This window comes from Triticum aestivum, chromosome 7B (genome assembly GCF_018294505.1).
Source record: "Triticum aestivum cultivar Chinese Spring chromosome 7B, IWGSC CS RefSeq v2.1, whole genome shotgun sequence".
Classification (NCBI taxonomy): domain Eukaryota; kingdom Viridiplantae; phylum Streptophyta; class Magnoliopsida; order Poales; family Poaceae; genus Triticum; species Triticum aestivum.
The window spans coordinates 597,071,038-597,143,126 of record NC_057813.1 but is presented as its reverse complement, the minus strand read 5'-3'; the positions used below and the strand labels follow the sequence as shown (position 1 = coordinate 597,143,126).

The 72,089-nt window shown below is 45.0% G+C and overlaps 1 protein-coding gene and 1 pseudogene across 1 annotated transcript; both read left to right on the top strand.

The window, feature by feature from the left end:
* Positions 1 to 26,318: 26,318 nt before the first annotated feature.
* LOC123162629 (uncharacterized) lies at positions 26,319 to 28,269 on the top strand. Its single transcript, XM_044580396.1, has 3 exons — positions 26,319 to 26,957; positions 27,101 to 27,395; positions 28,050 to 28,269. The coding sequence occupies exons 1-3, from the start codon at positions 26,454 to 26,456 to the stop codon at positions 28,088 to 28,090; spliced, it is 840 nt and encodes a 279-aa protein (XP_044436331.1). The 5' UTR covers positions 26,319 to 26,453; the 3' UTR covers positions 28,091 to 28,269.
* An 11,033-nt stretch (positions 28,270 to 39,302) lies between these two features.
* LOC123158230 (zinc finger MYM-type protein 1-like) lies at positions 39,303 to 47,811 on the top strand (annotated as a pseudogene).
* The last annotated feature ends 24,278 nt before the right edge of the window (positions 47,812 to 72,089 follow it).

Sequence of the window (72,089 nt, the reverse complement as noted above, 5' to 3'; positions counted from 1 at the left end):
AAACTTGTTTGGATATGTATGTCTATATGGATATGTTGTTGGAAACTTGTTTCTGGTTATGTATATATGGATATGTTGGACTTTGTTGAACTATGTTGTTGGACATGCTGTTGGATATGTTGGACTTTGTTGTGCACTTTGTATTCAAATACAAAATTTCTTATGTGTGCACAAATCATGGGGAGCTTCTCTAGTTTCTTCAGAACACTCCTTTGCGCTTATCATAATATCTTTATTCTTGTGGCATGTAGGATCATTGGTCTAGTTGGTTCAATTGATATCCATTGATTGCTTGCTTCAATTGGTATCTTCAGATTGCTTGTGTCTCTCTTTGTTATGTCTTTGTGTCATATCTTTCTTTTGCAATCTTTGGGCCCCAATATAGTTTGTCTTCCTCCAAGTATTTACCATTGGATATGTGTATTGCATTCCACTCTCTTTTTGAGAGATACACAATTTATGGAGGAACACTGTTTATTTTGGCCTTCTAAGCTTTTCACCCATTTTGGCAATCGATGACAATGGGGGAGGAGTTTCAGAGAGTTTTGTGGAGAAGTATTCTAAGTTTTCTCCTTGCTTTGGTTTTGGTTCCTAAGCTTTTGCATCTCATTCTCATGCATCATTGGTTGTTGCATTGCATGGTGATGCATAATTCCTTGTATAAACTCTCTTGAAAGTGATTGTCATCAATTACCAAAATGGGGGAGATTGAAAGAACATGTGGTGCTCCCATGTTTGGTTTTGGCAATTGATGACAATCTCTATGGACTAATGGTTGTCTTGAGTTATATTTGAAGGATTTGTCCATAGGCTTTTCTTGAAGTCCATGTGTTGGTTTCAAGGAGTTTATGAGTTGACCAAGGTGCTATTAAGGAATTATCCAAAGATTGGTCATGTGAGTGTTGAGCTTATTGCAAGCATGTCTTGAAGAAGAAGGTTGTGTGATCATTCATGTTTACCTTCAAGACATCATCCAAATGAAGAGAGTTGCAAAGATTCAAGGTTGATCAAGACTAAGTCAAGAGTGAATCAAGTTTATCAACTCATAAAGCATAGAAGATGTACCGAGAGGGATCAAGTGATCCCATGGTATGGTAAGCATTGTCCATTGCACTTTGTGTACTAACCCATGGTCTATGTGAGAGTTCTATGTGGGGTTAGGTACGTATCCATGGGCTTGCGTCAAGAGGAAGATATCATACAACCCATGGAAAGGATGACATCAAGTGGTGATCGTCATCAAGATTGTCGTGTGCAAGTTCAAGTGGAGCATCATGAAGAGATCAAGTGCTTGAATCTTGCCATCCATTGTGGTGTCAATGGACTTGTGAAGATGTGCCGAAGAGTGGCTCACCCATAGTGAACTATGGGGGAGCAATCATCTAGTCTTCATCGAGCCAACGCAATCAAGAAAGGTGGTCCAACTTGAGGGAGTCAAGATCGTCATCATCTAGCTCAAGTGGACCATGTGCAAGGAAAAGGTTTGCCCTTGATAGGTTTTCTATTTTACCGGTCTCGTGGTGGTAGTTGGGAGACCGGGTTATAGGATCGTTTGCGATACTATCAAGGGGGGCTCTCAAGTTGGTAGCTTGATCGTATCGTTAGTAGAGAGCTCAAACCATCGCATCCTTGGATCATGTTTCTTGGTTCTTGTTTGGTTCTCTTTGTGAGTCTTAGAGCTTATGGTCATCTTGATGATGACAAGCTTGAGTTCATCGAAAACGGAGTTCGCATGCGTCTTCTATGATGTTTTCGGTGTTGGAGGTTTTACCGGTCTTATCCGAGGAAGGGTTCTCACCATTTTCTTATGGGACTTTTCTAATTTGCTTCTTGTTGATATTTCTTTAAAGATTGTGTTAGCCCTTGCCGCTAGCTTTCCAAAAAACTTGGTTTCATCGAATTCGGAGTCCGTTTGCAGAAGTTGTGGCAGTTTTGGTGTTCTGGAAAGGCTGCAGCGGTACTACCGCGAATTGGAGCGGATGTAATTTTTTACTACCGCTCCAGAGCGGTACTAACGCGGACCAAAAACTCGTCTCAAGTCCTGCGGTGGTAGGCCCGGATGTAATTTTTTAGTACCGCTCGCAAGCAGTAGTACCGCTACCCTTAGCAGTAGTACCGCTACCCCTAGCGGTAGTACCGTGAGGTCAAGCGGTACTACCGCTCCGACGGTTCTTCTGGCCTTTTTGCCTCCTCGCTGTTGTGTTTCAAAGGGGTACTACCGCCATAGTGGTAGTACCGTTCTGTGCAGGCTGTGAGCATAACTGTTGGATTTTTTCCACCTATAAAAGGGGGTGTTCTTCCCCAATGAACCTTGTCCTTTGAGCTCGTGTTCTTCCCCCATTGTTGACCTTCTTCGAGCTTGCTAACTCTGAATCCCTCCATGGATTCTTGCTAGTTTTTTAGGGAAAAGAGAGAGGAGATCTAGATCCACGTTTCCACCAATCACTTTCTCCTCTAAGTGAGGGGAACCCCTTGGATCTAGATCTTGGAGTTCTTCATGTTCTTCTTTCGTTCTTCCTCTCATTTTCCTCCCTAGCATTAGTTGCTTTGGTCGGATTTGGGAGAGAAGTACTTGGACACACCGTGTGCCCTTGCCATTGCATTTGGTGCATCGGTTTGAGTTCTCCACATGATACGTGGAAGTTACAAATTGAGAAGCTTATTACTCTTGGGTGCTTGGTGCCCTTGAGCTTGTTCCTCTTGGGTGCTTGGGCACCCTAGACGGTTGGTGGTGTTCGGAGCTCGGTCATTGTGGTGTAAAGCTCCGGGAAAGCGTCAGAGTCTCCAATTAGGTTGTGGAGATCGCCCCGAGCAATTTGATGGGTTCCGGTGACCGCCCCGAAGGGTTACCAAAGTGTACGGGTTCGGTGACCGCCCCCAAAGGTTGCCATTTGTACGAGTTCGGTGACCGCCCTCAAGGGTCCCTTAGTGGAATCACGGCATCTTGCGTTGTGCGAGGGCGTGAGGAGATTACGGTGGCCCTAGTGGCTTCTTGGGGAGCATTGTGCCTCCACACCGCTCCAAACGGAGATTAGCATCCGCAAGGGTGTGAACTTCGGGATACATCGTCGTCTCCGCGTGCCTCGATTATCTCTTACCCGAGCCCTTTACTTATGCACTTTACTTTGTGATAGCCATATTGTTCTTTGTCATATATCTTGCTATCACATAGTTGCTTATCTTGCTTAGCATAAGTTGTTGGTGCACATAGGTGAGCCTAGTTGTCGTAGGTCTTGTGCTTGACAAATTAACCGTTAGGTTTATTCCGCATTTGTTCAAGCCTAAACCGTAATTATTTTAAAGAGCCTATTCACCCCCCCTCTAGGCGACATCCACGATCTTTCAATTGGTTTCAGAGCCTTGTCTCTCTTTATAGGGCTTAACCGCCTAGAGAGTAAGGATGACGACTAGGGGCTTAGGATTCTCTGACACTCTTAGTTTCGATGGCACAAATTTTGATGTTTGGGTAATTCGCATGCTTAATCTCTTTAGGGTCATGGACCCAAATTTAGAGTGAATTGTAGATATGGGTTTTTCTCCTCCAAAGGATCCCCAAAGATTATCTTTAGAGGATGAGAAAAACTCTTATCTCAATGCTCAAGCTTCTAATGCGCCTTTTGATGCTTTGAGCAATGTAGTTATTTTCAACTCATGCCGTTCCGGGATGCTCATGAGTTGTGGACAAAGCTTCAAGATAAATATGGTGTGTCCAAGATTTGTGGGGATTATTGTTCTCCCTCCACCTCCGGTCGTATAGTCTTCTCAACTTCTTCTACTTCACCTACATGTGGTTTGCCACAAGGTAATGATATGGTGAGTAGTGTTGGTCATTGCAATGATGATAGTATGCTTATTGTGGATGATCCTTCATCACTATATTATTGCAATGCTCCTCTTTGGGCTTTAACACTTCGAGCACTCCAAATGTTTCACATGCTTGTGTTGATAGTCCTTGCATATCATGTAGAAATTGCTTGACTAAATCTCATGATGATATGCTTGCTATGTCTTGTTGCCATGATAAAAATGCATCTATTTCCTCGAATTGTTGTGCTAACAATGTAGAGGAAACCGAACACTCCATGGAACAAGATGTGGTGTTTAATGGTGCCTCAAGGGATCCTACATCATCATCTATTGCTTTTTGCCTTATGGCTAAGGCGTCAAAGGTATCTCCTACTTTGTACCCCAATATGTCTCTTGATGATGATGTTGATGCTAATGATGATGAGGATAATGATGAAGAGAATGATAATGTTGCCTCCTTAAAAACTAAGGGGGAAATGATTTTTAAAGCTCTTCATAAAAATAAAATTGCTCGTTCCAACTTCATGGAAATAATGTCCATTGCCATTGATGGCAAGAAATACATTGAGGAGTTGGAATCTCATCTAGAGGAGCATGAGGTCACCATTGAGAAAATGGAAGCTCATGGGCGTGATTACGCAAATGAGATCACGGAGCTATCTCAAGCTCTTGAACATGAACAAACCACCTCCGAATCTCTTGAGGAGACTTTTGCTCTAGAACTATCTAGAGTGAGGGAATCTCGTGATAGAGCTCTTGAGGTGGCCAATGATTTCAAAACTAAAAATGCTAAGCTTGAAGTTTCTCATGCTAGACTCCTTGAGGATTTTGAGCACCTCGAAAATGGCTCAAGGGTCATCAAGGGTGAGCTCATCAAACTCACCGAGTCTCATGCTCAACTTGAAGCTTCTTATTTAAAAGAGCTTGCCAAGTTGTCCTCTCCTATTGTTGTAAATGATGATGCTTGTGCTACTAACTCTATTACTTGTGAAGCATCCATTTTGAAGGAGAATGTTGAGCTACGGGCTCAACTTGAGGTTGCTATCTAGCAATTATGGGAAATTGGAAGAAAGCCATGAAAAGCTCTCAAGCTCTCATGATGATCTTCTATCCCATAATGTGCTAAAGGTAGCTCATGAGGCCATGATTGCTAAGGTAACATCTAGTGAGCCTCATGTGGATACTAGCACTACTTCTAGTCAAAATAGTATATTGCCATGTGCTAGTCCTTGTAATTCATCTACTCACAATGTTGGTACATCTTGTGATGAATTGCTTTCCTTGCCTTGTTGCTCTAACGATGAAGCTTATACTTCCTCTAGTACTTGTGTTGAGACTAACCATGTATAGGAAATCAAAGAGCTCAAGGCCCAAGTCACTTCTTTGAAGAAAGACTTGGAAAAGAGTCATCAAGGGAAATCCACACTCAACAATATCTTGAGTGTGCAAAAATCCCCCAATGACAAAGGTGGACTTGGATTCAACTCCAATAAGAAGAAGAAGTCCAAGATGAACAAAAGGAAGGGCCAAGAACAAGTCAAGAATTCGGCCAAGATTGTTTGCTTCAAGTGCAAAGTAGAAGGGCATCATGTTAGATCTTGCCCATTGAAGAAGAAGGCCATTAGTGTCAAGCAACAAGGGAAGAGGGCACAAGTTCAATCTCATGCTCAACCTCAAGTTGAAGAAAGGCCTCTTCCCAAGAAGACTCAAGTTAATGCTTCTCTTGTTGAGAAATCAAGTGAGAAGAAAGTGAAGAGTAGACGTTGCTACTTATGTCGTGAGAAAGGCCACGTCGCTTCTTCATGCACTAGTGGTAACTTATCCAACCCAATTACTATTGATGATATCTATTCTCTTGGGAAGGATAAGGTGGGCAATGTGTTTGCCAAGATTGTTGGTACTCAAAGTGGTGTCAAGAAAAGAACCATTTGGGTTGCCAAGCCTATTGTGACTAACCTCTTAGGACCCAACTTGGTTGGGGACCAACAAGCTCAAACTTGATCAATAGGTGTTGCTGGAGGGCATTGGAGACTTGGCTACATTATGAAGAATTAAGGGGACTTCATCATTCTTTTTGTCTCAAGCCAAGTCAATTGGATTATCAAGTTTCTATCTTATATCCAATGTGCCTCCTTGCGGTAACTTGTACTATTGTTTACTTTGAAAGTTACTTGCCCCCTTGCATTTTTTGGTTTTGTTCCTTGCATGTGTTTCTATATGTTGCGCTTCCAACTTGCTTATCTTGAGCAATCAAGTATGTGTGTATTGGTTTGCACATCATGTACGTGTGTGTCGTGCGTTGAGCCTTTTGCTTCTTGTTTGTATCCTAGTTGGCTCATGTGAGAGATCAATGGAACATTCCATTTTTGGGGAGTGATGTGCTCTGTGCACCTCACAGTCCTATAAATGTGTGTACATGAGGAATACCATCTAGTATTGATATTACAAGATTATCTAGTCGCTAGGTGGTATATCACTCATGAGAAATTCAAATTCTAAAAATTCCATTGATTATCTCGTGTTGGATCCTCTTATTGCCTCTTGTTAAGTTCATATTGGTATCACATTATGGGGGAGTAATATGCTATGTGCATATTACAAGCCTAGAAAATGTGTACATTTGAGATATTGTCTCCTAGAATTGATAATGTAAGTTTTATTGTTCCTAGGTGACATGTTAGCTCTACAAGTGGCATTTTTCTTGTGTTTGTTTTGAAGATGATGTTGTATATCCTTGTTATCTACCACCGGGAATTATTTCCAAATATTTCTTGTCTTTTGACAAGTGGTAGTCACTTATGTGTGGTAGAATTTTTTTGATCATCTTTACATTGGCTTTTGTTTTTATTTGCCTTTTCTCTTGTCATGGGTTGTGTCAAGTCCCGTTGTCTTCCATACCACTTGTGGATCTTGTTAATTTCTTGTTCTTGTCTAGTGTTTTCTAGATATAGTGAAAGTGGTGATCCCACCTTGTGCATTTTGTATTCAAAAGCAAATTCTCTATAGTGCACAATTCGTGGGGGAGCTATCCTATTTTCTTTAGAACATTCTTCTTGTGATCCTTATCAAGTGTGTGTTGGTGGAAGGCAAGTCGTTTTCTTTTGGTACCTTGTGCCATCACGAAACTTTGTTGAGAGCTTGGTTTGTTTTGAACCATCCTCTCTTTGGGAGTTTGACATCTTTAATTTAGTGTGTATCAATGGATATCTCATTCCTTGATGTATCTTTAATGATATCTTCCAAGTGATGATTTCTCCATTTGGTATCCTTTTCACTTGGCATTTCTTTGTCTTTTGGTTTCGGGTTTTGAAAGTCTTGAGCATGCATGTTTACTTCATGTATTTTATTTGGCTTGCTTTCCTTCTTTAACTCAATATATAGGGGAAACTCCACCTAGTCTCAATTTGGATGAGATGTGCATGAAATTCATTTTCATATCTATATGCACATATTTATGTGGAGTTTGTCCTATGTATTGGTGTTTCTAACTATTTGGTCCCGATGAGTTTGGGTACCGTTTAGTTTGTGTTGTTCTTCTAGGAACATTTGGAGATGCATTGGATGCTCGGCTCACTCACAAGGAAGGTGGTGTCACCATGTGCTTATTGGAGTCAAGCTAGGATGATCATGATCTACTATCTACCTTTAATTGGTATCTACTACATCCTTCCAATGCTATCTCGGTAACAATTATCTATTCATGCTTTCCCGTCTTGCATTCAACCTTGTGTAGGTTGTATCTTGGCATGATATTCATTTCATATCTTGTGATACTTGTTTTCTTTCTCAAAGCATCCCAACGATGATCTCTTGTTGCTAGTTGTGATGCCTTTGATGGGTGTGTGTTTGGACTTCATTTATATTCAATAAGACCATATCCAGCCAAGTGCTATGCTTTCAAGCAAATATCTTATTGGTATATTTATGACTTCCTTGTGGATATCTTGTTCCTTCGTGTTGTAACTATTTCGGGTGTACATCCTTCTTTGTAGATATATATATCATGATTTCATCTACATAGAACCTTATACACTTGAGAGAAATTACATCTCTAGTTGATATCCTTTCTTTCACGTCCACCTTGTCTTCCTTATGTTATTTCTTTGGTGGCTCCGTGAAAGCTTTTGCCTTGAGTGCGTGTCCTCTATCATTGCATCTTGTTGCACTCTTGTGTGGTGAAGATTATTTTCCTCTTGCTTATCTTTATGAGGCTTTTGCCATCTTAATTGGTATCCCTCGTCTTGATGAGCCTCTCTTCGTCTATCTTCACCCCGGTTGTCACAAGCATAGGTTCTCTTCTGCTTATTAGTAAGCTTGTGAACCCATTCGCCAGTTGTGTGTGGGTATGATAGGCCTTGCACTGTGTGCCTCATTCCTTCAAGACTATGTTGATGCTTAATGCTCATCCTAATTTTAGTCTTCTCAAGTGCTTCGCCATGACTCACACACATTATTTTGGTTGAGCCTATTCTTAAGTTGCCTCTTTCACATGTTGCTCAACCATGTTCTTGTTGCAAGCGCTAGGCTTTGTTTCCTATCTGCTCACTTGCACTGGATGTGAGTTTCTATTGATTTTGGGGTAGCTATGATCCTATTTTGTGCACTTTGTATTCAAATACAAAATTTCTTATGTGTGCACAAATCATGGGGAGCTTCTCTAGTTTCTTTAGAACACTCCTTTGCGCTTATCATAATATCTTTATTCTTGTGGCATGTAGGATCATTGGTCTAGTTGGTTCAATTGATATCCGTTGATTGCTTGCTTCAATTGGTATCTTCGGATTGCTTGTGTCTCTCTTTGTTATGTCTTTGTGGCATATCTTTCTTTTGCAATCTTTGGGCCCCAATATAGTTTGTCTTCCTCCAAGTATTTACCATTGGATATGTGTATTGCATTCCACTCTCTTTTTGAGAGATACACAATTTATGGAGGAACACTGTTTATTTTGGCCTTCTAAGCTTTTCACCCATTTTGGCAATCGATGCCAATAGGGGAGGAGTTTCAGAGAGTTTTGTGGAGAAGTCTTCTAAGTTTTCTCCTTGCTTTGGTTTTGGTTCCTAAGCTTTTGTATCTCATTCTCATGCATCATTGGTTATTGCATTGCATGGTGATGCATAATTCTTTGTATAAACTCTCTTGAAAGTGATTGTCATCAATTACCAAAATAGGGGAGATTGAAAGAACATGTGGTGCCCCCATGTTTGGTTTTGGCAATTGATGACAATCTCTATGGACTAATGGTTGTCTTGAGTTATATTTGAAGGATTTGTCCATAGGCTTTTCTTGAAGTCCATGTGTTGGTTTCAAGGAGTTTATGAGTTGACCAAGGTGCTATTAAGGAATTATCCAAAGATTGGTCATGTGAGTGTTGAGCTTATTGCAAGCATGTCTTGAAGAAGAAGGTTGTGTGATCATCCATGTTTACCTTCAAGACATCATCCAAATGAAGAGAGTTGCAAAGATTCAAGGTTGATTAAGACTAAGTCAAGAGTGAATCAAGTTGATCAACTCACAAAGCGTAGAAGATGTACCGAGAGGGATCAAGTGATCCCATGGTATGGTAAGCATTGTCCATTGCACTTTCTGTACTAACCCATGGTCTATGTGAGAGTTCTATGTGGGGTTAGGTACGTATCCATGGGCTTGCGTCAAGAGAAAGATATCATACAACCCATGGAAAGGATGACATCAAGTGGTGATCGTCATCAAGATTGCCGTGTGCAAGTTCAAGTGGAGCATCATGAAGAGATCAAGTGCTTGAATCTTGCCATCCATTGTGGTGTCAATGGACTTGTGAAGATGTGCCCAAGAGTGGCTCAACCATAGTGAACTATGGGGGAGCAATCATCTAGTCTTCATCGAGCCAACGCAATCAAGAAAGGTGGTCCAACTTGAGGGAGTCAAGATCGTCATCATCTAGCTCAAGTGGACCATGTGCAAGGCAAAGGTTTGCCCTTGATAGGTTTTCTATTTTACCGGTCTCGTGGTGGTAGTTGGGAGACCGGGTTATAGGATCATTTGCCATACTATCAAGGGGGGCTCTCAAGTTGGTAGCTTGATCGTATCGTTAGTAGAGAGCTCAAACCATCGCATCCTTGCATCATGTTTATTGGTTCTTCTTTGGTTCTATTTGTGAGTCTTAGATATTATGGTCATCTTGATGACAAGCTTGAGTTCATCGAAAACGGAGTTCGCATGCGTCTTCTATGATGTTTTCGGTGTTGGAGGTTTTACCGGTCTTATCCAAGGAAGGGTTCTCACCACTTTATTATGGGGCTTTTCTAATTTGCTTCTTATTGATATTTCTTTAAATATTGTGTTATCCCTTGCCGCTAGCTTTCCAACAAACTTGGTTTCATCGAATTCGGAGTCCGTTTGCAAAAGTTGTGGCAGTTTTGGCGTTCTGAAAAGGCTGCAGCGGTACTACCGCGAATTGGAGCGGATGTAATTTTTTACTACCGCTCCAGAGCGGTACTACCGCGGCTCCCACAGCGGTAGTACCGCTCCGGACCAAAAACTCGTCCCAAGTCCTGCGGTGGTAGGCCCGGATGTAATTTTTTAGTACCGCTCGCAAGCAGTAGTACCGCTACCCTTAGCAGTAGTACCGCTACCCCTAGCGGTAGTACCGTGAGGTCAAGCGGTACTACCGCTCCGAAGGTTCTTCTGGCCTTTTTGCCTCCTCGCTGTTGTGTTTCAAAGGGGTACTACCGCCCTAGCGGTAGTACTGCTCCTTGGAGCGGTAGTACCGCTCTATGCGGGCTGTGAGCATAACGGTTGGATTTTTTCCCACCTATAAAAGGGGGTGTTATTCCCCAATGAACCTTATCCTTTGAGCTCGTGTTCTTCCCCCATTGTTGACATTCTTCGAGCTTGCTAACTCTCAATCCCTCCATGGATCTTGCTAGTTTTTGAGGGAAAAGAGAGAGGAGATCTAGATCCACGTTCCCACCAATCACTTTCTCCTCTAAGTGAGGGGAACCCCTTGGATCTAGATCTTGGAGTTCTTCGTGTTCTTCTTTCGTTCTTCCTCTCATTTTCCTCCCTAGCATTAGTTGCTTTGGTGGTATTTGGAGAGAAGGACTTGGACACTCCGTGTGCCCTTGCCATTGCATTTGGTGCATCGGTTTGAGTTCTCCACGTGATACGTGAAAGTTACAAGTTGAGAAGCTTATTACTCTTGGGTGCTTGGTGCCCTTGATCTTGTTCCTCTTGGGTGCTTGGGCGCCCTAGACGGTTGGTGGTGTTCGGAGCTCAATCATTGTGGTGTAAAGATCCGGGCAAGCGTCGGGGTCTCCAATTAGGTTGTGGAGATCGCCCCGAGCAATTTGACGGGTTCCGATGACCGCACCCAAGGGTTGCCAAAGTGTACAGGTTCGGTGACCGCCCCCAAGGGTTGCCATTTGTACGGGTTCGGTGACCGCCCTCAAGGGTCCCTTAGTGGAATCACAGCATCTTGCATTGTGCGAGGGCGTGAGGAGATTACGGTGGCCCTAGTGGCTTCTTGGGGAGCATTGTGCCTCCACACCGCTCCAAACGGAGATTAGCATCCGCAAGGGTGTGAACTTCGGGATACATCATCGTCTCCGCGTGCCTCGGTTATCTCTTACCCGAGCCCTTTACTTTGTGATAGCCATATTGTTATTTGTCATATATCTTGCTAGCACATAGTTGCTTATCTTGCTTAGCATAAGTTGTTGGTGCACATAGGTGAGCCTAGTTGTCGTAGGTCTTGTGCTTGACAAATTAACCGTTAGGTTTATTCCGCATTTGTTCAAGCCTAAACCGTAATTATTCTAAAGCGCCTATTCACCCCCACCCCCCGCTAGGCGACATCCACGATCTTTCAACAATCCTTTGCCGTCCATTTTTAGGAAGCGGGCGACAAAGAAGGCCTTTGCTGGCACGTGTTCAGCCGGACAGTTTGCCATCCGCTGGCAGACGACAAAGATGTTTGCCGTCCGGGATCTATGCCTTTGCCGTCTGCCATGGCGGACGGCAAAGAAGATGATTCCAGTAGTGCATGTCCGATCATCACGTGAGATGGAGTAGCTTTCAATGGTGAACATCACTATGTTGATCATATCTACTATATTATTCACTTCGACCTTTCGGTCTCCATGTTCCGAGGCCATATCTGCATATGCTAGGCTCGTCAAGTTTAACCTAAGTATTCTGCATGTGCAGAACTGGCTTGCACCCATTGTATGTGAACGTAGAGCTTATCAAACCCGATCATCACGTGGTGTCTCGGCATGACGAACTATCGCAACGGTGCATACTCAGGGAGAACACTTGTACCTTGAAATTTAGTGAGAGATCATCTTATAGTGCTACCGTCGTACTAAGCAAAATAAGGTGCATAAAAGATAAACATCACATGCAACCAAAATAAGTGATATGATATGGCCATCATCATCTTGTGCCTTTGATCTCCATCTCTAAAGCACCATCATGATCACCATCATCACCGGCTTGACACCTTGATCTCCATCGAAGCATCGTTGTCGTCTCGCCAACAATTGCTTCTACGACTATCGCTACCGCTTAGTGATAAAGTAAACAATTACATGGCAATTGCATTTCATACAATAAAGCGACAACCATATGGCTCCTGCCAGCTGCCGATAACTGTTACAAAACAAGATCATCTCATACAACAATTTATATATTATCACGTCTTGACCATATCACATCACAGCAAGCCCTGCAAAAACAAGTTAGACGTCCTCTACTTTGTTGTTGCAAATTTTATGTGGCTGCTATGGGCTTCTAGCAAGAACCGTTCTTACCTACGCATCAAAACCACAACGATTTTTCGTCAAGTGTGTTGTTTTAACCTTCAATAAGGACCGAGCATAGTCAAACTCGATTCAACTAAAGCTGGAGAAACAGACACCCACTAGCCACATGTGTGCGAAGCACGGCGGTAGAACCAGTCTCATGAACCCGGTCATGTAATGTCGGTCTGGGCCGCTTCATCCAACAATACCGCCGAATCAAAGTATGACATGCTGGTAAGTGATACGTCTCCAACGTATCTATAATTTTTGATTGTTCCATGCTATTATATTACCCCTTTTGGATGTTTATGGGCTTTATTTTACACATTTATATCATTTTTGGGACTAATCTACTAACTGGAGGCCCAGCCCATATTGCTATTTTTTTTTGCCTATTTCAGTATTTCGAAGAAAAGGAATATCAAACGGAGTCCAAATGGAATGAAACCTTCGGGAGCGTGATTTTTGGAACGAACGTGATCCGGAGAGCTTGGAGTGCAAGTCAAGAAGCAGCCAAGGGCTCCACGAGATAGGAGGCCGCGCCCCCCTGTAGGGCGCCCCCTGTCTCGTGGGCCCCTCGGGCGGCCACCGACGTACTTTTTCCTCCTATGTATACCTACGTACCCCGAAAACATCCAGGGGCACCACGAAACACAATTTCCACCGCCGTAACCTTTTGTATCCATGAGATCTCATCTTGGAGCCTTCGCCGGCACTCTGCCGGAGGGGGAATCGACCACGGAGGACCTCTACATCAACATCCTTGCCCCTCCGATGAGTTGTGAGTAGCTTACCACATACCTACGGGTCCATAGTTATTAGCTAGATGACTTCTTCTCTCTTTTTGGATCTCAATACAATGTTCTCCCCCTCTCTTGTGGAGATCTATTCGATGTAAACTCTTTTTGCGGTGTGTTTGTCGAGATCCGATGAATTGTGGGTTTATGATCAAGTTTATCTATGAATAATATTTGAATCTTCTCTGAATTCTTTTATGTAGGATTGAGTTATCTTTGCAAGTCTCTTTGAATTATCAGTTTGGTTTGGCCTACTAGATTGGTCTTTCTTGCCATGGGAGAAGTGCTTAGCTTTGGGTTAAATCTTGCGGTGTCCTTACCTAGTGACAGAAAGGGTTGCAAGGCACGTATTGTATTGTTGCCATCGAGGATAACAAGATGGGGTTTATATCATATTGCATGAGTTTATCCCTCTACATCATGTCATCTTGCTTAATGCGTTACTCTGTTCTTATGAACTTAATACTCTAGATGCAGCAGGAGTCGGTCGATGTGTGGAGTAATAGTAGTAGATGCAGGCAGGAGTCGGTCTACTTGTTATGGACGTGATGCCTATATACATGATTATGCCTAGATAATCTGCGCTTTTCTATCAATTGCTCGACAGTAATTTGTTCACCCACCGTAATACTTATGCTATCTTGAGAGAAGCCTCTAGTGAAACCTATGGCCCCCGGGTCTATCTCTTATCATATTTGCTTTCAATCTACTTTTATTTGCATCTTTACTTTTTGCATCTATATCATAGAATACCAAAAATATATTTATATTATCATAATATCTTTATTAGATCTCACTTTCGCAAGTGGCCGTGAAGGGATTGACAACCCCTTTATTGCGTTGGTTGCGAGTTCTCAGTTTGTTTGTGTAGGTGCGTGGGACTTTTGAGGAGCCTCCTACTGGATTGATACCTTGGTTCTCAAAACTGAGGGAAATACTTACGCTACACTTGCTGCACCACCCTCTCCTGTTCGAGGAAAACCAACGCAAGCTCAAGACGTAGCAGTAAGCAGTATGACGATTATTGCCCACAACTCTTTGTGTTCTACTCGTGCATATAACATCTACGCATAGACCTGGATCGGATACCATTGTTGGGGAATGTAGTATTTTAAAAAAATTGCCTACGATCACGCAAGATCTATCTAGGAGAAGCATAGCAACGAGCGGGGAGAGTGTGTCCACGTACCCTCGTAGACCGAAAGCGGAAGCGTTTAGTAACGCGGTTGATGTAGTCAAACGTCTTCGTGATCCAATCGATCCAAGTACCGAACGTACGACACCTCCGCGATCTGCACACGTTTAGCTCGGTGACGTCCCTCGAACTCTTGATCCAATTGAGGTCGAGGGAGATATTCTCAGCATGACGGCATGGTGACGGTGATGATGAAGTTACCGGCGCAGGGCTCCACCTAAGCATTACGACGATATGACCAAGGTGTGTTTCTATGGAGGGGGCACCACACACGGCTAAAAGATCAACTTGTGTGTCTTTGGGGTGCCCCTTCCCATGTATATAAAGGAGGAGGGAAGAGGAGGCCTGCCCAAGGGGGGGCGCGCCAAAGGGGGGAGTCCTACTTGGACTCCCGGTCCAAGTAGGATTCGCCCCCCCCCCCCTTCCTATTTCAACTAGGAGAAGGAAGGGAAGGAGGAAGAGGGGAGAAGGAAGGAGGGGGGCACCGCCCCCTCCTAGTCCAATTCGGACCAGCCCATGGGGGGGGCATGCGGCCACCCCTTGAGGCCCTTCTCTCCTTTCCTGTATGGCCCATTAAGGGCCACTACTTTCCCCGCCGAATTCCCGTAACTCTCCGGTACTCCGAAAAATACCGAATCATTCGGAACCTTTCCAATGTCCAAATATAGCCTTCCAATATATCGATCTTTACCTCTCGGACATGTTAAGACTCCTCGTCATGTTTGTGATCTCATTCGGGACTTCGAACAAACTTCGGTCATCAAATCACATAACTCATAATACAAATCGTCATTAAATGTTAAGCGTGCGGACCCTACGGGTTCGAGAACTATGTGGACATGACCGAGACACATCTCCGGTCAATAACCAATAGCGGAACTTGGATGCTCATATTGGCTCCTACATATTCTATGAAGATCTTTATCGGTCAAACCGCATATTTCCTTCAATATAGTATTGATAATAGGCGTAAAGAGATCGAGAATGAACACCTCATCATAGTCATGCCAAGAGTCAACTACCTCATATGACTTATCAAATTCATCAACCATCGGACTTTGTTAGGTGGTAGTCAATATTGAATTTATCCCACATGGATACGTCGAGTTGTTAAATGTCTTGGATGACTGCAAGACCAATTCATCCTATATAGTTGAGCTTCGTGGAATGTTTATTGGTTCACGACAGGGGTGCAAAGAGTATAAAATGTCTTCTCAGATTGGGCGTCCCTAAGCACCATACCAACACATGCATTCTCGTCCACTGACAAAAAGCTATCAGTATTCAACTTAATCCATCCCATTGGTGGCAGCGACCAATTGAGACAAAACTCAACACCCATTATTGCACGTGCATTTGTAGTCATTTGGTCATAGGAGACAACACTTTTCCCTTTAGCAGGATCATCCGGCTGATTCAAACTTGATGTCAATGAGAGAATCAAGGTAACTGCATAAGAAACTCTAAGAGAATTCCAACTGTGAGGATGGTTTGTTATGCACCATTTGGGTCATTAGGAGCATACAACAATCAATACCAGATAATGGATCCATAACTTGCAATAACCTTTAAATTCATGTGTTTTGATGACCAGCGAGTATTGCCCCTTTTTGACATTTTCGCCCATAATTGCACCGTCAGGAGACATCTACAAAGACAATGAAGATATATTCTGATTATTTGCTACATACCCAATAGATGTCTGGATTTTTAAGCCATCTTTTGTGCTTATTCTGCCAAGTTGGGAGTGAATTCCCTACAATCCTCGAAGCAACATTTTGAACGGTTGGTGGCACATTGCATGCCAAGATCAACTTCCAACAAGAGTGTCGCCCATCATGAACCGAGCTTGCTGCAACTTCATGGTTCCGATTAGCCTCCTCAAAAGCAAAGCGCATCCATTGTCGCATGTGAAGTTGTGGTCATTTGATTATAGTCATGGGGGTTCACTTGATGTAGAGAGTATGAACAATTGAAGAACACATCTGCAATTCCAGAACTAGAATGTAAATTCATTTAAAGAAATACGTATTACTGCATCACCTATACAAATTTATCATCGGGGTGCCACCTATTAAAGAAAAGCCTATTCGCCATATATATTCCGGTGGAATGATTAAACTGCGGGAGTGGCCAAATGGAGAGCAGCGACAACCCATAATGCAATTGAAGGATGGAGGCCACTAGTACGGTGGTCGATGTGAGGAGGGTGTCATCGACCGTGGGAAGCTACACCGCGCAGCTGGATGCCGCGGGCCAAGCCTGCCTCTTCGAGCGCCTTCATGTGATGTCTGAGGGCTATCGTCTCAGGGAGCCGCCGCAAGGATGAGGACTGCTCTGGTAGGCCAAGTCATGGAGGAATCATACCCATGTAGACCCCCGCCGCTGCCAAGCAGTAGGGTCGTGCTCGTGGAGGAGGCATCCCACAGTGAACCATCATATCCACTAAGGAGTTAGGCCACGCGCATGCAAAAGGGTTTCGGGTTTTGAGGGGAGATAACAGTGACTTGAAATCATGGACGAAGAGGAAGGATGGCTGAAAAGAGAGCCCGAATCCTATTTGGCGCCAATTCAGCGACAAATAGAGTGTATTCGGGTATGCAGTGTACAACCCCCGACCGAAATGGAGCGGCCCATTTTAGTGGTAGTCTTGGTCTTCTCATGTTCTTTCTGGCCTTTTTAGGTTGGTTTTTGGTCAATTTTCCATATATATTTTTTCTTTCCCCCTTTTTTTCCATTTAATTTTCATGATTTTTTCCTTTTCCAAATTCATGAACTATTCTGAAATTCATGAACTTTTTTCTTAAATTCATGAACTTTTTCAAATTCATAAAAAATTTGTCTCAAATTCATGAATTTTTTTCAAATCTATTAACTTTTGTTTCAAAATTGATGAACTTTTTCAAATCCATGAATATTTTCCAAAGTTCATGAACTTATTCAAAAAAGTCAAATTCATGAACATTTTTTGCAAATCAATGAAATTTTTTAAGATCCACGATTTTTTTTGGTTGAACTTTTTCAAATGAAAATCAAATTCATGATTTTTCAGCCTTTTTTAATTTTACAAATTTTTCTGAATTCTTTTTTCACAAAAGTCAACCGGTAAACAAGTTGACGTGTCACCCGAACAAATGAAGGACGGGGAGCAATTGAGTGATCGAGTAGCCGACACAATTGGGTCAGCCGACATGGACAGCACGCGTGACCGCTGGTTCAGCCAACCATCGAAGCGCTAAATAGGAGCTCCACAGAGAGAGAGAGAGAGAGAGAGAGACGGAAGACCTGGATAACTACTGACTAATGCTGAAAGCCCACATAGCAGCCAAACACACTAGCAGGCTAGCAACTTACCAGTGGGGTCCCGAGCGATACCCACATCCCCAACGCACCGGGACCCTTCGTTTCATTCTCGAAAAAAACACACACGGGTTCTAACCTTTGAGATAGAGCCGCGTGGACGATTGTTTTTTTTTAGGAATATTGCACTTGATTGATCAAGGATAATCGAGAGAGTGCCTCTCGGATACAATTCGGGGTTACATGAAAAATAGCGTGGACGATTAAGCGTGCTGGATCTAAACTTGCGCAGGCCGCTGGATTGATTTCCTAGGGCCAAAAGCCCGCAAACCCACCTGGTGACGGCTTCTTGAAATACTCGGCCTTGGCGCCCGAACATAACCGTCTCGACCAACAGCTTTCGCTTCTCATCCTCTCCCCGTCGCCGACTCGCCGGAGAGCCAAGAAACCAAGAACTCGCCGCCACCATCCCCACCTCTCCTTCCTTGCCCGGTTTCCCTCTCCGCCGCGCGCCTCTGCTCCCCGGCGGCCGATGGATCAGTTCCACCACGGCCACCACGTGCGGCTGCGCAACCCCGTGTGCGGCGCGTACCTGCACGCCGACGAGGACGGCCACGGCGTCTCCCTCCACGGCCGCCGGGATTCGATGAACGTGACCTGGGCGGTTCATTTGGTCGAGGGTAACCTGCACCTCCACAGCGCCGCCTACGGCCGCTACCTCGCCTCCTCCACGACCGTGCGGGCGCCGCTCGGCCACCGCGGGTTCCGCGTCGAGCAGCGCAACTTCGACTACACGGAGGTGACCGAGCTCGTTTGGCTGGCCGTCCTGTCGGACTCCGGGAACGAGGTCCTGCTCCAGCACTTCAACGGCGGCTTCCTCCGCGCCAACGGGAGGTACTTCCCCTGGATCAACGGCGCCAGCGTCGAGTACATCAGCGACATCCACCACGCCAGCACGATGATGCACTGGGTGGTGGAGCACGTCCCCGCCAGGGACACCATGCCTCCCCTTCCGCCGCCTCCGACTGGGGTGAGTGAGCCCGCCATGCCCGCTTCTTGATTCTTCCCGAATCTGCGCGGATTGGGAGCAATTCCTGGCTTTGTTCTTGACAAATTTGCGCCTTCTTTGGCTTCCTCATCTCAAATTCGCATTTGATTGATCTCCTTACGCCAATGAGATGGTTCTTTGCGACTCAACTGGAGCTTACCTTCATGACGCCGTCGCGGGTGATCACATACTCGTGGAGGAGCTTCCACAGGGACCTCCTCGTCAACGGCTCCATCGTGTTCAGGGGGAGGTCCGTGTTCCGCCTGAGGGAGGAGCTGGCCAGGCGGTTGGCCGTGGGCGAACTTGCCCCTGCAAACTTGGGCACCGACGACGTCGTCATGTGCCTCCCCACACGTGACCGCCGGCTTTTCCCACTCCTCGTCGACCTGCCCAAAAGCCGCCGGATCTTCCACATCGCCATCGCCATCACCGACACGCCTGGTAAGAGCCCCTTCACCATATCCTCAACTTCCTGCTCTTCCCCTTTGGCACAAAGAAACTCTTATTTGTCCGGATGTGTTTCAGTCAGGAATCTGAACTGTTGTAGGATTAGACATCAGTAAAACTTGCTGAATCAAATCAGTAGGTGTTCAACAGGCACGACATTAATCTGATCATTGGGGTGAAAATCATTTCATGATCAAAAATCCACATCGAACCTTGATATGGAAACTATTGTGCTTTAATTCAGATGATTCAATTCTTCAATTTAATACCACATGCCGCTGGTGCAAAACTTCTGAACTTGAAAACCCAAATCAGTTCGGTCTGCCTAATTTAGCTTCACAGAGAAGATAATGATTTATGCTTTTAGCCTACTGTAACTGTTTCAAGTAACGCCTGGACAAAATTCAGGTTCTGTCCCACAACACATTACATTGTTTTTAGTTTTGTACTTCAGCTTTCTTTTTGATCTTGTTGTTTAAACTTGTTGCAATACCTGTGAAACCTCATGCCTAACTGCTTAACTATTTTTCTGCTAATTCAGCCCACGCGGCGCTGCGGTTCGCGGATGTCGATGCAGAGTAGAGAGATAGTAGAGCCAGGACCCCTAGCTAGAAGTCGCCTTCAAAAAGCGTCGCCGCCTGGGATACGATGACATTAGAACCCGGTTCCTTCCGTTGAGATATGGGTTCAGGAAAACCCAACATTTGTTGTGTTTCTGCTAGCTAAACTTATTTTGTTCTCCTGAAAAGTAAGGAAACTATTTGCGTTGGCATCAGGGTTGTAATATTCAGAAACTGTTTGAACAATGATGTGGCGACATTTAACCGTTGCTACCTGCATTTCTCTTAGATGAAGCATCTGGTGTTGACAGAGACACAAATGTGGTGGTTCTTGCAGTGAGTTGAGCACTTGAGTTTCGTTGTTCTGCTGACAGTTTCAGTCCAACAGCAGAAAATGAATTTGTGTTTTCACAAAAATTGAACTCTGAACATGGCGATGCTGACGCGCCCGGACGCTCTGAGTATAAGTTTCAATCATTTTCACTAGCACCTATAATTCTGAACATGGCGGTGCTAATGCACCTATGTTTACTCAACTGAAAGCAAAAGTTGAGAATGCAGGCGACTTGCTGCATTTTGCTGCGCGCCTGGTGTTCCATTGTATATTTGGTTTAGCACGTTGTAAATTTTCTGAATAACATGTGAACAAAATTAAGGTTTTATCCCATAACACTATAAGAATGCTAGTTTCTGCAGATTACATTGGAGCACTGCTATGGAGAATTGGAGAGGACAGTCTGCAGACGATTCTTGGACGAGAAGCCTACCAAGCCGTCCATGCATGGCACCAAATGGCTGCCCCCCACAGGATGGGGCATCGTGCAATGGTCGTGCATATCATTCATCATGTGTAAAGCAGTTCCAATTACATTTGTTCGCATGCTTTGTACATCTGCTGCAAATAGTTGTATAATAACTTTTGGTAAGAACTTGCAGATCACTCCTTGCTTGCTTCTTGTTTTTCTCACATGTTTGAATTTGGATGGGACACAGAAAGGACGCGGGTTGCAAAAACCACGTGGATTTCGTCGTCATATTTTGTGTTCCATTTTCAACAGATTGACTACCATTTGGTTGAAATTTCGGACAGTTGAAGGATAGTGTACTTACTAGAAGCGGTGGCATGTGGCATGTGCTCATTGGTAATGATCGTATCATTAAGAAAAGTTACCACAAGGATGGCATCAACATAAACACCACACTAAACTAAATGTTCCAATAATATTTTTTGGAAAATTTAGTGAGTGAGTCATAATGGTGAAGAATATAACATTATACAAGATGAATTTTCATATTAAAATGGCGCTAAAAGGTGATCATAATTAAAAATTTGCCAGAATGACATTCAACATCAACACCACATGAATTTATAAAATACAATTTCCCGTTGATTCAATTCTATTCAGAAAATTCAAACATGATTTTAGCATAATATCATACAACTAAATTGATTTTCAGTGCACAAACATAAAAAAACTCAAACAACTTAAAAAGTACTGAGGATAAAGAAAATGATTGATAACATAATTAGGGGAATTATAACCCACGGAAAAATCATTATAAAATACTCTGATCCTTAAATTAATTTTCAACATAATTTTGGGCTCATATTTTTTATTTGAACAGTGCATAAATAATTTGCTTTTTTTAATATAGTAGAAAATACACTGAAAAATATTTTCATAACTTGGCCCAAAACCAATTGGTGGCATATTAACTTTCTGGCCCAACAAATAAATCATTCAAAGGGAAAAAAACATTTTTCTGCGGCCTAATTTAACCTTTTTTCAGGTGAGCGGACTAAGTCAACCTGGGCCACAGCCCGGACGCGAAATTGGTCTATTTTGTGGCCAAAGGGCCGCGAACATTCCCGCGTGGTTCTCGTCCATCCGATCTGATCAGATGGTCTCCGCAATGCCTTAGTGGTAAAAGTTTCATATCTTTTATCTTTTTTTTTTTGCGGGGATTTTCATATCTTTTATCGATTAGTGCAAGTAACGTTATGCAAACAGTGAGGCAATGTTTGGCTTACATCAAAATCCCATATCTTTGCTTTAGTGGATTACTGGTAAAAAATATATGAACGGATGGGAAAAAAAGTACATGTAACCTCAAACGTTATTGCTTTAAAAAGAACTCAAACATTATTGTTCATAATGTTCCATAGAAATAATATAACCCCCCCCCCCCCCAAGAAAAATTGGGTGCTCGAAGTTTTAGTCACTAGAATTGATCATTGCTCAACTTAATTATGTAGTAGAGGACTAGCAAATATGACCATGCATTTTAACGGAAGAACAAATTATGGTGTACAACTGGAAAATTATATGTTTCATCACAAAGAAAACGCTAATTTCTTTATCCACCAAAACACCCGCGCGACACGTGGCGCCATAAGAAATTCATATCAGTTTTAGTTATGATGAAACAGTTAATCAATGGTTGATGGGATTTAATTGATCCACGCATGCCCTCAATCCATTTAGTTACGGGCTAAACACCATATCTATCCATACAAGCCCTCACAATGTAAGGAAACCATCATATTTTATTTTTTTGAAAAGGAGGACTGCCTCCAGGCTCTGCATCGAAATGATGCATACAATCATTTTTTATTAATTATTCATCAGAGCCTAACAAAATGAATACAATGATCAATCCAAAGCCACCTTCGAGGAGAACAAAGTCGTTACACCTACAAGTATAAAGATGTGCCCTGGCTAACGGGCACCATCTAATCCAGTGGCCTCAAGTAGCCGCCTGTATATCAAGCTGATAGTACCAACCGGTCTAGGCGTCCCACGACGCACACCACATGCGCACGCTTAGGATCTGCCACCGCCATCTTCCGTCGTCCCATCTTTAGAAGGAATCATTGCATAGATCTTGCCTGTCCCATCTGTCGCCGACGTCACCACGACACCAGACAGCGCCACCAGCCTGCGCACGTCCCTCAAACCGCATCCAACGATGAGACTCCACTGCTCCACGCCGTCGAGACCCGTCGTCTTCAATGCGGTTGATGAAACACCGCTCCACCTGTTGGCCCCTCTAGTGAACCTCTGCTCCAAAACAACGCCTATAGGGGTGAGGGGGAATGGCACCAGACTCCGTCATCATTAGATCCGGGAGACCCAGATGTAGGGTTTCCCGCGGAACAGATGCCCCCTGGAAGGAAGAGGGGCACACCATCTGCAACTGCCCCCAAACCAAAGTGATGCCCCCCACCACATAGCTCTCACGACGATGCCTTCAAGAAGGACATGATGCCATGAGCACCGTCGACGTCTAGGGTTTTCACTCGAGAGGCGGTGATGTGGGAAGAGGTAGAGCGGGCCCGAACGATGTCTCCACGAAGAAATCAACGCCCTCGGGCAGATGGAATTGCATGATGCAACGTGTCATCCATTCTTCTTGATTAAACCAAAAGGTGCATTTTTCTTCTTTGATTTGATTATGCATACACATGTCTCACGAATCCAGTTTAATTATTCCACCAATTAGTTTAACTGGATAATACCCCGCCTGTTGCCGCGGAACATAAAAAACATAAACTTTGTGCACATTCAAGGCGACCTCATGCATATCATTCCTAAGAAGTTGCTTCCCACTACTTCCTATTCTCTCATCGTACACACTGTTCACATCAGTGATGTGCCACGTCATCCTATATAGACCTAAGCAGCCTGCCACATCAGCAAGTTACATTTTTTTTCTTAACAAAATCATTTTTTTATTTTTTTCATAATAAATAATCATCTCCACGACACCTTTGGTTTCCTCAATTTATTTTCTCCACGACACGGTTGATCTCCTCTGCTATTGCCCTCTATCTTCCGGGCTCCTCGGTTCCACTCACGCCAAAAAACTGAAACGCACGCCGTGGTGGGAAAGAAGGTCGTCTTCCGAGCGCGCCTTTCTTCTTCTCTCATTGCATCTATCGATCTCTACATACTCTGCTACCTGCCAAGCCTTCGAGGTCTGCCACCACCAGATATTTGTTGTTGATATCAACCTGGATCCCCATGGTCGCCACCGCCGTCGGCTCTGCTGGTCTGCTGCTGGGTGCCGGCGTCCTCTTCCAAAATCACCTGGCTTAGAGGTTGGGACTCTTCTCCCTCTCAGTCTTCCCAGATCTTCGGTTATTTTAGTTGGCTTGGTTGGAACTTCTGATTTGTGTGTGCTAGGAAGTTCTTTTCCGTCCACAATCTTCTCCTCCGTGGTAGCCCCGACCCCCCCCTCTCTCTCACATGTTAGATTAGTACGAATAACTGCACTATTGCTACAGTCCTGCATCTCTCTCTTTCTCATGTTTGATTAGTAAACAAATTATCGGTATTCAGTTTGAATAATTATGATTGTTTTGTAGGATCAGAGGATATGGCATATTAGCTTTCTGGCCCAGCAGATAAATCATTCAAAGGAAAAAAACATTTTTCTGCGCCCTAATTCAACCTTTTTTTAGGTGAGCGGCCTAAGTCAACTTGGGCCGTAGCCCGGACGCGAAATTGGTCTATTTTGCGACCAAAGGGCCGCCAGCATTCCCACGTGGGAGTTCACTTGATGCAGAGAGTACAAACAATTGAAGAATACATCTGCAATTCCAGAACTAGAATGTAAATTCATTTGAAGAAATACGTATTACTGCATCACCTATACAAATTTATCACCATGGTGCCACCTATTAAAGAAAAGCCTATTCGGCATATATATTCCGGTGGAATGATTAAAGTGCGGGAGTGGCCAAATGGAGAGCAACGACAACCCATAATGGAATTGAAGGATGGAGGTCACTAGTACGGTGGTCAATGTGAGGAGGGTATAGTGTCATCAACCGTGGGAAGCTGCACCACGCAGCTGGATGCCGCGGGCCAAGCCTGCCTCTTCGAGCGCCTTCATGTGTTGTCTGAGAGCTATTGTCTCGGGGAGCCGCCGCAAGGATGAGGACTGCTCTGCTAGGCCACATCATGGAGGAATCGCACCGATGTAGACCCCTGTCGCAGCCAAGCAGTAGGCTCGTGCTCGTGGAGGAGGCATCCACAGTGAACCATCGTCTTCCCCAAGGAGTTAGGCCACCCACATGCAAAAGGTTTTTGGGGTTTGAGGGGAGATAGCAGTGAGTTGATCATGGACAAAGAGAAAAGATGGCTGAAAAGAGAGCCCGAATCCTATTTGGCGCCAATTTTTTTACGGTAATTTGGCGCCAATTCAGCGCTAAATAGAGTGTATTCGGGTACGTAGGGTACAACCCTTGACCGAAATGGAGCGGCTCATTTTAGTGGTATTCTTAGTGTTCTCATGTTTTTTTGGCCTTTTAGGTTGGTTTTTGGTCAACTTTCCATATATTTTTTCTTTCCCCCCCTTTTCCATTTAATTTTCATGATTTTTTCCTTTTCAAGATTCGTGAACTATTCTGAAATGCATGAACTTTTTCCTGAAATTCATGAACTTTTTCAAATTCATAAATTTTTTGTCTCAAATTCATGATTTTTTTTCAAATGTGTGAACTTTTCTCAAATATGTTAACTTTTGTTTCAAAATTGATGAATTTTTTTTCAAATCCATGAACATTTTTCAAAGTTCATGAACTTTTTCAAAAAAGTCATATTCATGAACATTTTTTGCAAATCAATGAAATTTTTTAAGATCCACGATATTTCTGTGTTGTACTTTTTCAAATGAAAATCAAATTCAAGATTGTTAATCCTTTTTTATTTTACAATTTTTCTGAATTCTTTTTCGCAGAAATTAACTGGTCAACAAATTGACCTGTCACCCGAACAAAATGAAGGACGGGGAGCAATCGAGTAGCTGGCACAGTTGGGTCAGCCGACGTGGACGGCACGCATGAGCACTGGCTTAGCCACCCATCGAAGCGCTAAATGAGAGAGAGAGAGAGAGAGAGAGAGAGAGAGAGAGAGAGAGAGAGAGAGAGAGAGAGAGAGAGAGAGAGAGAGAGAGAGAGAGAGAGAGAGAGAGAGAGAGAGAGAGAGAGAGAGAGAGCTGGATAACTACCGACTGATGCTGAGAGCCCACATAGCAACCGGACACACTAGCGGCCACCAGTGGGGCCCTGAGCGATACCCACAACCCCAATGCATCGGGATCCTTCATTCATTAGCGACCTTTTTTTTAAGAAATATCGCGCTTTATTGATCAAGGATAATCGAGAAAGAGTGCCTCCCGGATACAATTCGGTGTTACATGAAAAATACCGTGGACGATTAGGCGTACTGGATCTAACTTGCGCAGGCCGCGGGATGGCTTTCCTAGGCCCAAAAGCCCGCAAACCCACAAAAAGGTGAGCGAGGCGACGGCCGGTCAGGCACCTTGAAATACTTTGCCTTGGCGCCCGAACATAACCGTCTCAACCAACAGCAATTTCGCTTCTCATCCTCTCCCCGTCGCCGACTCGACGGAGCGCCAAGAAACCAAGAACCCACCGTCGTCACCATCCCCACCTCCCCTTCCCTGCTCGGTTTCTCTCTCCACCGCGCGCCTCTGCTCCCCAGCGACCGATGGATCAGTTCCACCATGGCCACCACGTGCGGCTGCGCAGCCCCGTGCGCGGCGCGTACCTGCACGCCGACGAGGACGGCCACGGAGTCTCCCTCCACGGCCGCCGGGATTCGATGAACGTGGCCTGGGCGGTTCATCTGGTCGAGGGTGACGACGCGCATTACCTGCACCTCCACAGCGCCGCCTACGGCCGCTACCTCGCCTCCACGACCGCGTCGGCGCCGCTCGGCCACCACGGGCTCCGCGTCGAGCAGCGCAACTACAACCATACATACGAGACCGCACTCGTTTGGCTCGCCATCCTGTCGGACTCCGGGGACGAGATCCTGCTCCAGCACTTCAACGGTCGCTTCCTCCGCGCCAACGGGAGGTACCTCCCCTGGAACAACGGCGCCAGCATCGACTACATCAACGACATCCACCACATCAGCACGATGATGCACTGGGTCGTGGAGGACGTCCCCGCCAGGGACACCATGCCTCCCCTTCCACCTCCGACCGGGGTGAGTGAGCCCGCCATCGCCATGCCCGCTTCTTGATTCTTCCCGAGTTAATTTCAGCCGCAGAGATCGCAAATTCTTGGCTCTGTTCTTGCCGAATTTGTGCCTTCTTTGGCTTCCTCATCTCAAATTCGTATTGCTTGCAGCTTCCCTTCCCCGCCGCCATGGTGCCGTCGCGGGTGATCACGTACGCGTGGAGGAGCTTCGACGGGGACCTCCTCGCCAGCGGCACGATCGTGTTCACGGGGAGATCCGTGTTCCGCCTGAGGGAGGAGCTGGCCAGGAGGCTGGTCGTGGGCGCCCTTGCCCTTGCAAACTTGGGCGCCGACGACATCGTCATGTGCCTCCCCACACGTGACGGCCGGCTTTTCCCGCTCCTCGTCGACCTGCCCAACAGCCGCCAGAGCCTCCACGTCGCCATCGCCATCACCGAGACGCCCAGTGAGAGCCCCTTCCTGCTCTTCTCCTTTGGCAAGAAACTCTTATTTGCACTAGTCTTGAACTCTTGATGTCCGGATGTTTCTTTGGGGGTTTCGTTTCAGTTGAGTGCTAAAAACTACGTAGTAGTCTGAAAAACTTTTGCTGTTTATCTGTTTCAGTTAGGAATCCGGACTGCTGTATGATCATAGACATCAGTAAAAGTTGCTGAATCAAGTCAGTAGGTGTTCAATAGGCACGACATTATGCTAGAAGGTTGTCTGAAGCTAGTTCTTCGTTGGGGTGAAAATCATTTCCTAACTCAAAAATCCACACTGAACCTTGATGTGGCAACTATTGTGCTTTGATTAAGATGATTCAGTTCTTCAATTTAATACCTTATGCGTGAGGCAAATCAGTTCGGTCTGAACCTTGATATGGCAATTAGTGGAAAACTTCTGAACTTGAAAACCCAAATCAGTTCGGTCTGCCTAGTTCAGCTTCACAGAGAAGATGATGATTTCTGTTTTTTAGCCTACTGTAACTGTTTCGAGTAATGCATTACATTGTTTTGAGGTTTTGTACTTCAGCTTTCTTTTTTGATCTTCTCATTTAAACTTGTAGCAGCACCTGTGAAACCTCATGCCTAACTGCTTAACCATTTTTCTGCTAATTTAGCCCACGCGGCGCTGCGGTTCGCGGATGTCGATGCAGAGTAGAGAGATAGCAGAGCCAGGACCCCTAGCTAGAAGTCGCCTTCAAAAAGCTTCGCCGCCTGGGATACGATGACATTAGAACCTAGTTCCTTCCGTTGAGATGTGGGTTCAGGAAAACCCAGCATTTGTTGTGTTTCTGCTAGCTAAAATTGGTTTGTTCTCCTGAAAGTAAGAAACCTATTTGTGTTGGCATCACGGTTCTAATATTCCGAAACTGTTTGAACAATGATGCGGTGACATTACTCTGTAATGTGCTTCAACGCTGCTAGCTGCATTTTTCTTGGATGAAGCATCTGGTGTTGATTGTTAACACAAATGTGGTGGTTCACTTGAGTTTCGTAATTTTGCTTAAAGTTTTGGTCCATCACCAGAAAATGAATTTGTGTTTTGACAAAGATTGAATTCTGAACATGGCGATGCTGATGCGCCCAGACACGCTACCTATAAGTTTAAGTCATTTTCATTACCTATAATTCTGAACATGGCGATGCTAATGCACCTATGTTTACCCAACTGAAAGCAGAAAATGAAAATGCCGGCGACTTGCTGCGTTTTGCTGCGCGCCTGGTGTTCCGTGCATTGTATATTTGGTTTAGCATGCTGTAAGTCTTCTGAATAACATGTGAACAAAATTTAGGTTTTATCCCATAACACTATAAGAATGCTAGTTTCTGCAGATTACATTGTTTGCATGCTTTATACATCAGCTGACTTTTTTGTTAAAAAAATGAAGACTTTTTTATCTGCTGCAATAGTTGTACGATAACTTTTGGTAAGAACTTGCCGATCATTTTCTTTTTTTTTGCTTCTTGTTTTTTCTCACAGGTTTGAATTTGGATGGAACACAGAAAGGACACAAGAGTTGCAAAAACCACGTGGATTTCGTTAAGTGCTATTGTTTAGCATGCGTTGTTAATAAAAACTTACTTATTTATTTAATTTCCAGGGACCAATTACAGATGATCTATTTACTGGGTCGTGGTGAAGTGCTATTGTTTTCAGGCAACCATGTGCTCTTTACTTGAATGAGAGCACAAACAAGCATGGTTTTGTGAAATTTGGCCATTCAGTTCAGTTTAGGTTCTAGTTGATCAATCACCTTTTTCATGCATTTCAGAGATACTCACTGCCACTGTGTTAGCATCTTTTTTGTTCAATGCACCTGTAATTTCTGCATGCATGCTCATTTACATCCAGCAGCCAAAGCAGGCATTATGCGTTGCAAATCATTTTATTCCTTTTTTTAGAAAAGGGGGGATTCCCCGGCCTCTGCATCAGATCGATGCATACGGCCTATATTAATTAAAAAAAGTAAACAATGTCTCAACAATGGTCTTACAATAATGGAACAAAAGCAGCATCTAGCTCACATAGAGCGTCAACTGCAAAGCAGAAACGAGAAAAGCCACAACCGGCTGGCATAAGAACAGATAGGTAAACTAAATGCCTATCCTATTACATGATCGCCATCCAAACCGGTTGAAGATATCCCGCGCTACCGTCTCCCACCGGACAGATCCAGTAATCAAACGCTCCCTGGCCTCCGTCGGAGTGAGTAAGGACCACATACGGATCAGCGTTGTAGCCCGGAATAACACCTGCAAAAAATGAGTATTTGTTGTTCTGTTAAAAACCAAATCATTTCTGCAATTCCAAATTGCCCATAATAACGCACATACTCCTACACGAATGTGTCTGGCTGTTTCGGACTCAATCCCAACAAGCCACGCCCCAAATAACATGTTGACCGATCTCGGAGGAGTAATATTAAAGGCAATTTGCACGGTGCGCCACAACCCTTGTGCTAACGGGCAGTCAAAAAATAAATGCTTGATAGTCTCATCCCGATCACAGAAACTACACCTAGTAGATCCTGTCCAGTTGCGCTTAACTAGATTGTCCTTTGTAAGAATAACTTGTTTATGCACAAACCACATAAACACTTTAATCTTCAAAGGTACCTTAACTTTCCAGACCTCCTTGAAGTAGGTATCACAGTTGAATTAATGATATCAATGTACATCGATTTTACCGTGAACACCCCAGTTCTAGTTAGCTTCCAACACAACTGGTCGGGCTGAGGATTTAGCTGAACTTCCATCAGCCTACGGACCAAGTGAAGCCATGCTTCCCATCGAGGCCCGACAAGCACCCTCCTAAACTGAATGTTTAGAGGGATAGACTGCATCACCGTGGCAACGAGAGCGTCCCTACGCTGAACAATACGATATAGTGTCGGATATTGTGTAGCCAAAGGCGCGTCACCCAGCCACGTATCCTCCCAGAATCGCGTATCATCACCATTACCGACAATACATCTCGTTCTGTTAAAGAAAGCGGCTTTAACCCTCATAAGCCCTTTCCAGAACGGCGAATCTGTAGGTCTCAGAGTGACCTGGGATAAAGTCTTTGAGTGCAGATATTTACTACATAGAATCTGCGCCCAAGTTGCCTCTGTCTCAGAAGACAACTTAAACAGCCACTTACTAAGCAGGCATCTGTTCTTGACTTCAAGATTTTCAATAGCAAGTCCCCCTTGGTCCTTTGGTCTACAAATAATATCCCATTTGGCCAATCTGTACTTCCTCTTAGACTCATCACTCTGCCAAAAGAAGCGAGAACGATAGAAGTCTAGCCTTTTCCTAACCCCAACTGGGACCTCGAAGAAAGATAAGAGAAACATAGGTAAACTCGTGAGCACCGAGTTAATCAGAATCAACCGGCCTCCATAAGACATGAGTTTTCCTTTCCAGCAACTTAGTTTCTTCTCAAATCGATCCTCGATGCACTTCCACTCACCATTTGTTAGCTTACGATGGTGTATGGGAATACCAAGATACGTGAAAGGTAGAGCCCCAACTTCACAACCAAACAATTGTGTATATGCTTCTTGTTCGTCTTTGGCTCTACCAAAGCAGAACAACTCGCTTTTATGGAAATTAATCTTCAGCCCCGACAATTGTTCAAAAAGGCATAACACTAACTTCATGTTCCTCGCTTTTGCCAAATCGTGTTCCATGAAAATGATTGTATCATCAGCGTATTGCAGGATGGACAGACCACCATCAACCAGATGAGGCACCAATCCCTCCACCTGACCGGCCTCCTTGGCCCTCCCAATCAGGATCGCTAACATATCAACCACAATATTGAACAGAATAGGCGACATAGGGTCACCCTGTCTCAGACCCTTGTGCGTTTGGAAGTAATGACCTATGTCGTCATTAACTTTAATGCCAACACTACCTTTTTGCGTGAATGTTTCCACCTGATGTCGCCAGATCTCATCAAAGCCCTTCATCCGTAAAGCCTGCTGGAGGAACGGCCATTTGACTTTATCATAAGCCTTCTCGAAATCCACTTTGAAAATAACACCATCTAGTTTTTTCGTATGAATTTCATGAAGCGTTTCATGAAGGACCACAACCCCTTCGAGGATGTTCCTATCCGGCATGAAAGCCGTTTGAGAAGGTTGTACTACTGCGTGCGCAATCTGTGTGAGCCTGATCGTCCCAACCTTGGTAAAGATTTTGAAACTGACATTCAGAAGGCAGATAGGCCGAAATTGCTCAATTCTCACGGCATCTGTTTTCTTAGGCAACAAAGTTATCGTTCCAAAATTAAGTTGGAAAAGCTGCAAATGTCCAGAGAACAAATCATGGAACATCGGCATCAGGTCCCCTTTGATAATATGCCAACACTTCTTGTAAAACTCAGCCGGGAAACCATCCGGCCCCGGTGCCTTGTTACACTTCATCTTGGAAATAGCCTCGAAAACCTCCTTTTCCGAGAAAGGGGCAGTTAATACATCGTTCTCCACAGCAGTAAGTTGAGGGATATCGTGAACCCTAGACTCATCCAGGGACACACAGTTCTCCTCTGGTGGTCCGAACAAACGTTTGTAGTACTCAGTAATGTAGAGCTTCAGGTTGTCCTGGCCGACTATTGTACCCTCATCTTGTTCTAGCTGGAAGATTCTCTTCTTCCGGTGCTTGCCATTGGCTATCATGTGGAAGAACTGAGTGTTCGCATCCCCCTGGACAACTTTTCTCACCTTTGCCCGCAGTGCCCACTTTAATTCTTCTTCACGGAGTAACTCCTTCAGCCTCATCTCAGCCTCATGCTTGATATGAAGCTCGGTGGCTAACAGAATCGTAGTTTCTGCTTTTATGTCTAAGGTTTGGATAAGGGAAAGGAGTCGTTCCTTCTCCACCTTATACACTCCACCTAGATGTTTAGCCCACCCACGAAGGAAACTTCTGAGATGCCTAATCTTGTTCTGCCAGCGTTCAAGGGCATTTCCTACCTCCTACATCTTTAGCCCATTCTCTGGCTACAAGATCCAAGAATCCTTCTCTTTCAAACCACGCAAGCTCAAAAGAGAATAAATTCTTGTTGCCCGAGTAGGTAGCCCCACCAGAATCGAGCAACAGAGGTGTGTGATCAGAAATCCCGCGAGATAGAGCCTGAACAGTTACAAAGGGAAACTTCTGTTCCCAAGCAACACTAGCCAGAACCCGATCCAACTTCTCGAAAGTTGGATTTGGCAACGCGTTAGCCCAGGTGAACTTCCTACCTGAAAGCTCAATCTCTCTCAAATCTAAGCTTTCAATAATGGTATTGAACATAAATGACCATCTCCCATCAAAATTGTCATTATTCTTTTCATCGCGTCTTCTAATAATATTAAAATCACCCCCAACCAGAATTGGAAGCTGCTCAGACCCGCAAACTCTAACAAGATCTGCCAAAAAGTCAGGTTTGAACTCTGCCTGCGCTGCCCCGTACACCGCCACCAAAGCCCAGTCGAAACCATCATCTTTGGACCGCACCCTGAACTTAACAGCAAAATCCCCCATGACCACACTGCGAACTTCGAGAGAGTCACATCTAACACCAAGTAAGATTCCCCCCGACCTTCCTCTCGGCGGAAGACAATGCCAGTCAAACTCAATACCCCCCGACAACGTATTGAGAAATTGAGGTGAGAAATTTGCTCTACCCGTTTCCGACAAGGCAATAAAGTCCAATCTATGCTCAATGGATGCCTCCGCAAGGAACCTCCTTTTAGCCAAGTCCTTAAGACCTCTGCTATTCCAAAAGATTCCTCTCATATCTCATCATGAAATTTTTTAGCCGTGCGGATCCTAGCGCTCCTACGGACCGCGGACATCGGGTATATTTTGCGCTTCCACTTGCGCTTAGGGCTGGTCGGGCGCACCCGGTCCAAACTGCCCGTAACCGGGGAAGTAACTACTTCCAAACCGACATTCTCGTCCTCCTCCTCCGGCTCCTGGAGGGGCGGTGCGAGATCATCACAAAAATTATCAAGTATTCGTACTCCCAAGGCATCAATCTCAGAATCGTTCATCGGTTTGACGGCAGCTAAGTTACGAATCACTTCTAAAGCCCTCTCGGCTTCTAGATCAAGCAAATCGTTAACAGAATTAGTAACTTCACCCTCATTACTACCAAGTGAAATTCCTAATTGGTTGCCTTATCCACAATTTGATCGTGTCGAAAAATGCATAATAGTATTGGAAGTATTTACGGACATACCAGTAGTGACCTGGACGTCACGAAGCTTTGCCGCCCTCACGGCACAGCGCTGCTGCATGTCGTCAACCTCGGATAGCCCTGAAGCCGACAACTCATGCGTCGGTCCTCAGCTGCCTGGTCCGGAATCCCGCCAAACAGAATAACCTCCTCCCGCGAGAATTTGTCCGGAGAGCGACCGCCTGTCGCTCCCCGAACATCCACCCGGTCGCCATGACCAGGTGAGAGCGCCGAGTCCGCCACTGGGGAGGCAAAGGCCACCTGCCTCCGCCCCCCATCCACTCCGGACCGCCTGTCCGGAGTGCACGTCGAAGTCGCGAACGGGGCGCCCCCCTCGGGCACCGAAGGAGAAGAGAGCCTTGAGGCCGCCTGCCCCAAGCCCTCTCGCCGACCCTGTCCAACCGCCTGCAGTGTCGCCCCAGCAACAGGCGTAGAGGGTGCGGAGGCCACCTGCCCCGGCCCCCCTACCGTGGTCCCGTCGTCTCTCCTGGTAACCTCAACAGGAAGAATAGGAGGTGGGGTCTCCAAAGCACCCTGGCCCGAACCCCTAGATGGGATCGGACCACCCTCCTGCAACACAACCACGTCACTGCAAACCGAAGAGGGCGAGACCACGATATCCAGCCTCGCAACCCCACCATCACCCTCCACACCCGAGTCCTCAAAGTCCAACGCCGGTAAAGAGTACTCGAACTCCTCAATAGACTCCACCCGCTCACTCCACAGTCTCAGAGGTGCAGACGCGGGACCAAAGGAACCAAATCTCAAAGTGGTCGACGGCACAGACGCATTAGGCGCCGTCCCTCCTCCTGCTGCCTTACTAGTCGGCTCCGGTCTCTTGGCCATCTCACTGACAGAATCATCGGCCGGTTTTTCCTTACCGGCCGTATCATCATCACCCTCACTCATGTCATCGCCAGTGGCAGCTGGAGCCTCGGCAAAGAGGCTATCATCCTCAAACTCAATTTGAAGACTGTATACCTGACCACGATAAGCCCACTTAACCACGTCTGGCACGAAGTCAATGTCCAGAATACTGACCAACAGACGAGCAATCCCATGAGCTCGAGTAAAAGCCATATCCACTCGCTCGGTCTTTCCCACCATGATACCGAGACTAGCAACCACCCTGGCGTCCTGTAGAAGCGCCGACGGAGCTCCCAAAAAGCGCAACCAGGCCTGGATAAGGGGTGTACCCTGAGGCTCAACCAGCTTCCACTCCTGGAACTCAAGTATGGCCTCTGTACCTGGAACCTTGCACATCCCAAAGCTCAGCAACCTCTGTAAATCCTCCACAGTTGGTAACTGAACCCTGAACAAGTTGGTCTCCAGCCTGACAAGCTCCCAATGGAAGTCTCCCGGTGCCAGCTCCCGGAGGCGCTGAATAATCTGAGCCTCAGACACTTGACCTCTAGTCACTTTCACTACCCCTGTTGTCGTACTATGCTCCTGTTGAGGAACCTCCCTCTCAGTCGGTGACTCATGTGAGCTCAGAACAGAAGACACCATATGTCATAAGGCTCGGTATCTGCTCCCGCAACAGCGGACACGCTCCAGAGTCATGTGCAGGCTTACCACAAGTATCACAGAGAATAGCCACACATTCAGCAATAAAATGGCCCTTATCGCCACATCGATAACAAAGCATTCTTTCTTTTTTCTTGGCAAACTTAGCAGCCCTGTCCACCTCAGTTCTGTAAGAACCCTCCACCGACATAGACTGAGCCTCGACCTCAACTGGCACCTCCACAGCCGCTAGTTCCGTCACCACGTCCATAGCCTGGCAAGACATGTCTGTCTCCTCAGAAATTGCGTCGACCACCGTCTCAACAGTAGTATGATGCTGCCTTGGACGGTACCGACCCCCTCGGCCTCCTCGGCCACCACGATAGCCACGGAAACCGCCTCGGTTACGATGAGCCGGCCCAGCAGCCCCCTCGACAAAACCACCTGGCGGCCCCAAGAAAGGCCTCTCAGCAGAACCATCGCTCTGCCAGGCAAACCCCCGTCCGCCACCCGTAGACGAGGATCCCCAGTGTTGTCCATCTCCATACACATTATAACCATCGTCACCCCACTGCCCTCTAGGTACCGAGCGAACATCCGCATTAGCCAAGACCGGAGGTTGCTGAGCCTGCTACAAAACCGGCGTCGTCGAGTCATTGACCTGCCTAGCCACAAAGTGCGGCGGTCTAGCTCCCACCTGAGCTGCCCCGGGGCGCTGGCCATGGGCACCCGGAGGAGGCGGCCTTGGGACCGGGACACCTCGGCCCGCGGTAGCTCCATGTGTCGGCAACGCCGGCCGAGGACCACCCCGCCCTTCTTCTGGCACCATCACCGGCGCCATAGGGCGAAGACCAGCAGGAGCAGCAACACCTCGGCCGGCCGGGGCGGCCTTATTGGCGCCACCCACTGGCGCCCGTTGGCCGCCGCCGACCGTAACCGGACGGGCTGCACCAGACCCAGGACGCGGATGCAGAGGCGCACCTCCACGGCCTGCACCAAGCGGCACACCGGTGCCGCCGCCTCCCGTCCCCGCAAGGGCGCTGTCTCCACCGCGGCCACCTGCCGGCGCCAGCGCTGGCCCTCCGTGGCCCGCAGCGCCCGGAGGAGCAACACTAGCAGAGGGAACACCACGGCCTGCCATCGCTCGGACTGGAGGGATACGCGCAGCACGCACCCCGCCGCGATCAGAAAAGCTCGGTCGCCTACCTCCGTTGCGAACCCTAGTCGGTACCGATCGTCTCCAGATCGAATCCTCGTTGCATGAGGGTGTAGACGAAAGAACTGGATCGCATCGGGCCTCATACCTTGCATCCACAAGCCCAACAGGCATTTGGACCGGTTCACTCAGAACCGGCCCACCCGCCAACAGACCAACATCGCGGCCCACTAAGTCGTTCAAACGAGCGACCCGCAGATTCCGGATCGCCGCGATACGGTCGATCGCCGGCGCCGGCACCGGTGCCGCCGACGACCGCCGATTTTTCTTTCTTTTCACCAACTTCCATGAATTCTCAGTAATGAAATCGGACAGAATCGGTTTGGGAAGACTAACCTTAGGAATCGGTCCCTTCCAACGCCGGATCGCCGCGACCGAAGTCCGGCGATGAACCATGCGCCGAACCACCTCGATCTTGTCTTCCGATCGTAGTCCTTGCCGCGCCGGATCGTCGAGTGGCACAACTCCATCAACAATCGCAGCGACCTCATCTTCAGAGTAACCCGGATCGAAGGCCTCGCAAATAATGGACGAAGGCGTCGGCGAATACTCCAGCGAGTCTCCGGCATCGTCGTCGTCCTCCTCCGCATCGGGATCCGTGAGGGCCCAGAACCTACCACCGACGCGCCCCGCACCAGAGGCAGACTCCGGCGACAAAGCCGCGGTGGGCGCCGCGGTCGCCGCCAGAGTTATTCCTGAAAGGACATGCTCACAGATTATCAACAGCAGGTGCTATCCTCTTTAATTAACAACGCCTGCTATATGCTCTCAGATTGACAATCTTATATCACAACAGTTCAGTTTAGTGGAACAATTCGTCAGTCATAAGAAACATTCAACAAAGCAGGAACATTTTCCATGCAAATCTGTTCAACTCTGCACATGTACAAGTACCACTCAAGTCCAACCAATTCTGCAAATGTACAAGTACAAACTACTGTAGAACACTAATTCAATCATAAAATTCATTCAAAATGCTGCTGTAGCTTCTCTCTTTTTACTCTGATGAAAACATTCGTACATCAAGACACGGCACAAGCAGCAGAGCAGATGGCCCGCAGAAAGCCTTGACGACGTTGGCTTTGTGGCCTTGGCAGCTTGGCGGCGCCGGCTCCATAGCTCCACGGCCTCGATGACTACTCGCATCGCGCCCTGGATGAGGCTGCTGCTGGCTCCGCTGCCTCACTGCTAGGCGGCCTGACACCTGGACGGAGCGGCGGGCCTCCACGGCTAGGCGGCGTCGCGTCCTCCCGTAGCTGCTCCTCCCCGCCGGCGAGTGAATAGCATAAAACTACCACTTTTCCTGTTAGGGTTCCAAAAAACCACCACTTTTTTGTTTGTGACTTTACCTATCACTTTTCTCGTTGGTTGTCTCAAAAAACCCAAATGGCCAGTTGCTAGCGTTTTAATCCGTTTTCTAACGGTCCGGGCCCGCCTGTCAGGCCACGTCAGCACCGCGCGTGACGGCGAGGCCGTTAACGGCCGTTACTCGGACCGACCGGTGCGGTTGGACCGCACCCTCTCGCTTGGTCCCTTTCTCTCTCTGTCGGCAACAACTCTCTCTCGCTCCTCCTTCCCCCCTTGCTGTCTATCTCTCTCTCCTCTCCCGACGATGGCGGCGGCGAAGAAGAAGGACGACGGCAAGACTTTGGGCCTTGGGGCGTCAGCCGGCGGCGAGGGCGGCGGCGAGAGCGGTGCTCACTCAGGCAGCGCAAGTTTCCCGACCCAGCGCTCGCCTGGGGCACCGACGCAGGAGGTCCAGATCTCGCCGGCATTTCACGCAGCCAGGGCAGTGCCCAAATGCATCCACGCGGATCCAGAAGGCGGGCACCAGTGGGCCTCCTCACTTGGTGGCGTGGAGTAAGTTATGATGTGTTTTAATTATCTTTGTTAGTATATTTTATGAACTAGGGTTAGGATTTGTTTCTTAGATTGTTAATGAATTAGTTTCTTTGGTATATTATTATGTATCAATTAGGGTTTAGGTTTGGATGATATGTTGTGCAATTGAAACTGTTGCATACTTTTGAACTTCAAAGTCTGAAGAAATCTGAATTTGTTCTTTCTTCTTTTTTGCATAGTTTGGATGATGAAGTATGGGAATTGAGGCTGCATTTTCAGGGTAGAGATAACATGGAAAGGAAGTTTTCCTTATCAGAAATGAATTACCTGTTATTGTTAGCACTGATTGAACTTGAGAGCTATGGGTTGGATCAGTGGCGGAGCTGGTACCCGGCGACCCGGGGCAGCTGCCCGGGCTCCTAGCCCAGCAGCACTTGATAGTGACTAATAAACCACGTCCTAATTAGCAGGGTTTGGTGTTATTTGCCCGGGCAAAAAGTTCCTAGGTGGCTGAGCCTTGCACAACGTAGAGGCCTAGGCCCATTTAATTAGTAAATTTATGGAGTACGTTGTAGGCCTAGCCCAATGCTCGTGGCTCTACGCCCGCACGTCTGCGCGTAAAGGTTTAGTAAAATCGTCAGGGGTTAGCGAAACCCTTGACGCCTTCTCGCCCCTGCTCCTCCCGCCGCGATCGACCGCGACGGTTCAGTTCGTTCGACAGCAGCGCTGCAGGGGCAGATCGCCGGGCAATCAACGGAAGGACGGCAATCCACAGCGCCTCCTCCTAGCAGTTTGTGGCTTGTCTTCCAAATTCTAATTAGGAGAGGAATTGAGGTGAGTTTAGGGCTTAGTCTTGTGCAGTTGCAGGCACACGCATGAGTAATTTGGGGATTCTAATTTTGGCATGTAATTTGCAGCGACATGTGTAATTAAAGATTCTATCACCCCGAGCAGGTTGATTGAAGGAATATCGATCTCCACTTGGCACAGGTATTGTCACTTTTGTTGTCGACACATCTAACCTGACCATTGTTAGTTAGTTCATTCAATCATTCCAAATCATCCAATTTTAATCTTATGTTATTAATTTCAGATATGAGGAGGTTTTTGGTTCCTAGAGCAAGCATTGAGAATGCAAGTGATGTGCAGCCGGAATCAGAACAAGACCCTCCTATTCATGTTGCTAACAACAGTGAGTTTAATCCGGACGAAATTCAATCTGATCCTGCACTGAGAAAACAAATTGCTGAATATGCACCACAAATTCAGGACCAAGTTAGGAGGGCATCTCTCCCTTATCTCTCCCTAATAATAAAGCATGGATTGGGTCTCCGGGTTCACCGTCACAATGCGCTTTCTTCTCATGTAATAATACGCTTTCAGTTTTTACACCTATATTATTTTCTACATCCAAGGTGGTATTATTTTACCTACATATCTTTATCCGAGGTTGTACGGATAGAGATTGGGCCTGAGGGGTGGATCCGGTGGAGGCGGAAGAACAACACACGTAGCCTTGGAGATTGGAGCGTATAACAGGTTTCTTTTTTCTTTTTTTGGAAAATCGATAGGTAGTGTATGCAATCATCCAGCGGCAAATCACTCAAGCCAACAACTAGCATCACAAACACTAATCCATCGAGTAGCAGAGAATCGGTGCAACTAATAACAAGTGACTTTGGTGTGCGAATAAAGAGGCAATGCAATGTATGTGAGTTGATGATGAGGCTTTCTTGCATCTTTTGAATGTTGCAGCTTAGGCTGGAACGCTACGGAAGGCCGGATAATATTTTGGTAGCCGGAAAGCCAAGCGTGATGGAGTCTGATTACTGCAAAAAGTTACAGATGCTAAAATTATTTTCTGCTGTTGAGTTTGCAAGCTATACTGTATAATTAATAACTATTTTTTGTTGTCGAGTTTACAAAGTCTTAAGTGCATCCAGTGATCAGTTTTATTTGATTTGAATTAATAAGGTGGGATGTACATTATTTATAGTAACTATAAATATTATGTTCTCAATGCCTTGATTTGAATGTTGCCATTTTTGTTACCCCGTTGCAACGCACGGGCTCTTTTGTTAGTCTCTCCCTAATAATAAAGCACGGATTGGGTCTCCGGGTTCACCGTCACAATACGCTTCTTCCCGTGATTTTACGCTTTCAGTTTGAATTTAAAACATATACGCGAGATGGTACTAAAATCGTTTCGTTCGAAAGCATCATGTTCGCTGTGTTCCTATTAACTTCGGTCTGCTGGTTGGGCTGTTGGGCCAGCTTGAGTACAACGCGAGAAAGGAAAACGTTCGCATCCACTTGGGCCCGTCCAAAAAAAGTTTCATACGTCGCCATCCCGTTTCGTTTGAAAGCATCACGTTCGATGCGTTCCTATTAACTTCGGTCTGCTGGTTGGGTCGTTGGGCCAGCTTGAGTACAACGCGAGAAAGGAAAACGTTCTCATCCACTTGGGCCCGTCCAAAAAAAGTTTCATACGTCGTCATCCTGTTCGCGGCCTTACGATCTTCTGATTTTTGTTTCTGATCCAGTCAGTTTTTGATAAAAAACGAAGGAGCGTTCCTTCTTTAGGATCGCTAGCGTGTTCGAGTCCGGCTTCTTCACCAAGTTGTATTAGGCCAACGGATCCTTGAAGCACCAAAGATCTTAAAAGTGGATTCAAAAGCCACCGGCGATAGCCCCTTCACCTTCAGATTTTGTTGGAAAGCATAGACGGCCGACACGTTAGAAACCTACGGGAAGACACGATAGGGGTTACGGGGCGTTGGGGAAGAGGGGGCTTGCATGGCAGGCACCCTGAACCGCTGCGGCCCGGCGCCGAGGCCGAAGCCAGCAAAGGGAGCTTTCATGGTTGGTGTCGTGGATGATTGCGCCGTGACGGGCAAGATGGAGCTCAAGTTTGGAGGAGGATCCGGTTTCGATCATAGTCAGAGGAGGAGCGGAGGACCATCCATGGCTGCAGCCTGCAGTGGCGAATCCACCGCACGTCAATGCGCCCGTCGTTAGTCGGCTTGAACATAGCCGCGTGTCCAGCTCTCCACTGCCACCATCCTACTGTTCGCACACGAACAGTTGCGGCTGCCCTGCAGTTACGCGTTGCCTCCTACCCGCCGGCTCGCGTACGGCGCGCCGAGAAAAAGCTGCCTCACGTGCGGTTCACCTCAAAAACCAGGTACGCGATGACTAAGCACTGCTGCAAACGACAGCATGCCTCACCGGGTGTCTCAAACGCACACTCACACCATGGCCAGGTGGGGGTGGCAGTGTCCGACGCGAGCCTCTTCGATTCATGGCACCTTCTTCTCCTTCGCATGCACGGATGGCGCCCGCCCGCCATGGTTGCCACGCTCTACGGCAACACCCGTGTCCCCTCCATCGTCCCCTACGAGGCCGCCTACACCTTCACGCCTAAGTAGGCCGCATCCCATCCGCACCTGCCGCTGCCTGCCTCCTCCTCCAAGCCGCCGGCACTGACCCAACAACTACACGCGTCCTCCTCGACCACCACAACAACCCACCACCCTGGGCAGGACTGCACGCGCCTCTGCAAAGACGAGGTCGCCTACCCGTGCCGCACAGCCTCTGCCTCTCTGCTCTAGGGACTCCATCATCGGATTCACTATCGTGATCGATGGCTAACTTGCCGACGACGAGCTCCACGCGCCGGAGTCATGGTTATTGGGTTACGGGATTGTGGTTTTTTGTTTCCACCCGTTGCAACGCACGGGCTCTTTTGTGCTAGTAATAATAAAGCACGGATTGATTTTGTCGGGTTCACCGTCACAATACGTTTTCTTCTTATGTCATAATATGCTTTTACAATTTGTATAAACAAATCATAATATAAACGAGGTGGTACTAAGATTTTCGTCAAGTACCGATTCGTTTTCCCCTTTAACCCTTCCCAGCGGTCCGTGAGTTTAACGTATTGGGCCGCGGCCCGCTCTGTAGTCTGTACGAGACAATGCTCTCCTCTTTCTCTCCCGTTTCCACCGCCGCGTGCATCACCTCACCTCTCCGCCATGCCTCCTCCTCTTCCTCCCTGTGTTTTCATCTTCTTACTTATCTCGTCGGAGCTCATCCCCCTCTCCTCTCTCTCTCTCTCTCTCTCTCTCTTCAAGGACGACATGGATCAGGGGCTCGGCGCCGGATCCTGATTTGCCCAGCCGTCGCGCCACTCCGAGATGGATCCGTCCTTCATGCCCCGCCTGCTCCGCTGCCGGCCACGTCCACGCGGACGAGCTGCCTCCATCGCCTGTCGTTTCCCCGAGCCGCACAAGATCGGCCATGCAAGCCTTGAGTTCGTCTCGCGACCCTCCAAGCCCCTTCTCCTTCGTATCCGCCCCGGACTCTTCCTCTTCCAGATCCACTAAAAGAATAGTCGCTCTCCTCTTGATGTCGCCGCTGCCGTCAAAATCTGCTAACCGTAGTACGAGGCAATGGCTGAAGACCTGAAGTGCTGCCCGGATGCAAGCCACAAAAACAAGGGCATGTGCCCCGTCTACAAGCAGACCTCCGCCGGTCATGCCCCGACCCACCTCTTCTCCCATTCCACTGGCGATTCCCGCACGCATGTGAGATGTGACCCCCTCCTTGTTGTTGGAGACATGGAGTACACTGACCTGGAGGCGCTGGCCATCGAGTTCAGCCGACACAAGCAGAAGGCATCCTTTCTTGGTCAGGGTCTCGAGAAGAGAAGTACGACGGGATCCATAAGCTCAACGCCATGGTGAATGTTGCTGCTGATATTTTGAGTGGATAAGCAGACCACGCCGGCGCGTGTGTCCAAGTCCTAGGTCATCACTTGCTTGGAAACGCACAAACGCAGCAACCAGCAGTGCATGGCCGCTTTGTTGAGAAGACCGAGCTTGGTGAGAGGAACCCGACAAGAAGGTCGAAATTCTGATTGGTGGCGTTAAGTGAATCTGCATCTTTAGCTGAAATTAGCCTCTTGTTTTCTTTCTCATCATCGTCTCAATTTTCACCGGACCGGAACTATATTAATACAACACATGTAGGCAAGTTGGAGTTGGACACAGCGGAGGCTGCATTGGGTTTGGTGGTAGGCTGATGGACACATGCAAGTCGCTTAGCCAGCTCCATGGAGTTCTAGCCGCTCATACGGACTGAGCAAGCTGGACCAATTCATGCGTGAACGAACATTGCTGCTTCGGATCTTGGCCGGTAATTAAGAGACTGTTTGGAGTCCCTCTGCTCCATGCTGCCGCTCCCGGAGCTGACGGTGTTTTAGTTGAAAACTGCAGAGTGAGTGAATCGGTACTCCCCAGATTCCTAAAATCCAGGGAGCTGGTGGACTGTCGAACAGGCCCTAATACTGAACTTGGCCCTTCATCGATATTAAAATACTCCCTCCGTTCCTTGATGTAAGGTGTATAGATTTTTGAGAAAAAGCCCGAAATATAAGGTGTATTGCGTTGCACCACTCGTTTAGATAATGTTTTTAGGGATTTGATTACATTTCCTTATATTAAGCAAGCTCCTCTATTTTCTCATGTCAATTAGTTAGGTGTAATCTCGCCCAAAACTTGTGAAATTTTTCCTCCATGTGCGTTCTTTAATTTCCGTGCCAAAAACTATACACCCTATATTTAGGAATGGAGGGAGTACTTAACTTGACAACCCCTACACCTCATGTTGATTGATCACTTTTGATTTGTTTTTTTCATTTCCCTTTTGATAAGGTGGTGATTTAAAGAGAGATGAAACTGGTGAGTGGCTTTTTTAGATCATCCTGGAGAAAGGCTTTAAGGAAGGAAGGGATGGTTCATGCCAAGATAGGTCTAAATTGATGGGAAAAAATAACTAAACTTCTAACACGTCGTTTAATTGGAAAATTCATATTTAAATATCCTAATATCATCTCATGCATAACCATGTTCGTAAGTTAGTCCCAAGCAAGGTGATGATGGGGGCAGCAAAGGCGGACCGAGTTGGCAGCAGCAGGTGGAGTCACAGTGTGGTTGTTGATCTGTATCGTCATTCAGAACAGTATTCTCCTTGCAGCAAGATCAAGACCATGAGTATCCAGAACTGTATTCTCCTTGCAGCAAGTTCCAGACCATGTGTATCCTTATCATTGAAGATTATTTTTCATCTTTCCAGTAGATTATGAACTATATAGTATATACTATTGCTAATAAAGCAAGATTACTTGTGAAATTATAGCTTTTCTGTGACTATTAATATTTTGGAAAAGTGATAGCTTTCTATTCAAACTTGCATTTTTGTATTTATACCTTAGGAAACATTATCGAATTCGACTAATAATTTTCTATCAGAACATGCCTTTTTTTTTCTTCAGCTATGTAATTTTGTGCAGTGTGGGCAGACATATTTTTAACATGATTTAGTTTTATCCTAGCGGCATAGAAAGCTGTTTCTTTCACTACCATGCAATGCTTTCTTACTATGAATAATTCCATCATTCACCACTTGTTCAAGAAGAGATATATTGGAGTTCAGGTCCGTGGTCCGTGCCATTCAAGACCACGGTCTATATAATAATGTAAAAAGATTGAGCACTATCGTCAAGAACTTATCAAGTATGAAAAGTTCTGTTCCACATGAGTGCATTTTAAATAGGACCTAACAATTTGGCATAATCCATGCCAAATAGAGTTATGCAATGAGCCAAATGCAACCAGCATTGTTGAAGCCATAGTTTAGCTTTCACTTCCAAATTTGCCAAAAAATATAATCAATAATCACATTTATGTTTATTCCATAGAGCCAGCGGTCAAAAGTTGTGAAAGATAGACTTGAAACTATTAACATGTTCACTATTTGGCAGTTAAGTGAGTGAAGCTTGGAAACTATAGAAGAAAAAAAGGAGGCTGAGAGCCAAAGATTGCGGAATATTGTGATTAGTTGGAGGCTCTGCCGAGGTATGCATATTTTATATTGTTCCGATGAGAAATGATTATCTTTATTTTAGCCTTGAACCTCATCCTATTGTTCTGCCTCTACTTTTTTTTTGCAAAATGCTCTACCTATACATTGACTCCTCTTGGTTTTCATAACCTCTTATCTTCACGCTTGCAAACAACTTCATACTTCCTACAATCACCAATCGGTATGTCTTGCATTAATCATGGACAATTAGTACACCATTGTCACTGGATAGCACCTGAAATAGTGAAGGTCCAAATAAAATAGAGAAGTTGAAAACCAAACAATCCACACATTCCTTAGGAGTTTTGCAATGATGATTTGGGTGAAAGCGCAATTCTATTTCATGTTAGAAAAAATGGATATTTATTCGGCTAGGGGAGTGCCACATTTTTTCCCGTTGCAACGCACGGGCATATGTGCTAGTACATACTAAAGGGTCGAACCAAACCAGAATTAGAATTTCGCCGAACGGATTCAAGAGCATTTTCTAAGTCATGGTATGAAAAGTATAACCGGATAGAATATAGCGAGTCCGAGGATGCAGCTTTTTGTTTCTATTGTTTCTTGTTCAAGGAACCTGGAAGGGCTGAACACTTTGGGTTTGAAGTCTTCACCAAAACAGGTTTTAGGGACTAGAAACATGCATATAGAGCCTTACCTGAGCATGTAGGTGGTCTGAATAGTGGTCACAACAATTGTGTTTGGCATTATGATGATCTCAAAAATCAAAGACAAAGTGTGTCAACCAAGTTCGCTCGTGGAACTGTGGAATCTCACAGATTATATAAGATTCGCTTGACTTCTTCTCTAGAGTGTGTAAGGTATCTCATAGCACAAGGTTTGTCATTCCGTGGCCATGATGAATCTACTACTTCATTGAACAAGGGAAACTTTCTAGAGATGATAGATTGGTTAAAGGATAGCAATGAAGAAGTAAGAGATGCTTTTGATCGTGGTGGAGAAAACTGCAAGATGACTTCCGGTGAAATACAAAAGGACCTTGCAAGGTGTTGCGCAGAAGAAGTCACCGAAGTGATTATGGGGGAGCTTGGTTATAAAAAGTTCTATGTTCTTATTGATGAGTCACGCGATATATCGGTGAAAGAACAAATGGCAGTAATGTTGAGGTTAGTAACTATCTTTTATTTTTGGGGTTCTTTATTTACTTCAATTCTTCGTTCATCCATGATTTATCTATTCATTCTAATTTTTTGTAGGTATGTGAATGAAGGGAAGGTTGTGGAACGATTTCTATGTCTGCACCACATCAAAGATACTACATCTGAGTCACTGAAATTAGCTCTTGTAAAGCTTCTTGATCATTACAAATTATCAATTTCAAGGCTACGAGGGCAAGGATATGACGGTGCTTCAAACATGAGAGGTGAATTTAACGGTTTGCAAAGAAAAATTCTCGACAAAAACCCTCATGCTTTCTACGTCCATTGCTTTGCCCATAGATTACAGTTGGTTGTGGTTGCCGTTGCTAGTTCTTCTTGCTCATATATTCATGATTTTTTTTGAGTACATATCGTTGATTGTGACCACAACAACTTCATCTTGCAAGAAGATGGAAATGTTGGTGGAAGAATCTCACAATGATATTTTGGAAAGGCTTGAGAGGGGTGAGATATCTACAGGAAGAGGCTTGAATCAACAGACTAGTCTTGCTAGACTTGGAGAAACTAGATGGGGTTCACATCATAAAACTTTGCTTCGCTTGGACCAAATGTGGGCCTCTATAATAAAAGTTCTTAGCACGGTTGACGCAAATGGGCGTAATCCGAGCCATGCTGCGGGTTGCATAGAAAAAATGGAGTGCTTCAAATTTGCTCTCGTTTTGAAGTTTATGCTAAAGTTGTTTGGTATAACAAATGAGCTCTCACAACTTTTGCAAAGAAGGGATACAAATATTGTGCTTGCCTTGGAATTAATTCATGATGTTAAACTCCGGTTGGCTACCATGAGAGATAGTGGTTGGGAGAGTATTTTTGATGAGGTCAAACAATTCTGCAATTCCAAAGGTATTCCAGTGCCAAATATGGATGATGAAATACCAGTTCGAGGTCGCTCGAGGCTAGAGGGAAGGACTATCACTAATCTTCATTATTATAGGGCTGAGATTTTCTATGTCGTTATTGACAAAATATGTGTTGAGATGAATCATCACTTCAGTGACTCAAACCAAGAGGTAATTGCATGTTTCTCGTGTCTTGATCCCAAGAATTCTTTCTCCAAGTTTGATGTACAGAAGCTTTCTCGGCTAGCTGAAATATATAGTGCCGATTTCTCAAATAGTGATCTTGCGATATTGAGGGACCAACTTGAGACTTTTGTTCTTCATTTGAGAAATCATGCTGCATTTTCTACTTGCAAAGATGTTGAAAGTTTAGCTACAAAAATGGTTGAAACAGAGAAACATTTGGTCTTTCCATTGGTTTACAAGCTCATTGAGTTAGCTTTGCTACTGCCGGTGTCCACGGCATCTGTTGAGAGAGCTTTCTCGGTAATGAAAATTATCAAGTCTAAACTGCGCAACACGATCAATGATGATTGGTTTAATCACTTGATGATATGCTACACTGAACGTGAAATATTTAAATCACTCGACAATGAAGTTATCACTCGAAGGTTTCAGGCCATGAAGGCTCGAAAAGGGATTTTACCGAGGCATCATTAGTTGGTATGTTTCATTTCCCATGTGAATACGTTTTTACAACTCCACTATAGACTACTAATTCTTACATTTTCCAATTGCAGGGTCTCTTTTTGGGTGCTTGATCGGACATTTGGATATCAAGTATTGTTTCGCGAGTACTATCATTTATTGAGATATTAGTTGTCGTATTTAATTTTAGTTTTTATTAAAATTATTTGTATGAACAATACAATATCGATTGTTTGACTTTGAAACTATTCCGAATTTATCAGTCCCCAGTTTAGTGCCTTATAGTTGTATAATTTGTATCCAATTATTCGGTTGCACTTGGCCGGTTCTTTTAGACAGTTTGCACTCCGCCCCGACTCGTAATTTTTCCTGGCTCCGCCACTGGGTTGGATGCCTAACTGTCATATGTTAAGGATGAGGTAAGGGGCTGGAGGGGATTGAGGTTTTGGACAGTGATGAGAAGGTGGAGGAGATGCTAGATTTGTTTGTTGAGAAGAAGGTATTGAACATAACAGTGAGAGAGGCTATTGACCCAAATCCAGCAGATGCAAACATGGACCACACCTTGCTTTAATAGCAGATTCCAATGAGTCAAGTTGGTGATCCCATTGTTTATAGTGTTTCCCAAGGTGTCCTTTTCCCTGTCTCAAATTCTTCAGAGCCTCCAGTTGTGCATGTTCAAGCATATCTTAACACACAACAGAGCTGTAATTTCAACAAGGGAAAAGAGGCAGTGGAAATTGAAAATATTGAAGCAGAAGATGAAGATGAAGATGAGTTGGACAAATCCTCATCGGATTTTGAGTTTTTCAGGGGTGATTACAGAGGAAAAAAATTCATACAAGTCTTGGGCTAGGGGAGAAGATGAAGGTGGTGAAGAAACAAGTCAGCACTACAGGGAAGAGGAAGAGATGGCTGAGCATTGTTTTGGGGCTGCTTCTGAACCCTCAGAGTTTTGGCAGGAGCAAAATGGTTCTGAAGAAGATGATGAAGAAGAAGCTACAGATCATGTGAAAAGTGTGGCACAGAAATTGATACTTGTGAGGAAGGCCCAACAAGCAGATCACACAGTGAGCCAGATCACATAAAGTTTGAAGATTTCGTGCCAGAAGCTGACGAGTACTGCTTTCCAGGTGATGAAGGCATTCTTGATGAAGAAGATGATGCACCTAGGTTGCCTTGTGGCAGGAAGAGAAATTTGAAGAAGAAGAAGGAGAGAGTATGGTATGATGCCTCTAGGCCTGATGCACATGAACAATTTAGGATACATTTGTGCTTTCTGAATGTGGTAGAGTTCAGAGAAGCATTGAGAAACTACCATGTTAGGACACTGAGGAACTTTGAGTACCATAGGAATGACCCAAGTAGGATCATAGCCTGGTGCTCAGATAAAAAGCATGGTTGTGACTTTTATACTACTGCTTATAAGATTGCCCATGATTCAACCTTTAGCATCAAGAAGATGAATCTTGATCACACCTGTGGAGCAAGTGGAGAGAACACAAAGGTTACCATGAAGTGGGTTGCAAAGGTTGTTGAGGATACTGTAAGATCCAATCCTAGTGTAGGTGTTGATACTATACTAAGTTATACAAAAAAGAAATTTGGAGTACATGTTCCAAAAAGTTTGGCCTACAGGGCAAGGAGGCTTGGAGTTGATGTTGTGCAAGGGGATCACAAGACACAATACTACAGGTTGAGAGACTATCTGCAATGTGTTTTGGATACAAACCCTGGTAGTAGGTGTGTTGTGACAACAAAGGAATTTGAACTCAACCCAGCACCTACCCCAAGGTTTCATTGCATGTTTTACTGTCTGTTTGCTTGTAAGGAGGGGTTCCTAAATGGTTGCATGCCTTTCATAGGTAAATATGGTCTGTATAGTGCTTAAATAGGGATTACATAACAGTTGCTGCTTACTAATGGCTTAAAATGCAGGTCTTGATGGATGCTTCATCAAACTTAGCACTGGACAGCAAATCCTGGCGGCAACAGGGAGGGATGGCAACAACAACATCTTCCCTATTGCATTTGGTGTTGTTGACAAGGAGGAGACAGATAGTTGGACTTGGTTTCTTAAACAGTTAAGGACAGTAATTGGTAGTGGCAACAAGTTTGGGCCCTACACAATTATGTCAGACGGGCAAAAGGTACAACTACTCCTTGCACTATGTAATGCTTTCTCTAATTACTTCACTAGTTATTAATACAAAATCAATGAACAGGGTCTGATCAATGCAATAGAGGATGTATTTCCTGATTCCCCTCAAAGATTTTGTTTAAGAGACACATATGTCAACTTCCAATCAGCTGGGTTTAGAGGGGATTGATACGTCTCCAACATACCTATAATTTTTGATTGCTCCATGCTACTTTATCTACTGTTTTAGGCAATATTGGGCTTTATTATCCACTTTTATATTATTTTGGGACTAACCTATTAACCGGAGGCCTAGCCCAGATTTGCTGTTTTATGCCTATTTCAGTGTTTCGGGGAAAAGAAATATCAGACGGAGTCAAAACGGAACGAAATCAACTGGAGAAGTTATTTTTGGAAGGAAAGCAACCCAGGGAACTTGGAGTGCACGTCAGGGGAGATACGGGCTGCTCACGAGGGTGGGGGGCGCGCCCACCCCCCACCCCCCCCTCGGGCGCGCCCCCTGCCTCGTGGGGCCCCCGTAGCTCCTCCGACATACCCCTTTCACCCATATATACCTACGTACCCTAAAACTTCCAGAACAGAAGATAAATCGGGAGTTCCGCCGACGCAAGCCTCTGTAGCCACCAAAAACCTCTCGGGAGCCCGTTCCGGCGCCCTGCCGGAGGGGGAACCCATCACCGGTGCCATCTTCATCATCCCGGCGCTATCCATGACGAGGAGGGAGTAGTTCACCCTCGGGGCTGAGGGTATGTACCAATAGCTATGTGTTTGATCTCTCTCTCTCTCTCTCGTGTTCTCTCTCGTGTTCCCTCTATGGCACGATCTTGATGTATCCCGAGCTTTGCTATTGTAGTTGGATCTTATGATGTTTCTCCCCCTCTACTCTCTTGTGATGAATTGAGTTTCCCCTTTGAAGTTATCTTATCGGATTGAGTCTTTTATGAGAACACTTGATGTATGTCTTGCCGTGATTATCTGTGGTGACAATGGGATATCATGTGTCACTTGATGTATGTTTTGGTGATCAACTTGCGGGTTTCGTGACATTAAGAACCTATGCATAGGGGTTGGCACACGTTCTTAGGGTTGGAAAAAAAGCTCGAAGCTCGTGACTCGGCTTGAATCGACTCGAACTTGAAGAATAACGAGTCGAGCCGAGCTTTAGTTTAAGATCGTTTATAGACCAAGTTAAACAAGCCAATCTCACGAGTACTCGTGTAACTCGTTAGGCTCGATACAATAGATGAGGCTCTCCAATACAAAGAAAGATCAGCCACTAAACCGCCTACATCCCAGGCGCACAACCCAAGGTCGAGCAGTTGAAGGCCTAGCCTCCTAGGAGACTCACGCGTTACAAGAAAATTACAATTGTTTAGTGATATATATGTTTAATATATACATAATCATTTTTATCATATTTGGGGGCTTTATGTTTATATCTTAATCGAGCTTAACAAGCTAAACGAGCCAGCTCGCGAGTTATACGAGTCGAGCCAATCTTGGGTTTGAGCTCGTTATAGTAACGAGGCGAGTCGAGCTAGCTCGTTAACAAAACGAGCTCTAGCGAGTCGAGCCAAGCTGGCTCGACTCAGCTCGAATTCCAGCCCTACACGTTCTTGACTCTCTGGTAGAAACTTTTGGGCACTCTTTGAAGTACTTTGTGTTGGTTGGATGAATCTGAGATTGTGTGATGCATATCGTATAATCATGCCCACGGATACTTGAGGTGACAATGGAGTATCTAGGTGACATTAGGGTTTTGGTTGATTTGTGCCTTAAGGTGTTATTCTAGTACGAACTCTTTTATAGATTGATCCGAAAGAATAACTTTGAGGTGGTTTTGTACCCTACCATAATCTCTACGGTTGTTCTCCGCTATTAGTGGCTTTGGAGTGACTCTTTGTTGCATGTTGAGGGCTTGTTATATGATCTATCTATGTTATTATTGTTGAGAGAACTTATACTGGTGAAAGCATGAACCCTAGGCCTTGTTTCCTATCATTGCAATACCGTTTACGCTCACTTTTACCACTTGTTACCTTGTTGTTTTTATTATTTCAGATTACAAAAACCTATATCTACTATCTATTTTGCACTTGTATCACCATCTCTTTGCCGAACTAGTGCACCTATACAATTTACCATTGTATTGGGTGTGTTGGGGACACAAGAGACTCTTTGCTATTTGGTTGCAGGGTTGTTTGAGAGAGACCATCTTCATCCTATGCCTCCCACGGATTGATAAACCTTAGGTCATCCTCTTGAGGGAAATTTGCTACTGTCCTACAAACCTGTGCACTTGCAGGCCCAACAACGTCTACAAGAAGAAGGTTGTGTAGTAGACATCAAGCTCTTTTCTGGCGCCGTTGCCGGGGAGGCAAAGGTAAAGGGCACTCACTCACACCCCGTCAACTAAGCTCTTTTCCGGCGCCGTTGCCGGGGAGGTGAGTGCTTGAAGGTATATCTTTAGATCTTGCAATCGAATCTTTTTGTTTCTTGTTTTAGCACTAGTCTAGTTTATAAAAGAAAATTACAAAAAAAATGGAGTTAAGTTTGTCTCATACGCTGCACCTTTTTAATATCTTTCGTGAGTATGATGGAAAGAAAAATTGTGCCAAAGTGCTAGAAGAAGAATTACATAGAATGCTTGGCATGAAGTATGTGAATGATGAGCATGATTGCAATTTTGTTAGTGTGAATTCCTTCAATATCCATGATGCTAATGATATGCAAAGCCACAAGCTTGGGGAAGCTATGTTTGATGAAGATGATATTTTTTGTCCCCCAAGCTTTGATGAGCAAATTTACTATGATGAAAGCATGCCTCCTATCTGTGATGATTATTGTGATGACATGTATGCTTTAAATAATAATGATAACCATGAAACTTGTCATCTTGATCTTAATTTTCAATCACATGATAGTTACTTTGTTGAGTATGCTCCCACTACTATTCATGAGAAGAATTTTGCTTATGTGGAGAGTAGTAAATTTTCTATGCTAGTAGATCATGAAAAGAATGCTTTAGGTGATGGTTATATTGTTTAATTTATTCATGATGCTACTGAAAATTATTGTGAGGGAGGAACATATGCTTGTAGGAATTGCAATAATATCAAGTTTCCTCTCTATGTGCTTAAATTCTTGAAGCTATGCTTGTGTTACCTTCCTATGCTTGTTGATTATTGTTCCCATAAGTTGTTTGCTCACAAAATCCCTATGCATAGGAAGTGGGTTAGACTTAAATGTGCTAGTCATATGCTTCATGATGTTCCCGTTATGTTTCAATTCTTATCTTTTATGTGAGCATCATCATCATCATCATGCCTAGCTAGAAAGGCATTAAAGAAAAACGCTTGTTGGGAGACAACCCAATATTTATCCTTACTGTTTTTGTGTGTTCACATGATTATGCTACTGTAGTAATCATGTTTTATAGCTTTTGTTTCAATAAAGTGCCAAGTAAGACCTTTAGGATAGCTTACGGTGATAGTTGTGTTGATCCTGCTGAAAATAAGAAACTTTTGCACCCAGTAAATTAGTTTTGTTAATTCACAGAAACGTGCTTATGGTCTGATTCGTTTTGCTCTGTATTGGTACACAAATTTCTTAGGACTTCCTAATTTGGTAGGATTTTTGGAGTTCCAGAAGTATACGTTTGATACAAATTACTACATACTGTTCTGTTTTTGACAGATTCTGTTTTCTATGTGTTGTTTGCTTATTTTGATGAATCTATGATTAGTATCAGAGGGTATGAACCATAGAGAAGTTGGAATACAGTAGATATTACACCAATATGAATTTAGAATGAGTTCATTACAGTACCTAAGTGGTTGTTTTATTTTCCTATACTAACGGAGCTTATGAGTTTTCTGTTGAGTTTTGTGTGTGGAGTTTTCAAGTTTTGGGTAAGGATTCGATGGACTATGGAATAAGGAGTGGCAAGAGCCTAAGCTTGGGGATGCCCAAGGCACCCCAAGATAATATTCAAGAATAGCCAAAAGCCTCAGCTTGGGGATGCCCCGGAAGGCATCCCCTCTTTCGTCTTCGTTCATCGGTAACTTTACTTAGAGCTATATTTTTATTCACCACATGATATGCGTTTTGCTTGGAGCGTCATTTCCTTTTGTTAGTTTTTGATTTCTGTTAGTTAGAATAATGTTTTGCATCTTTATTTTCAATAAAAAGTCAAGGATAGCCTTTGCCATGCTTATTTTGCTAATATACATGTTGCTGTTTGAAAACAGAAAGTTTACCGCTGTTGCAAAAATTCCCTAGAAAAGTCAGAGCATGATATAAGGTTGAAACTTTTTGCATAATGAGCTCTGATAAATTTATTATAGTGGGAATTTTAGTTTGTAACTTTTGGAGTTAGGTAAGTATGATGACTCTTGCATTCTTTACAGACTGTACAGTTTTGGCAGATTGCTGTTATGGTTGCATTGTTTGCATATGTTTGCTTGTTTAATGATTCTATTTGGTAATAGGAGTATTAAATATGCAGAGACATTTAGTATGCAATGTTCAATAATAATTTTAGTGATTTGTTACAGTAGGAAATGATAAGGTTTTGCATTGGTTTATACTAACCTATCTCACGAGTTCTTGTTGAGTTTGTTGTGAATGAAGCTTTTGATAAAAAGAGAAACCATGATATGAGAGGAATTAAGGAGACACAAAAGCTCAAGCTTGGGGATGCCCAAGGCACCCCAAGATATTATTTCAAGAAGTCTCAAGCATCTAAGCTTGGGGATGCCCCGGTAGGCATCCCACCTCTCTTCTTCAACAACTATCGGTTAGTATCGGTTGAGCCTAAGTTTTTGCTTCTTCACATGAGTTGTGCTATCCTTGCATTGTCATTTTCTTTAGCTTTGCTTGCTGTTTGAATAAAATAACAAGATCTTAAATTATTAAATGGGAGAGTCTTCACATAGTTGCATAATTATTCGACTACTCATTGATCTTCACTTATATCTTTTGGAGTAGTTTTTGTTATTGCTCTAGTACTTCACTTATATCTTTTAGAGCACGGTGGTGGATTTGTTTTAAAGAAACTATTGATTTCTCATGCTTCACTTATATTATTTTGAGAGTCTTAAATAGCATGGTAATTTGCTTAAAATCCTAATATGCTAAGCATAAAATATTTATAAGAATTCTTATGAGTGTGTTGAATACTAAGATAAGTTTGATGCTTGATAATTGTTTTGAGATATGGAGGTGATAATATCAAATTCATGCTAGTTGGGTGATTATGAATTCAAAGAATGCTTGTGTTGAAGTTTGCAAGTCCCGTAGCATGCACGTATGGTTAAAGTTGTGTAACAAATTTGAAACATGAAGTGTACCTGGCTTGTGCATCCTTATGACTGGCGGTCGGGGACGAGCGATGGTCTTTTCCTACCAATCTATCCCCCTAGGAGCATGCGCGTAGTACTTGATTTTTGATGACTTCTAAATTTTTGCAATGAGTATATGAGTTCTTTTGACTAATTTGAGTCCATGGATTATACGCACTCTCACCTTTCCGCCTTTGCTAGCCTCTTTGGTACCGTGCATTGCCCTTTCTCACCTTGAGAGTTGATGCAAACTCCACTGGTGCATCCAAACCCCGTGATACAATACGCTCTATCACACATAAACCTCCTTATATCTTCCTCAAAACAGGCACCATACCTACCTATCATGGCATTTCCATAGCCATTCCGAGATATATTGCCATGCAACTTCCATCATCATATTCATGACATACATTACTTTTGTCATATTGCCATTGCATGATCATGTAGTTGACATCGTATTTGTGGCAAAGCCACCATGCATTATTTTTCATACATGTCACTCTTGATTCATTGCACCATCCCGGTACACCGCCGGAGGCATTCATATAGAGTCATATCTTGTTCTAAGTTTCGAGTTGTAATCCTTATGTTGTAATCAATAGAAGTGTGATGATCATCATTATTAGAGCATTGCCCGAAAAAGAAAAAAAAAGAGAAAGGCCAAAAGAAAAAAAGAAGGCCAAAAAAAGAGAAAGGCCAAAAGAAAAAAATAAAGGATCAAAAAAAGAAATTAAATAAAAAGGGCAATGCTACTATCTCCTTTTCCACACTTGTGCTTCAAAGTAGCATCTTGTTCTTCATATAGCGAGTCTCATATATTGTGCTTCAAAGTAGCACCTTGTTATTCATGTAGTGAGTCTCATAAGTTGTCTTTTTATACTAGTGGGAATTCTTCATTATAGAACTTGGCTTGTATATTCCTACGATGGGCTTCCTCAAATGCCCTAGGTCTTCATGAGCAAGCGAGTTGGATGCACACCCACTAGTTTTCTTTTGTTGAGCATTCATAGCTCTAGTGCATCCGTTGCATGGCAATCCCTAATCCTCATGTTGACATCAATTAATGGGCATCTCCATAGCCCGTTGATTATCCTCGTCAATGTGAGACTTTCTTTTTTGTCTTCTCCACACAATCCCCATCATCTTATTCTATTCCACCCATAGTGCTATATCCATGGCTCACGCTCATGTATTGTGTGAAGGTTGAAAAAGTTTGAGATTATTTAAGTATGAAACAATTGATTGGCTTGTCATCAGGGGTATAGAAGTTGGGAACATATTTGTGTGACGAAAATGAAGCATAGCCTAACTATATGATTTTGTAGGGATGAACTTTCTTTTGCCATATTATTTTGAGAAGACATGATTGCTTTGATTAGTATGCTTGAAGTATTATTATTTTTATACCAATATGAAATTTTGTCTTGAATCTTTTGGATCTGAATATTCATATCACAAGTAAGAAGAATTACATTGAAATTATGCCAAAGTATCACTCCGCATCAAAAAATCTTTTTTATCATTTACCTACTCAAGGACGAGCAGGAATTAAGCTTGGGGATGCTTGATACGTCTCCAATGTATCTATATTTTTTGATTGCTCCATGCTACTTTATCTACTGTTTTAGGCAATATTGGGCTTTATTATCCACTTTTATATTATTTTTGGGACTAACCTATTAACCGGAGGCCCAGCCCAGATTTGTTGTTTTATGCCTATTTCAGTGTTTCGAGGAAAAGGAATATCAGACGGAGTCAAAATGGAACGAAATCAACTGGAGAAGTTATTTTTGGAAGGAAAGCAACCCAGGGAACTTGGAGTGCACGTCAGGGGAGATACGGGCTGCTCACGAGGGTGGGGGGCGCGCCCACCCCCCACACCCACCCCCCCGGGCGCGCCCCCTGCCTCGTGGGGCCCCCGTAGCTCCTCCGACGTACCCCTTTCACCCATTTATACCTATGTACCCTAAAACTTCCAGAACAGAAGATAGATCAGGAGTACCGCCGCCGCAAGCCTCTGTAGCCACCAAAAACCTCTCGGGAGCCCGTTCCGGCGCCCTGTCGGAGGGGGAACCCATCACCGGTGGCCATCTTCATCATCCCGGCGCTATCCATGACGAGGAGGGAGTAGTTCACCCTCGGGGCTGAGGGTATGTACCAATAGCTATGTGTTTGATCTCTCTCTCTCTCTCTCTCTCGTGTTCTCTCTCGTGTTCCCTCTATGGCACGATCTTGATGTATCCCAAGCTTTGATATTGTAGTTGGATCTTATGATGTTTCTCCCCCTCGACTCCCTTGTGATGAATTGAGTTTCCCCTTTGAAGTTATCTTATCGGATTGAGTCTTTTATGAGAACACTTGATGTATGTCTTGCCATGATTATCTGTGGTGACAATGGGATATCATGTGCCACTTGATGTATGTTTTGGTGATCAACTTGCGGGTTTCGTGACATTGGGAACCTATGCATAGGGGTTGACACACGTTCTTGACTCTCTGGTAGAAACTTTGGGGCATTCTTTGAAGTACTTTGTGTTGGTTGGATGAATCTGAGATTGTGTGATGCATATCGTATAATCATGCCCACGGATACTTGAGGTGACAATGGAGTATCTAGGTGACATTAGGGTTTTGGTTGATTTGTGTCTTAAGGTGTTATTCTAGTACGAACTCTTTTATAGATTGATCCGAAAGAATAACTTTGAGGTGGTTTCGTACCCTACCATAATCTCTACGTTTGTTCTCCGCTATTAGTGGCTTTGGAGTGACTCTTTGTTGCATGTTGAGGGCTTGTTATATGATCTATCTATGTTATTATTGTTGAGAGAACTTATACTAGTGAAAGTATGAACCCTAGGCCTTGTTTCCTATCATTGCAATACCGTTTACGCTCACTTTTACCACTTGTTACCTTGTTGTTTTTATTATTTCAGATTACAAAAACCTATATATACTATCTATTTTGCACTTGTATCACCATCTATTTGCCGAACTAGTGCACCTATACAATTTACCATTGTATTGGGTGTGTTGGGGACACAAGAGACTCTTTCCTATTTGGTTGCAGGGTTGTTTGAGAGAGACCATCTTCATCCTATGCCTCCCATGGATTGATAAACCTTAGGTCATCCACTTGAGGGAAATTTGCTACTGTCCTACAAACCTGTGCACTTGCAGGCCCAACAACGTCTACAAAAAGAAGGTTGTGTAGTAGACATCAGGGATGAATTGAAAAAACATCTAGACCAGGCTGCTTATTCTTTCACTAAGCATGGGCATGATCTGGGCATGGAAGCATTGAAGAAAGAGAGTGAGGAGGCATGGAAGTGGTTGTCCAACATACCAATCCATACTTGGGCGAGGCATAGGATGGATACTATATACAAGACAGACCTTGTTGTAAACAATCCTAGTGAAGTTTTCAACAGAATGATTCTGAATGTTAGGAATTGTTGGGGAACATAGTAATTTCAAAAAAAATCCTACGCACACGCAAGATCATGGTGATGCATAGGAATGAGAGGGGAGAGTGTGTCCATGTACCCTGGTAGACCGAAAGAGGAAGCGTTGCACAACGCGGTTGATGTAGTCGTATGTCTTCACGATCCGACCGATCAAGTACCGAACGCACGACACCTCCGAGTTCTTGCACACGTTCAGCTCGATGACGTCCCTCGAACTCCGATCCAGCCGAGCTTTGAGGGAGAGTTCCGTTAGCACGACGGCGTGGTGACGATGATGATGTTCTACCGACGCAGGGCTTCGCCTAAGCACCGCTACGACATTATCGAGGTGAACTATGGTGGAGGGGGGCACCGCACACGGCTAACAGATCTCAAGGATCAATTGTTGTCTATGGGGTGCCCCCTCCCCCGTATATAAAGGAGTGGAGGAGGGGGCCGGCCAAGGGGAGGAGGCGCGCCCAAGGGGGGAGTCCTACTCCCATCGGGAGTAGGACTCCACCTTTTCCTATTTGGAGAAGGAGAGGGAAGGAAGAGGAAGGAGGGAGGAAGGAAAGGGGGGGCCGGGCCCCCTCCCAATTCGGATTGGCCTTGGGGGGGCGCGCCCCCTCCCTTGCTCCTTTCCCCTCCTTTCCACTAAAGCCCATTAAGGCCCATATACCTCCCGGGGGGTTCCGATAACCTCTCGGAGCTCCGGTATTGTCCCAATCTCACCCGGAACCATTTTGGTGTCCAAATATAATCGCCCAATATATCGATCTTTATGTCTTGACCATTTCGAGACTCCTCGTCATGTCCGTGATCACATCCGCGACTCCGAACAACCTTCGGTACATCAAAACACATAAACTCATAATATAACCATCATCTAACTTTAAGCGTGCGGACCCTACGGGTTCGAGAACTATGTAGACATGACCGAGACTCGTCTCCGGTCAATAACCAATAGCAGAACCTGGATGCTCATATTGGCTCCTACATATTCTACGAAGATCTTCATCGGTCAAATCGCATAACAACATACGTTGTTCCCTTTGTCATCGGTATGTTACTTGCCCGAGATTCGATCGTCGGTATCTCAATACCTAGTTCAATCTCGTTACCGGCAAGTCTCTTTACTCGTTACGTAATGCATCATCCCGTAACTAACTCATTAGCTACATTGCTTGCAAGGCTTATAGTGATGTGCATTACCGAGAGGGCCCAGAGATACCTCTCCGACAATCGGAGTGACAAATCCTAATCTCGAAATACGTCAACTCAACAAGTACCTTTGGAGACACCTGTAGAGCACCTTTATAATCACCCAGTTACGTTGTGACATTTGGTAGCACACAAAGTGTTCCTCCGGTAAGTGGGAGTTACATAATCTCATAGTCATAGGAACATGTATAAGTCATGAAGAAAGCAATAGCAACATACTAAACGATCAAGTGCTAAGCTAACGGAATGGGTCAAGTCAATCACATCATTCTCCTAATGATGTGATCCCGTTAATCAAATGACAACTCATGTCTATGGTCAGGAAACTTAACCATCTTTGATTCACGAGCTAGTCAAGTAGAGGCATACTGGTGACACTATGTTTGTCTATATATTCACACATGTATTATGTTTCCGGTTAATACAATTCTAGCATGAATAATAAACATTTATCATGATATGAGGAAATAAATAAGAACTTTATTATTGCCTCTAGAGCATATTTCCTTCAGTCTCCCACTTGCACTAGAGTCAATAATCTAGATTACACAGTAATGATTCTAACACCCATGGAGCCTTGGTGCTGATCATGTTTTGCTCGTGGAAGAGGCTTAGTCAACGGGTCTGCGACATTTAGATCCGTATGTATCTTGCAAATCTCTATGTCTCCCACCCAGACTTGGTCCCGGATGGAATTTAAGCGTCTCTTGATGTGTTTGGTTCTCTTGTGAAATTTGGATTCCTTTGCCAAGGCAATTGCACCAGTATTGTCACAAAATATTTTCATTAGACCCGATGCACTAGGTATGACACCTAGATCGCATATGAACTCCTTCATTTGCTGCTTCTGAAGCAGCTATGTACTCCGCTTCACATGTAGATCCCGCCACGACGCTTTGTTTAGAACTGCACCAACTGACAGCTCCACCGTTCAATATAAACACGTATCCGGTTTGCGATTTAGAATCTTCCGGATCAGTGTCAAAGCTTGCATCGACGTAACCATTTACGACTAGCTCTTTGTCACCTCCATAAACGAGAAACATATCCTTAGTCCTTTTAAGGTATTTCAGGATGTTCTTGACCGTTATCTAGTGATCCACTCCTAGATTACTTTGGTACCTCCCTGCTAAACTAATAGCAAGGCACACATCAGGTCTGGTACACAACATTGCATACATGATAGAGCCTATGGCTGAAGCATAGGGAACTTCTTTCATTTTCTCTCTATCTTCTGCAGTGGTCGGGCATTGAGTCTGACTCAATTTCACACCTTGTATTACAGGCAAGAACCCTTTCTTTGCTTGATCCATTTTGAACTTTTTCAAAACTTTATCAAGGTATGTACTTTGTGAAAGTCCAATTAAGGATCTTGATCTATCTCTATAGATCTTGCTGCCCAATATATAAGCAGCTTCACCGAGGTCTTTCATTGAAAAACTTTTATTCAAGTATCCTTTTATGCTATCCAGAAATTCTATATCATTTCCAATCAATAATATGTCGTCCACATATAATATTAGAAATTCTACAGAGCTCCCACTCATTTTCTTGTAAATACAGGCTTCTCCAAAAGTCTATATAAAACCATATGCTTTGATCACACTATCAAAACGTTTATTCCAACTCCGAGAGGCTTGCACTAGTCCATAAATGGATCACTGGAGCTTGCACACTTTGTTAGCATCCTTTGGATCGACAAAACCTTCTGGTTGCATCATATACAACTCTTCTTCCAGAAATCCATTCAGGAATGCAGTTTTGACATCCATTTGCCAAATTTCATAATCATAACATACGACAATTGCTAACATGATTCGGACAGACTTAAGCATCACTACGGGTGAGAAAGTCTCATTGTAGTCAACCCCTTGAACTTGTCGAAAACCTTTTGCAACAAGTCGAGCTTTATAGACAATAACATTACCATCAGCGTCAGTCTTCTTCTTGAAGATCCATTTATTCTCGATGGCTTGTCGATCATCGGGCAAGTCAACCAAAGTCCGCACTTTGTTCTCATACATGGATCCCATCTCAGATTTCATGGCCTCAAGCCATTTTGCGGAATATAGGCTCATCATTGCTTCCTCATAGTTCGTAGGTTCGTCATGGTCAAGTAACATGACCTCCAGAATACGATTACCATACCACTCTGGTGTGGATCTTACTCTGGTTGACCTACGAAGTTCGATAGTAACTTGATCTGAAGTTTCATGATCAACATCATTAGCTTCCTCACTAATTGGTGTAGTTGTCACAGGAACCGGTTTCTGTGATGAACTGTTTTCCAATAAGGGAGCAGGTACAGTTACCTCATCAAGTTATACTTTCCTCCTACTCACTTCTTTCAAGAGAAACTCCTTCTCTAGAAAGGATCATGGCAACGAAAGTCTTGCCTTCTGATCTATGATAGAAGGTGTACCCAAGAGTTTCCTTTGGGTATCCTATGAAGACACATTTCTCCAATTTGGGTTCGAGCTTCAGGTTGAAGCTTTTTCACATAAGCATCGTAGCCCCAAACTTTAAGAAACGACAACTTTGGTTTCTTGCCAAACCACAGTTCATAAGGTGTCGTCTCAACGGATTTTGATGGTGCCCTATTTAACGTGAATGCGGCCGTCTCTAAAGCATAACCCCAAAACGATAGCGGTAAATCAGTAAGAGACATCATAGATCGCACCATATCTAGTAAAGTACGATTACGACGTTCGGACACACCATTACGCTATGGTGTTCCGGGTGGCGTGAGTTGCGAAACTATTCCGCATTGTTTCAAATGTAGACCAAACTCGTAACTCAAATATTCTCCTCCACGATCAGATTGTAGAAACTTTATTTTCTTGTTACGATGATTTTCAACTTCACTCTGAAATTCTTTGAACTTTTTAAATGTTTCAGACTTATGTTTCATTAAGTAGATATACCCATATCTGCTCAAATCATCTATGAGGGTGTGAAAATAACGATACCCGCCGCGAGCCTCAACATTCATTGGACCACATACATAAGTATGTATGATTTCCAACAAATCAGTTGCTCGCTCCATAGTTCCGGAGAACGATGTTTTAGTCATCTGGCCCATGAGGCATGGTTCGCAAGTACCAAGTGATTCATAATCAAGTGATTCCAAAAGTCCATCAGTATGGAGTTTCTTCATGCGCTTTACACCAATATGACCTAAACGGCAGTGCCACAAATAAGTTGCACTATCATTATCAACTCTGCATCTTTTGGCTTCAACATTATGAATATGTGTATCACTACTATCGAGATTCATCAAAAATAGACCACTCTTTAAGGGTGCATGACCATAAAAGATATTACTCATATAAATAGAACAACCATTATTCTCAGATTTAAATGAATAACCGTCTCGCATCAAACAAGATCCAGATATAATGTTCATGCTCAACGCTGGCACCAAATAACAATTATTTAGGTCTAAAACTAATCCCGAAGGTAGATGTAGAGGTAGCGTGCCGAAGGCGATCACATCGACTTTGGAACCATTTCCCACGCGCATCGTCACCTCGTCCTTAGCCAGTGTCCGCTTAATTCGTAGTCCCTGTTTCGAGTTGCAAATATTAGCAACAGAACCAGTATCAAATACCCAGGTGCTACTGCAAGCTCTGGTAAGGTACACATCAATAACATGTATATCACATATACCTTTGTTCACCTTGTCATCCTTCTTATCCACCAAATACTTGGGGCAGTTCCGCTTCCAGTGACCAGTATGCTTGCAGTAGAAGCACTCAGACTCAGGCTTAGGTCCAGACTTGGGTTTCTTCTCTTGAGCAGCAACTTGTTTGCTGTTCTTCTTGAAGTTCCCCTTCTTTTTCCCTTTGCCCTTTTTCTTGAAACTGGTGGTCTTATTGACCATCAACACTTGATGCTCCTTCTTGATTTCTACCTCCGCAGCCTTTAGCATTGCGAAGAGCTCGGGAATTGTCTTGTCCATCACTTGCATATTATAGTTCATCACGAAGCTCTTGTAGCTTGGTGGCAGTGATTGAAGAATTCTGTCAATGACGCTATCATCCAGAAGATTAACTCCCAGTTGAATCAAGCGATTGTAGTACCCAGACAATCTGAGCACATGCTCACTAGTTGAGCAATTCTCCTCCATCTTTTAACTATAGAACTTGTTGGAGACTTCATATCTCTCAACTCGGGTATTTGCTTGAAATATTAACTTCAACTCCTGGAACATCTCATATGGCCCATGACGTTCAAAACGTCATTGAAGTCCCAATTCTAAGCCGTTAAGCATGGTGCACTAAACTATCAAGTAGTTATCATATTGAGCTAGCCAAACGTTCATAACGTCTGCATCTGCTCCTGCAATAGGTCCGTCACCTAGCGGTGCATCAAGGACATAATTCTTCTGTGCAGCAATCAGGACAATCCTCAGATCACGGATCCAATCCGCATCATTGCTACTAACATCTTTCAACACAGTTTTCTCTAGAAACATATGAAAGCAACAACGCGAGCTATTGATCTACAACATAATTTGCAAAATACTACCAGGACTAAGTTCATGATAAATTTAAGTTCAATTAATCATATTGCTTAAGAAATCCCACTTAGATAGACATCCCTCTAATCATCTAAGTGATCACGTGATCCAAATCAACTAAACCATAACCGATCATCACGTGAAATGGAGTAGTTTTCAATGGTGAACATTACTATGTTGATCATATCTACTATATGACTCACGCTCGACCTTTCAGTCTCAATCTTCCGAGGCCATATCTGCATATGCTAGGCTCGTCAAGTTTAACCTGAGTATTCTACGTGTGCAAAACTGGCTTGCACCCGTTGTAGATGGACGTAGAGCTTATCACACCCGATCATCACGTGGTGTCTGGGCACGAAGAACTTTGGCAGCGGTGCATACTCAGGGAGAACACTTCTATCTTGAAATTTAGTGAGAGATCATCTTATAATGCTACCGTCCATCAAAGCAAGATAAGATGCATAAAAGATAAACATCACATGCAATCAATATAAGTGATATGATATGGCCATCATCATCTTGTGCTTGTGATCTCCATCTCCGAAGCACCGTCATGATCACCATCATCACCGGCGCGACACCTTGATCTCCATCGTAGCATTGTTGTCGTCTCGCCAACTATTGCTTCTACGACTATCGCTACCGCTTAGTGATAAAGTAAAGCAATTACAGGGCGATTGCATTGCATACAATAAAGCGACAACCATATGGCTCCTGCCAGTTGCCGATAACTCGGTTACAAAACATGATCATCTCATACAATAAAATATAGCATCACGTCTTGACCATATCACATCACAACATGCCCTGTAGAAACAAGTTAGACGTCCTCTACTTTGTTGTTGCAAATTTTACGTGGCTGCTACGGGCTGAGCAAGAACCGTTCTTACCTATGCATCAAAACCATAATGATAGTTTGTCAAGTTAATGATGTTTTAACCTTCTCAAGGACCGGGCGTATCCACACTCGGTTCAACTAAAGTTGGAGAAAATGACACCCGCCAGCCACCTGTGTGCAAAGCACGTCGGTAGAACCAGTCTCGCGTAAGCGTACGCGTAATGTCGGTCCGGGCCGCTTCATCCAACAATACCGTCGAACCAAAGTATGACATGCTCGTAAGCAGTATGACTTGTATCGCCCACAACTCACTTGTGTTCTACTCGTGCATATAACATCAATGCATAAAACCAGGCTCGGATACCACTATTGGGGAACGTAGTAATTTAAAAAAAATTCCTACGCACACGCAAGATCATGGTGATGCATAGCAACGAGAGGGGAGAGTGTGTCCACGTACCCTCGTAAACCGAAAGCGTAAGCGTTAGCACAACGCGATTGATGTAGTCATATGTCTTCACGATCCGACCGATCAAGTACCGAACGCACGGCACCTCCGAGTTCTTGCACATGTTCAGCTCGATGACGTACCTCAAACTCCGATCCAGCCGAGCTTTGAGGGAGAGTTCCATCAGCACGACGAGTGGTGACAATGATGATGTTCTACCGACGCAGGGCTTCACCTGAGCACTGCTATGATATTATCGAGGTGAGCTATGGTGGAGGGGGGCACCGCACACGGCTAAGAGATCTCAAGGATCAATTGTTGTCTATGGGGTGCCCCCCTCCCCTGTATATAAACGAGTGGAGGAGGGGGGCCGCCAAGGGGAGGAGGCGCGCCCAAGGGGGGAGTCCTACTCCCACCGGGAGTAGGACTCCTCCTTTTCCTATTTGGAGAAGGAGAGGGAAGGAAGAGGAAGGAGGGAGGGAGGAAAGGGGGGGGGCGACCCCCCTCCCAATTCGGATTGGGCTTGGGGGGCGCGCCCCCTCCCTTCATCCTTTCCCCTCCTTTCCACTAAAGCCCATTAAGGCCCATATACCTCCTCGGGGGTTCCGATAACCTCCCGGAGCTCTGGTATTGTCCCAATCTCACCCGGAACCATTCCGGTGTCCAAATATAGTCGTCCAATATATCGATCTTTATGTCTTGACCATTTAGAGACTCCTCGTCATGTCCGTGATCACATTCGGGACTCTGAACAACCTTCGGTACATCAAAACACATAAACTCATAATATAATCGTCATCTAACTTTAAGCGTGCGGACCCTACGGGTTCGAGAACTATGTAGACATGACCGAGACTCGTCTCCGCTCAATAACCAATAGCGGAACCTGGATGTTCATATTGGCTCCTACATATTCTACGAAGATCTTTATCGGACAAACCACATAACAACATATGTTGTTCCCTTTGTCATCGATATGTTACTTGCCCGAGATTCGATCGTCAGTATCTCAATACCTAGTTCAATCTCGTTACCGGCAAGTCTCTTTACTCGTTACGTAATGCATCATCCCGTAACTAACTCATTAGCTACATTGCTTGCAAGGCTTATAGTGATGTGCATTACCGAGAGGGCCCAGAGATACCTCTCCGACAATCGGAGTGACAAATCCTAATCTCGAAATACATCAACTCAACAAGTACCTTTGGAGACACCTGTAGAGCACCTTTATAATCACCCAGTTACGTTGTGACGTTTGGTAGCACACAAAGTGTTCCTCCGGTAAGCGGGAGTGAAATAATCTCATAGTCATAGGAACATGTATAAGTCATGAAGAAAGCAATAGCAACATACTAAACGATCAAGTGCTAAGCTAACAGAATGGGTCAAGTCAATCACATCATTCTCCTAATGATGTGATCCCGTTAATCAAATGACAACTCATGTCTATGGTCAGGAAACTTAACCATCTTTGATTCACGAGCTAGTCAAGTAGAGGCATACTAGTGACACTATGTTTGTCTATATATTCACACATGTATTATGTTTTCGGGTAATACAATTCTAGCATGAATAATAAACATTTATCATGATATGAGGAAATAAATAATAACTTTATTATTGCCCCTAGGGCATATTTCCTTTAGGAACAAGCCAATAAGGACAATGCTTGAAGGAATAAGGACAAAACTAATGATCAAGTTTCAGAAGATTAGGGAGAAGACAGAGACATATAGGTGGGATATCACACCCACATACTCTGAGATATTGGAGGAGGTCAAGAAGTTGGCAAAATATTGTGATGCATATATGGCTGGACCAGGCATTTGGCAAGTTACAAGTAGTTCAGAAAAGACCTACTGTGTAAACCAGAACAACTACACTTGTGACTGCAGGAGGTGGGATATGACAGCTGTTCCATGTAGTCATGTTGTAGCAGCAATGCAGAAGGTGAAGCTACACCCTGAAGATTTTGTCCATGAGTTCTTCAAGAAGCCCCTCTACTGTGAAACCTACAAGCATATTATATACCCTGTTCTTGGACCTGATTGTTGGCCACACACCATGGGGGATGACATATCTCCTCCAGTATTCAAAGAAAAGAAGGATAAAAAGCAGACAGCTAGGAGGAAAGGACATTTTGAGGTGTCAGCCAAGAAGGATACATCAAGAATTGGAACAGTGACCTGTAGCAATTGCAATAAGCAAGGTCACAGATATACCACATGTGGTGATCCACTTAAACCCAAACTGCAGATGAGGAAGAATAATCACCAGGTATGCTTAAACTTCTATTTCATAGGCTAGGTAGTTTGATTCTAATTTGCTTTGTTAAATGTGCAGGAGAATAGGTCAGTCTACTCTTCATCTACCAGAGCTAGTATAGAAGTGGTTGCACCCCCACCACCACAATCAGCACCAGCCACAGCTAGGAAGAGGCCAGCAACAGCCACAGCTACTCCAGGACCAACAAAGAGGAACAAGGCTGCTGCTTCTGCTACTCCAGGACCATCAAAGAGGACCAAACCTGCTGCTTCTGCTACTCCAGCACCTGCCACATCAGCACCTGCCAAGAAGACCAAAGCAACCAAGAAGACAAGGGCTCCTAGCACATCTTCACCAGCCAAGAACACAAGGTCATCCATTGCCTCTCTAGCAAAGAACACCAGAGCATCAACAGCTAGCAGAGGAGGGGTGAGGGAGTCCTGGACTAGGGGGTGTCCGGACAGCCAGACTATCATCGTCCGCCGGACTCCAAGACTACGAAGATACAAGATTGAAGACTCTGTCCTGTGTCCAGATGGGACTTTCCTTGGTGTGGAAGGCAAGCTTGGCGATACGGATATGTAGATCTCCTACCATTGTAACCGACTCTGTGTAACCCTAGCCCTCTCCGGTGTCTATATAAACCGGAAGGATTTAGTCCGTAGGACAACAACCATTACAACAATCATACCATAGGCTAGCTTCTAGGGTTTAGCCTCCTTGATCTCATGGTAGATCCACTCTTGTACTACCCATATCATCAATATCAATCAAGCAGGAGTAGGGTTTTACCTCCATCGAGAGGGCCCGAACCTGGGTAAAAACATAGTGTCCCTTGTCTCCTGTTACCATCCGCCTAGACGCACAGTTCGGGACCCCCTACCCGAGATCCGCCGGTTTTGACACCGACATTGGTGCTTTCATTGAGAGTTCCTCTGTGTCGTCACCGATAGGCTCGATGGCTTCTTCAATCAACAACAACACCGTCCAGGGTGAGACTTTTCTCTCTGGACAGATCTTCGTATTCGGCGGCTTCGCACTGCGGGCTAATTCACTTGGCCATCTGGAGCAGATCGAAAGCTACGCCCCTGGCCGTCAGGTCAGATTTGGAAGCCTAAACTTCACAGCAGACATCCGCGGAGACTTGATCTTCGATGGATCCGATACGCAGTCGAGCGTGCCACACTATCGCAATGGGCACGATCTAGCTCTGCCGCCGGACAGTGCCTTGGAGGCCGCACATGAATCCGCTCCGACCCATAGTTCGGAGCCGATCGCGCAGATCGAGGACGAGTGGCTGGACACCGCCTCGGGAGCTGCAACATCCGCGGCGATGGAGCCGAACACTGACCTTGTCCCCTATAAAGCTCGTGACTCCGAGGTGCCGGACTCCCTGCCGGACTCCGAACCTCCTGCGCCCCTGCCAATCGAATCCGATTGGGCACCGATCATGGAGTTCACCGCTGCGGACATCTTTCAGCACTCGCCCTTTGGCGACATCCTAAATTCGCTAAAGCATCTCTCGCTATCCGGAGAGCCCTGGCCGGATTATGGCCAGGATGGTTGGGATGCGGACGACGAAGAAATTCAAAGCCCACCCACCACCCACTTTGTAGCCACTGTCGACGATCTAACCGACATGCTAGACTACGACTCCGAAGACATCGACGGTATGGACGACGATGCCGGAGACGATCAAGAACCAGCGCTCATAGAGCACTGGAAGGCCACCCCAACCCATGATGTATATATGGTGGATACCCCAAAAGGAAGCGATAACGAGGACCAACGGGGCGCGGCAAGGGATAATCCTGCTGATAAACAACCAAAACAGCGACGCAGACGCCGCCCTAAGTCCCGCCTAGACAACAACAGCGCTCCTAATGACCCAGCAATAGAGCAGGGCAAACCAGTGGACGACGAACATGCAGCCAAGCAACCGTCCGAACAGGACGAATCGGATAATCAATCCATGCCCGGCGAAACCAACAGTCCAGACGACCTCACGCCGGACACACCACCGGAGAATAAGAGCCTTCGCAAAAGACTCGTCGCCACTGCAAGAAGTCTGAAGAAGGAAAAACGGAAGCTCAAAACAGCGGAAGACATACTCAGAATGAGGTGGAGCAAAGTGCTCAAAACCGCAGACAAATACGGCAATGGCCATCAATCAAAGAGCTACCCGAAGCGCAAGCTGCTGCCAGAATTTGACGAGGAAGCCATAGAGCCCCCACAGTCAAAAAACAAAGAGGCCGCCTGGCCGGATAGACGGCCAGATGATAGGCCAAAAACTACAAGCGGCGCCGCACACAAGCCGACTCATGATCCTGGGAAAACAGATGGCCCAGCCAGGTCCATTTACGGGCCAAAAAAGAGGGCCCCAGGAAGCAACACAACACGCCAAGTGTTCGAAGACAGCGGTACACCCAAATACAGGGGCGCCGCACACCCACTATGTTTCACCAATGAGGTGCTGGATCATGAATTCCCAGCAGGGTTTAAACCCATAAACATAGAGGCTTACGACGGAACAACAGACCCTGGAGTCTGGATAGAGGATTATATACTACACATACACATGGCTAGAGGAGATGACCTCCACGCCATAAAATATCTACCCCTCAAGCTCAAAGGGCCAGCTCGGCATTGGCTCAAAAGCCTCCCAGAAAACACTGTTGGAAGTTGGGAAGAGCTTGAGGACGCGTTTAGAGCAAATTTTCAAGGGACTTATGTCCGCCCTCCGGATGCAGACGATCTAAGTCATATAACTCAACAGCCCGGAGAGTCAGCGCGCAAATTCTGGAACAGGTTCCTTACTAAAAAGAACCAAATAGTCGACTGTCCGGACGCCGAAGCCTTAGCAGCTTTTAAACACAACGTCCGAGACGAATGGCTCGCCAGACACCTCGGCCAAGAGAAGCCGAGGACAATGTCCGCGCTAACAAGCCTCATGACCCGCTTTTGCGCGGGGGAAGACAGCTGGCTAGCAAGATGCAGCACCAGCGACCCAAGTACATCCGAGATCAGAGATGGAAACGGAAAATCACGGCGCAGAAAAGATCAGCGCCGGAATAAAGAGAAAAGCCCAAAGAACACGGCGGTCAACGCCGGATTCAAAAGCTCGCGGCCAAACAACAAAACACTGCCTCTTAAGGACAACAGTGACGAGCTATCCAACTTAAACAAAATTTTGGATCGGATATGTCAAATCCACAGTACCTCCGGAAGGCCTGCAAACCACACCCACCGAGATTGTTGGGTTTTCAAACAGTCCGGCCGACTCAACGCCGAACACAAGGGGCTTGACGCACCAAGCGAGGACGACGACGAACCCCACCAGCAGGGCACCGGAAAACAAAAGACTTTCCCACAAGAAGTCAAAGCAGTAAACTCACTTCATGTGATAATACGGAAAAACAATGCGGCACCCGCTAAGATGGGTCTCGCACGGTCCACCCCAGCGGAACCTCGAGATTGGATGTCAAAACCAATCACTTTTGACCACCTGGATTATTCCAGAAGTGTTCGAAATGCAGGATGGACTGCTCTGATATTGGATCCTATAATCGACAGACTACAATTTACACAAGTTCTGATGGACGGCGGCAGCGATTTAAACCTGCTATATCCGAACACAATCCGCAAGTTGGGGATAGACCTTACAACAATTCGACATAGCCGCACTTCCTTTAAAGGAGTGACGCCAGGCCCTTATGCCAAGTGCACAGGCTCCTTATTACTAGAAGTTGTGTTCGGGTCACCGAACAACTTCCGACGCGAAAAACTAATATTTCATATCGTCCCACTCAAAAGTAGCTATCAAGCACTATTGGGACGCGAAGCTTTTGTCCACTTTAACGCCATACCACATTACGCGTCTCTTACACTTAAAATGCCCGGTCCACGCGGCATCATTTCATTAAGAGAGTCATTCAGAGACTCGGGACACGGCTAGACGAGTCTGGCATAAATAAGCTAGGGGCTCCCTAGCCGCACACCCCTTCACAAGGGGCTGTGCGTATAAGCAATAATGAGCTAATATGG

What these genes read in the sequence shown, in the direction of transcription:
- LOC123162629 (XM_044580396.1), top strand. Translation starts at nt 26,454, where the DNA reads ATGGATCAGTTCCACCATGGCCACCACGTGCGGCTGCGCAGCCCCGTG. An exon ending in CCCTTCCACCTCCGACCGGG is followed by an intron (nt 26,958 to 27,100) that starts GTGAGTGAGCCC and finishes TATTGCTTGCAG; the next exon opens with CTTCCCTTCCCCGCCGCCAT. An exon ending in CGCCATCACCGAGACGCCCA is followed by an intron (nt 27,396 to 28,049) that starts GTGAGAGCCCCT and finishes CTGCTAATTTAG; the next exon opens with CCCACGCGGCGCTGCGGTTC.